Here is a 70,350-nt window from a genome sequence, read left to right on the forward strand (position 1 = left end):
ATATACTCACAGACCACCAATGGTCGCAGCTCACCACTCTTTGGGAAACACTCATCCTTCTAGGCTTATTTGTGGTTGTGATATCCAGAAAAGGGTGTTTCCTTGACCATGTTTTCATTGATCTTGACCTTTGGCCAGATTATTCTAAAATCTAATCACCTCTTGTAATCTGTAATATTTTCACCAATTATGAATGAAATGCGTCCAGATGTTTTTGAGTTATCTTGTCCACAGATACGTCAGTGAAAACAACCACATATTTCCAATTTTCTGTCCTTATTTTGTTAGAAGAAGAGTTTTTCCTTTAAAGTAGTCATATTACACATGAGACCTCTGAACAGCAGGTAATATTGTCTGTTAAAACTACAGATAATGAGGTCATGTGTCCTTTAAAATAAAAGTAAATTGGCATGTATCAAACCTCTCTTTTGGACTGGTGAAATACATAAAAAACAGGTAAATGTGTACTTAAAATATATCTAATAATATTCACTGCATTAGTTAACATTTGCTTTGTAATTCTGTGACAAGACTGCCACCTAGTGGTCATCCTGCAACCATGTAGCCTTTGAGCTCTATCTTGAGGATTTATGACACATTTTCAAAAACGCAGAACACAAATCCAGTTTCGAAACCCCCCTAAGAACTCACACCGAGACAGATTTCCACAGCTGTTAATACGTAAATGAGGAAGGTTTTTATGAGTGTGCGGAGAACAACAGACAGGTGTTTATGTGAATGTAACAAGCGAACCTGAATGATGGAGAAGCTGGACGATCAGTCACAGACCGGTCACTGCTTGAAGGACTCTGCAGAGACTCGTCCTCCTGCTCCTCCTCCAGCCAAAGTCTGCTGTCGGTCTTCTCTTGTTGCTTTTTCACACGTGGCTCAGCAGAAAAACGTCTCATTGCTTCTCGCTGCTTTCTGTAGACTTCCTGCAGTCTTTGTCTTCTCATTTCGGACTGCTCTCTCTGTAACGTCTCCTTTTTCATTTTCTCTTCAATTAGTCGCCTCCTCATTTCTTTCCTTTTCCGGGCCATGAACCTTTGAACTGCGTCTACATCATACAGTTTTTTCTTCGTATGACCTGTTCAACATTTACAAAAAGAAAATCTGTTACAAATGGCAACATGTAAATCTGAAGTAAGTATAGTTCTGGGAGTGTGCACGGGTGCCACACATCACTGGAACCTTTTTGGGAACTACCCAGGCAGGTGAGTGTGTCTTTGTCATTCTCCAGCTTCTGGGTCCTCAACACTGAGGCACCTGCATCCTGGATCATGACCAGAGAAATGCACCATATGGCCACAAATGTCACTGCTGATCTTCCCTCATGACGCAAGTAACAGACAGAATAGAGCATCATAGATCAGGCTCAGGAGGCAAACTTGCCATGGCAACTCCAAGCTGGACCAAAATGAAAATTACTGAAAATCTACATTTTATATAAAGTTTTCCAGTTGCCCAATCACTCATCTACCCTCACTTCACATGTGATGAAAATAGTGGAGAGACTCCCCTTGGTGCAATTCAGACTGCTGGACCATCTGCAATTGGCCTACCAGTCCCATCTGTGAGTGGACACCACCATCATCTGCCCATTGTAGTGAGGTCACCTGCACCTGGATGGAACAGGTGGCACTGTGATGATGTTCTTTAATTTCTCCAGTCAATTCAACACCATCCAGCCACTGCTGCTGATGGAGAAGCTGCAGGGTGACGGGTGTAGACACGCCATCTGCCATCTCCTGGACTACTCATTACCTGACAGGCTGACTACAGTTTGGACAACAGGGCAGCATTCTATCTGAAATAGGTGTGAAGAGTACAGGAGCTCCACAGTGGACTGTGCTGTCACCTTTCATTTTCCACTTATATGCCACAGTCTTCCAGTGCAGCTCCAGCTCATCCCATATGCAGACATTATATGATTATTCTGCTGTGGTCGGGTGTTTAATGAAACCTACTGTATTAGTATCAGTGCTTGTCCCCCAGAATCCAGGACATGAAGTGGATGAGACCCTCCCTCCCCACAGATGGGACATCAACACATTACAGGTCATTTCCACAACCAAAACTGGTGGAGTGGAACACGACAGGTGAAGCGTCTTACCCAAAGACAGACAAGAAGCTTGACTAGGAATCAAACCCCAGTCCACATATTTGGACCCCACCTACTATGCCACTGTGCTTCCTGCTCTTTTCCAAAAGTTTTTAAAAGGAGGGTATGAGGCTGCAGCAGGTAAAAATTATTAGTAGTGTTTGTTGGTATGATTAATCAGCTAACAGCATTATACAAAACCTTACAAATTTAGATCTTCAGGACACACCTGGTTGTTGTTGTTTATCCTCCTTGGGCAACTTGTCACTTTGATTCAGCACCATCTTCTCTAACCTTTGGCAGTCCTGTTTAAACGCTGAAGTATCTGCACAGAAACAGAAAGTTAACAACTTTGTCACTGCTACCTCCATCAAACAAAATTAGAAAGGAAGGCAAAAACAAACAAACAAACAAAAGAAAAACAGTAAAATCTTAAGAAGAATGCCTGCATTGGTCACTTCAAATAACCTATAAATGAATTATTTTTCATTTCTGCAAATCCACATTTTCGCAAAAATACTTAACTTTGATTGTTGAATTTATTCCTATATTCCTATATCTATTCGTGAATATAATCCTTCAGCAATTAAAATCAAAGCTCAATCAGCAGGTTTAAAGGTGAACATTCAAGAACAAAGCTCAGTGATTGACAGTCAACATCAAACCCTTCCACCATGTTTAATCCATACTGGCTAAAAACCATATGTGTTAAACATTCTGAGGTAAACAGTTTTAATTACACGCTTATGAAATTCAATTTGACCTATGTCTGAATAAAAAGAGCAATATAAATGCATTTCATTTACATTTCATAAATATTCACACTTTGACAAGCACAAACCTGAGATCTGGCGTCCAATAGGCTGAACTGGTTTAGATTTAGGAGTTCCAAAAACTACTGCTGCTTTCAACACAACACAACACAACGAGCGACAGAGAGTCACTGAACCGCAGGGCTGCAACAGTGAAAAAAAAATTAAAGTAAGGGCAAGGAGATTAAAGGAATGAATTATTAGACTAAAAAGATCAATAGAATGGGTTACTTGAAAAAGATTAAAGTGATGGATAACTTTGTAAGAAAATCTGAGATTAAGGCAACAATCTGGAATTCCAAAAATCAAAGGCAGTTTAATACGTATTGATATGCATAAATGTGTGAGTGCGTATTCATATATATACAAGGTCTGTGAGAAAAGAAACGGACCTTTTTATTTTTTGCAAAAACCATATGGATTTGAATCACGTGTGATTGCATCAGCCAAGCTTGAACCTTGGTGCGCATGCGTGAGTTTTTCATGCCTGTTGGTTGCGTCATTCGCCTGTGAGCACGCTTTGTGGGAGGAGTGGTCCAGTCCCCTCGGCGGATTTTCATTGTCAGGAAAATGGCTGAGCGACTGCCGCTTTGCTGCATCAAAATTTTTCCAGAAACTGTGTGAGACAGCCAGGTGGAAACCATTCGGAAAATTCAGATGGCTTTCGGTGAAGATCTTATGGGCATCACAGAGATTAAGGAGCATTACAACCGGATTAAAGATGGCCCACAGCGGCTGAGGGCACGCCGCGCTCCGAGCGGCCATCGACAGGCTGAAACGACCAGATCATTTACAAAGTGAAGGCTGTGTTGATCCGGGACGTCATGTGACTACCAGAGAAATGGCAAGAGAGGTGGACATAGCACTTTTTCGGCACATTACACTGTTACAGGAGATTTTGGAATGAAAGACGTGCAGCGGAATTCATCCGGTTGTAATGCTCCTTAATCTCTGTGATGCCCATAAGATCTTTACCGAAAGCCATCTGAATTTTCAGAATGGTTTCCACCTGGCTGTCTCTCACAGTTTCTGGAAAAATTTGATGCATTGCTGCTCTAGCTGTTCAGACATTTTCCTCACAATGAAATCCACGAGGGGGGAGGACCAGTGCTCACTCAAAGCCTGCTCACAGGCGAATGACGCAACCGACAGGCGTGAAAAAACTCACACATCAATCAATCAATCAATTTTTTTTATATAGCGCCAAATCACAACAAACAGTTGCCCCAAGGCGCTTTATATTGTAAGGCAAGGCCATACAATAATTATGTAAACCCCAACAGTCAAAACGACCCCCTGTGAGCAAGCACTTGGCTACAGTGGGAAGGAAAAATTCCCTTTTAAACAGGAAGAAACCCTCCAGCAGAACCAGGCTCAGGGAGGGGCAGTCTTCTGCTGGGACTGGTTGGGGCTGAGGGAGAGAACCAGGAAAAAGACATGCTGTGGAGGGGAGCAGAGATCGATCACTAATGATTAAATGCAGAGTGGTGCATACAGAGCAAAAAGAAAAAGAAACAGTGCATCATGGGAACCCCCCAGCAGTCTACGTCTATAGCAGCATAACTAAGGGATGGTTCAGGGTCACCTGATCCAGCCCTAACTATAAGCTTTAGCAAAAAGGAAAGTTTTAAGCCTAATCTTAAAAGTAGAGATGGTGTCTGTCTCCCTGATCTGAATTGGGAGCTGGTTCCACAGGAGAGGAGCCTGAACGCTGAAGGCTCTGCCTCCCATTCTACTCTTACAAACCCTAGGAACTACAAGTAAGCCTGCAGTCTGAGAGCGAAGCGCTCTATTGGGGTAATATGGTACTACGAGGTCCCTAAGATAAGATGGACCTGATTATTCAAAACCTTATAAGTAAGAAGAAGAATTTTAAATTATATTCTAGAATTAACAGGAAGCCAATGAAGAGAGGCCAATATGGGTGAGATATGCTCTCTCCTTCTAGTCCCCCGTCAGTACTCTAGCTGTGCAGTAGTACATGCGCACGAAGGTTCAAGCTTGGCTGATGCAGTCACACGTGATTCAAATCCATAAGGTTATTGCAAAAAATAAAAAGGTCTGATACTTTTCTAACAGACCTCGTACATACATACATACATACATACATATATATATATATATATATATATATATATATATATATATACAGTGAGGAAAATAAGTATTTGAACACCCTGCAGTTTTGCAAGTTCTCCCACTTAGAAATCATGGAGGGGTCTGAAATTTTCATCTTTGGTGCATGTCCACTGTGAGAGACATAATCTTAAAAAAAATCCGGAAATATATATAATTTATAATTTATGTATAATTTTTTAATAATTTATTTGTATGTTACTGCTGCAAATAAGTATTTGAACACCTACCAACCAGCAAGAATTCTGGCTCACACAGACCTGTTAGTTTTTCTTTAAGAAGCCCTCTTATTCTGCACTCTTTACCTGTATTAATTGCACCTGTTTGAACTTGTTACCTGTAAAAAAGACACCTGTTCACACAATCAATCACACTCCAACCTGTCCACCATAGCCAAGACCAAAGAGCTGTCTAAGGACACCAGGGACAAAACTGTAGACCTGCACAAGGCTGGGATGGACTACAGGACAACAGGCAAGCAGCTTGGTAGAAGACAACAACTGTTATGATTATTTATTACAAAGTGGAAGAAACACAAGATGATTGTCAATCTCCCTCGGTCTGGGATTCCATGCAAGAGCTCACTTGTGGGGTAAAGATGATTCTGAGGAAAGCTCAGACCTACCAGGGAGGACCTGGTCATGACCTGAAGAGAGCTGGGACCACAGTCACAAAGATACATTAGTAACACATGATGCTGTCATGGTTTAAATCCTACAGGGCAGCAAAGTCCCCTGCTCCAGCCAGCACATGTCCAGGCCCGTTTGAAGTTCACCAGTGACCATCTGGATGATCCAGAGGAGGCATGGGAGAAGGTCGTGTGGTCAGATGAGACCAAAATAGAGCTTTTTGGAATCAACTCCACTTACCATGTTTAGAGGATGAGAACAACCCCAAGAAAACCATCCCAACCGTGAAGTATGGGGGTGGAAACATCATACTCTGGGGGTGCTCTTCTGCAAAGGGGACAGGACGACTGCACCGTATTGAAGGGAGGATGGATGGGGTCATGTATTGCGAGATTTTGGCAAACAACCTCCTTCCCTCAGTAAGAGCATTGAAGATGGGTCATGGCTGGGTCTTCCAGCATGACAATGATCCCAAACACACAGCCAGGGCAACTAAGGAGGGGCTCCGTAAGAAGCATTTCAAGGTCCTGGAGTGGCCTGGCCAGTCTCCAGACCTGAACTCAATAGAAAATCTTTGGAGGGAGCTGAAACTCCAAACCTGAATGATTTGGAGAAGATCTGTATGGAGGAGCGGACCAAAATCCCTGCTGCAGTGTGTGCAAACCTGGTGAAAACCTTCAGGAAACGTTTGACCTCTGTAATTGCAAACAAAGGCTCTGTACCAAATATTAACATTGATTTTCACAGGTGTTCAAATACTTATTTGCAAGCAGTAACATACAAATAAATTATTAAAAAAGTCATACATTGTGATTTCCGGATTTTTTTTTTTTTTAGATTATGTCTCTCACAGTGGACATGCACCTAAGATGAAAATTTCAGACCCCTCCATGATTACTAAGTGTGAGAACTTGCAAAAATGCAGGGTGTTCAAATACTTATTTTCCTCACTGTATATTATAAGGCCGCATGTATAAAAATATAAACTTGCATGTTTGTTTGTTGTAGTTTGTTACAGTTGAGGCCCTTTGGAAGTTGAAAGATGAGGACAAAGAGATGGCACCCTTCTGAGTCTGGTCTGCTTGAAGTTTCTTCCTATAATAAAATAATTCCTTATAGAGGATTTCCTTATCACTGCTGTCAGTGTGTTTACCTGTGAAGGGACTTGGAGTGACACATGTTGTGATTTGGTGCTGGATAATTAAAGAGAATCAAAATGATAAAACCAACATCAGCCAACACTCAGCTGTCAGGATTGCTGTCACTGAAAGAAGCAGTCAGACAACACAACAGTGCCTTTGTCCTCACTGTGGTTTGACATGGATTCATCTGATCACACATGCACATGGGCACATGGGGGGGGTTGATATTAGCCCCTGACACCCTTCTGAGTCTGATCAAAACAATTCAAAGGGTTTTGATACAATTTGGATCAAACTGGTGGAATCAGTGAAAGTCAGCCAAGGAAAAAGTGATTATATTAGGAGGAAAATTGGTTCAAAATCAAGGTCCATACCAAAACCAAAATATTCACACAAAACTCACAGGCCACTTTATTAGGTACACCTGTCCAACGCTATTTGTGTTGACAATCACATGGTAGAAACTCAGTACATTTAAGCATCTAGCTGCTGTGAAGACCACTTGCTGAAGTTTAAACTGAGTAGGTGAAGAAAGGGGATTTAAGTGACTGAACGTGGTTGTTGGTTTCAGTCGGGCAGGTCTGAGTATTTCAGCTGATTTCTCCTGATCTACTGGGATTTTCACACACAACCATCTCTAGCGTTTAAAGAGAATGGTCCAAGAAAGAGAAGATATCCAGTGTGCGGCATTTGTGTGGATAAAAATGCCTTGTTGATGTCAGAGGAGAATGAACACAACTGGTTGAATTTGTTTTTATTAGCAGATTAGCTTTTCAGTTAACTTCAAAACCATCAGCCAACCATTTAGCTTCAGATAAATTTAGTTCTGATATCTTTTAGACCGCTACCATTTAAAAAAAAATTTAGTTAGTAATGGTTATAAAGCATTTATAAATCCTGTTTGCTTCTGTCTGCTATGTATTTTACAGTGGTGAGACAGCTAAGAGTAGATAAGCTCAACTCTACCCCAGCAGAAGGGGCCTGGTCGTCAGGCTACTACAGGTCAGTCATTACCCTTTTATAGCATATCGCGGTCCGGCCGTGAGGCAGAAGTCCGCAAAAGGAAAGCAGGTTTGACTTATGGTTTTGATTTATAAACCAAATTAATCTGGATCATTTAACATTAACTGAATTATGGGTAAACTGAGCCTGCAATCACCAATTGGTTGATTCACTTAAATTCAATGGCCCTCATGTATCAATGTTGCGCACTTGTGGCATAAATTTACGGCGTAAACTTGAAATACACCAAAGTCGCCATGACATGTATCAAGCAGTGCGCACCTGCCCATTTCCAGCATACGCCTGACTTGATCTTGATAAATGCGGTGGGTGGAAACTATCGTAATTATAATAAACACGCCCATAAATATTCAGACTCCGCTTCAGACACACCCTCATTTTACGACATGGAAGCCAGGAAGACGGCCAAAGAAAAAGAACTCCACCAATCACGACGCGTGTCTATAGAGCATCAAAAGTGGCTGTCGTATCGATTGTTTTGTAATATATAATCAATAAAGTGTTACAGTGGTCCCTCATTAATCGCTGGAGTTACGTTCTAAAAAATAGCCCGAAATACGCAAAACCGCGACTTTAGGCAGCGTTATTTTTTACAATTATCATAGATGTTTCAAAGCTGTAAAACCCCTCACTACACAGTTTATACACTTTCTCAATCAGGCATGAACATTTTCTCACTTTTCTCTTGTGTGTAAACACTCTCAAAGTTCAAACCTTAGTAGGAAAATAATACCAAACTGTTTCAGGCCCAAACATTTGTTTGAGAAATAAAAATAGAAAGTTTTCGTATAAATAATTATGATGGTATTTAGAACTAACAAATTAATTTTAACAATCAACGAACGAGGTCGGACACATAAGAAATTATTAATAGTGACTGACCAGTATGTCACAGATCGCGCTTTTTCCACTCACACCTTTGTTTCCGAGTGACACAGTTATGAGTAGTTGTTGACACTGTTCTAATGTCATAATCTTTGGGTCATTTTGAAAGTTAAGTCAAGGTCAGTCTAACTCAGTTTGGAGTCATTATGGATTCAATGTGGTGGAGTGGTTATGTGTGAGCGGAGGAAACGTCAGGGCCACACAGGACCAGATATGATGGATCACTGAATTAGAAAGAATCATTTTGCTCATCTCACTATGAAAGGTGGCGGTGCAGGTGTTTCTGTCTTGTTTCACAAACTGAAATCCATCCTGCATAACTGTTTTTAGGGTGATGAAGATGTCATGGGTTGCCAAGACATTTGAGGCTGACGTGCACGCTCACAGTGCGACCAACTTCCACTAAAGGAGAGTGGTAGTTGAACACCAGTGGACCAAGTCCATTGAATTTACTGTGTGCCATGTTAAAGAATACAAGAACATAGAGAGAGAGAGAAGGAGAGAGCTGACTTATTACATGAGCGTGTGCACCACCATTAGTGCACGAACACAACACTCTGCAAGGCCAAAACTGTTTCAAATGGGTTGTTTACCTGTTTAATTTCTAACACTTTATTTTTGTGGTTTTAAGGTGGTTGCTTGTTTGTTTCACCGGAGAGAAGCTGCTAAAAGCCCTGTGACAGACTGGTGTCCTGTTCAGGGTGAACCCGACTCAAGCCCAAGGGCTGCTGGGATACTGTAGGCTCCAGCCCCCCTATAACCCTTAATTTGAGTAAGCGGGTAGAGTGAAAGGATGAGTGGAAAACTGCTCAAAACAATCTTCCCACAAGTGAGAATTTGATCCTTTGCTTCTTTTTGTTTTTGAAAAAAAAAAAAATGAAATTGCAGTAATATCACCAGCAGCATTACAGCTCATAATGATGTGTTACAATACATGAATGTAAAGCGAGAGAAATAATAACTTTATACTATTTTGAATGTTTTTACAATTTGCTGGCGTTTCCAATATCCAACTCTTTATTCATTTTTAAGATGAAAGGTGCAAGACTGATACACAGATTTACAGAATTTTAAGCATTATATTGTTGTAATGCATTGAATAATACTAAGCTTTACTTAGCAGAGCACCGGTTAGTGATTCCAGCTCAGTGCTGTTTCTGTCCCCTCAACTGTCTATTGAAGAGAGGGAATTATGCTTTCTATCAAATGTATTTGTAGTAAGTACTAATTTGTTTTCATGATTTTCCTCAAATAAATTGATGTACTTCTTCAAAGTCAAGTGACTGGGTGCAACTGGTTTCCATTCAGTGATGGATCACTGTAATATGTACACGGTACAGGGAGTCCACTTTCTCCTTCTATTTGTCTATGTGCAAGAACAATCTTTATCCTGTGATGTTTTCATAGACTGTTTACATCCTGGACAAACACTCCGTGACGTCACTCAGAGGTTTCCTGAAGAGCACATTTGAAGCACAAATGGGGCCATTTTGGCAGCGGTTTAATCCGCCAAACCCCCAACCAACCCATAAATGGCTAAAGAAGGCATTACCTGGGTGAGAACAGTGGAGCTCAAACAGCCCCCATTTCAGAGTGCCCAAACACGCTAAGGCTAACAAGCTAACTTTGGTTTGAGTGTATTACTAATGAATATTTACTGGGTGCAGGTATAAAAGCGTATAGGGCTGGTATATTGCCTCAATATTGCCTCAATGGTGTTACTGGTACACTGCCTGCTAAATAGTGCTACAAATTAAATAACACTAAAATTTCACTCAGCAGAAATACTGTACCACAGACTACTTAGATGGTGTGTTCGTACAGTTAACTTCACAGCAAACTGTATTATCGCAGATATTTGTAATAAAATGCTCAGAAAGGCCACATTGGCGGCGCATCTCAGGGTTGCTGCGTGGCCTTCACCCACTTGCCTCAATTCGGATGAAGGACTTCTTCAAACCTAGTGCACAAAAACAATGTCAAATGTGTATGTGCTGTCTTTAATTCTGATGTGTGCCATTATTACGGTAAACAAGTAATAATTGTGGACTAATTGCTGTCTGAGGTAACTGGAGTGTAAATGTAATTTCTCCACTGTGAGATCAATAAAATATATCTAATATGGTTGAGGCCACTGTGGAGCTCTAGACTCTGGAGTCCTTTTGCCAATACAGAGCTGTCGCTCAAAGAGTGCACCCGAATTATTCATAAATTTAAGGCTTAAATTACCTTAAACCGATGAGTTATAAAAACCATTTCCTGAAAAGTTGTCATGAATGGATAAACTACCTATACAGACCAAAACCGTTTTTGGAGTAGGGGCTGGGGGAGGTGTCTTTTTAAATACCAGGCTGTAAACATGTTTTTTTGTTTGTTTGTTTTTGTGTGTTTTTTGTTTGTTTTTTTTTTCCTGGTGTAAATTTGGAGATTTTAAAAAGGCTTCTATAAGAGTGAATTGTTTTGGAACCCCCCTCAAGTGGCCATTCAAGGAATGTTTGAAAACTTTCCAAAGGTGCCTCAAATCTGTAGACAAACTTTCCCAACAAATGTGCTCATGTGCTGCTTGTATGTACTTCGTGTAGTTGCTGCAGGAACAGAGAAAATAGAGAAAGAACCCCTGAAAAAAAATCACCCATGACACCATGGCTCACGCTGGAGCTGATGACGGACAGGGGAACAGATCACACGCCACAAAGAGCAAATTTTGCACCATGAGGAGGCCTGTGCTCTGTCCAAATACTTATGGGCCAGACTCTTTGTGAAGCAAACCTGCAGAGGAAACAGTTTACTGCTCTGTCACAACCAAAGTTTCTTCAGCACTTTTATTTGTATCCTTTCAGGATTCTTTTGTAATAGTGATTTTTGCTCACATCATATTTTAAACAGGGAATGCATTGTTATACAGAATCACATTATTGCAACTCTCTAGGTTCTGCAACTCTAAAAACTCTAGGTATTCTAGTAAAAAAGGGAAATTTTACTTTAAAAAAAAAAGAAAGGCAACAAACAAGTGAAAGTAAATGTAATTAAATGAAAATCTGAAATCCATCCGAAGAAGTGTTCCGTTGTGAGTTTTTTTGCACAGAAACATGCAAAAGGGCGGCATTGGTTTGACCCGTGATGTGTGTCGGTGTGTGTCTGCAGACCTGAAGCTATGCCGCTATCCCACCACCACCTGAAGCTCCAATTTGTGGCGATGGGAATATTTCATTGCTGTGTGTGTGTGTGTGTGTGTGTGCATGTGTGAGAGTGTGTGTGTGTGTGTGTGTGTGGCACTGAGCTAAAGTGAGCATTTCCCCTCACAACACACCACTATTCTGTGAGAATATTGGCTCTGAACACAAAGTTTCTGAAGGCGTTAGTAGAAATAGAGAGGTGAAAAAAAAAGAGATTTCAAAATATTTCGAGTTGCTGTGTAATGGAGGCAATGTTATGCATTATATTAAGACATTTTCTCAATTTTTGAAGAGGAATGTGTTATGTGTCGACGCGGGTTGAGGAGCGGACCTGCGTCAGACGGAACCCAGCGCTACAAATAACCAGAAAAGCGGTTCCAAAAACAATATATTTATTTCACCCGCTGGTGCATAAAAAGTGTAAAAACAGAAATAGCGTCCCTCTGGTGGAGTGAAGGCTGGCACACTCTCCAGCGCCCAAAAGGATCGAAGCCCGGTGCTCCTGGACTCACCACTACTGCCAAACACCCCCCAGGTGGACACGACAAACCGACTCTCTGCGAAGGATTAGAAGAGGTGAGGTAAGTCAGCAGTTACAACTAATATCCTTCAAAAGACACACACTATCAGCAACACATTCAGGTCTGTATTTTAAGCTTTATGTAAATGAGCAGCTTCTCACAACAGGTGGAGGACCACTTGTCCGCACGCCACAGCAGTGAGAAGCGAGCTGCACAATCCTCATCACAATTCAAGTATACTGCGTAACAAAATACCAAATTACTATCAACAATTAGTCAAACACTTAATCACCTTTGATGTGTGATGACAGCATGTGTCCCTCACCCTTCCTTGCTTCACGGGCTCGATGTGTCAAACCCAGGCGCGGTCCTCAGCGTCTCACAAACGAACATCACAAGGTCGAGTTCCCGGCAGTTCTGCTTGAATCACACATGACTTAAATGCAGAACGCCATCCAATTATCTGCTTCAGCTGAAAGTCTTTAAGGCTGCACGTGAGCACCAGCCACAGGTGCTACACATGATGTTGATGAGGGTGAAGAACTCTTCAGCCAGCACCTTCTCCACAGACAAATCAGTTCTCATGCCACCTGGAGAGCAAAGAAAAGAAAAGAACACCAAAATGTCCAGCCACACCCCCCAACACACAACAGAATGTATCTGAAAAAGGAATGCAATGCTGTATTCAGACTGTTAACATTGTAAAAAAGCTCTGAAATTAGTAATAACCCTCTACTATTTATACATTCAGGCACTGAAAAATCACATGTCAATATGTAACTAAAAAAGATAGTCGCGCTCATGTTTTCCCTTGATAAGAACAAGGAAACTGAAACCTTGAAGTTGGCAACTGTGTAAATCTTTCCTTCCCGCACACATCGCCACTTTTTTTGTGATGGGTTTCCTTCCAGCTATGCGCTGACGTGACGCCCGGGCGGCCGCTCCGCCGGCTCACGGCGTCGTGCTAACCTATGAGAAAGAGTACGTGACAGGAGTCATTTGAAAGAGAATTCCGATGTTTTTCCAGACAGACAGACGGACACGTGGGTGGACAGATGTCCTCCGTGGACCTGCAGGTGAGCCGTCGCGGTTAAGGACTCTCCGGTGTGACAGCCAGCTCTCACCCCAGTGACCCTGAACTCAGTCTCCTCTGTTTTTTTGTTTTGTTTGTTTTTAACTATACAAGGGCTTTTACAAAAAAGCTAACTTGAGCAGCCACACAATGGCTAAAACATAAACCATATCTCTACTTTACCTCAGTTTTTCAGTCATTTTTAACCTTTTTTGTTGTTGTTGTAGTTTGTTTTTGGGATGCAGTCGTGTGTGTGTGTTTTTTTTCTTTGTGATTTAAGTCTTTCCGAGTTCTCTGATCCAGATGTGTGCTGACACGCCCAGTCACACAGGAGTTGGGTTTTGGATTTGATGTGAGGGCAGCGGGTTAGAGGTCAACCTACGGGTTCATTATTAGTCCAGATGCGGCCTCTCGGGTGGGTTCCTGTTTGGACTTGGATGAAGCAACCTGACGAGTCCCTTTCTTGGGCTTGAAGGTCACCATTTTTGTGGCGGCTATCCGCTGTCCGAGGAGGTGTGTGGTGCTGTCGAAGGGGAGCGCCGCCTGCGGGCAGTGGAAGTCCAGGAGCGTTCGGAGCGCTCTGAAGCTAGCGAGGTGGGTTGAAAGCGATGAACGAAACCGTCCAGGAAATCCTGCTGCTGCTGGGTTATGGCTTGGGAGATGAGGCAGGGCAGCGCCTGCAGGCTGCCCGTCACAGAGTCCAGCTTGTCCTCCAGGGTGCCGATGCGTTTGTCCAGCTCCTCGCTGCGCTCCTGCAGCTCCGACACCAAGTCGTACATCACATTCTGGGTCTAAAAACGGAGAGAAGGCGAAGGAGTTTGAGGAGGTGCGAGCAGAGGAGGACAGGGAAGGAAATGAGGAGAAATAATTAATAATGTTTTACAGCTTTACTATTCACAAGTAGAGAGATGTCATAAAGGAGAGGTTAGAAGAATGCTCTTATACTTCAGGTAGTCCAAGATTAACACCGGCAGCAGTGAATTTGGCAACAAAAAAAAAATGTTATTTTAAGTAAAAGCTGTGAAGCAAGCACATGGAAAAAAAAAATATCTTTAAGACTGCTGCAAAACTGATTTTTGCCACTTTTCAGACTTCAGAATTCAGATTGATAACTCATAGTTGTTTATCCAAATATAATGTTTAATAAACAGTGGGGTGTCCTTAGAGGCCACCAGACCAAAGGTTTGGAAAGGAAAGAAACCAAAAAAAAAAAGCTAATTTCAAGCTAGATGTAACTTGACAAACATAAGTTGAAAAAGCAGGAAGGCTTTGTTCACACCGGTGTCGCAGACCGAACGCCACCCCCCCAAAAAAACCGCCTTTGCTGTGCATGCATCATTTGGGACCACAGCAGCTCATCTGAGACAGACTCTCTTCACCCAAAGTGATCAAAGGGAATAATGGGATTATTAAAGAGATGACAACCTCTTAAATCATTCTAAAGTCACTTTTAAGCAGAAACTAGGCCATTTTAAGCAGAAATAAGGCAAAACGCGATGATGCTTTGAAATGACCGACGCGCATTCAACACATCAGCTAGCAGCTTGTGTAGCCGCACTCTGATCACTTCCTCTGTCTTTTATGATTAAATAATGCTGAATTCATGTCGTTGAGATAGATGATGACTGGAGTGCAGCTTTAAACAGAAACGAGGTGATAACCCGTGAACCGTGGCTAATGACGCATGTGCAGTGAAGTCAAGGCAGACCAGTTTCTAGGGGGGACGTTCGGCCGGCGACACTGGCAGTTCAAATCCTCAGGCATATGTGAGTCAAATGTGATCTCACTGATTGACTCTTCTTATTATGTATAAAACAAGGGACCAGATCCAGTGTGTGTGTGTGTGTGTGTGGGTGTAGCAGTCCTCATCTGCTGTCTGATCCACAGTGGTTTCTATAATGAAAGTCACACACATGGAAACAATCACAAGACCGCCACCCGGTGTCCGAACACTGCAACTAAACATATTCAGAGCTCTGTGACTCACAGGATGTGAACATTAATAATAACAGCGAATGAATTTACATATCATTTTGCACAAGGTGATGGTTCACTCCACCAAAGGAGCCATTAAAAAACTAGAGACATTTGTCATGAAATGCCCCACGTGCAGTACTGTTTTCCATGTAAAGTGCAGTAATATGTACATGTGTGGGGTCGGTATTTGGTTGAACCCTCATGTGTTTGATGTAAACTGGGATACACAGTGGAAAAATTGGAGATTGACATTATATTTATTTAGAGGATGTGGCCAACAGTGACCATAAAAAGTCAGTAGCCTTCGAACAAATGCAACTATTGGTAATTTTTTAAAAGTAGGTCAAGGTCACTGGACTTTAAACCCATGCAAAGTACTCCTCCAAGGCATGTACCCACCAAATATGAAGTTTTTGCAAGCAATAGGTGCCGAAGTACATTGCGTCGAACAAATTTCAGGCAAAGGTTTTGACAGTTGTGACCATTGGTGACCTTGAAAAGTAAGTCAACGCCACCGACCTTCGAACCCATGCGAAGTACTCCTTCAAGACATGTACCCACCAAATATGAAGTTTCTGTGAGCAAAAGGTGCTGAGCTACGTTGCGGCAAAGGATTTGGCAGTTGTGACCACTGGTGACCTTGAAAAGTAGGTCAAGGTCCCCGGCCTTCGAACCCATGTGAAGTACTCCTCCAAGACATGTACCCACCAAATATGAAGTTTCTGTGAGCAATAGGTGCCGAGCTACGTTTGGCGAACGAATTGCGGATGGATGGACAGACGGAAGGATGGATGGACAACCCGGATGCTATATGCCCCTCCTCGCGGCGCAAGTGCCGCGTGGGGCATAAAAATGCACGCCCGTGCACACACACACACACACACACACAAACAAAAAAAGTAAAAACTGAAATGTGCAATGCAAAAATACAGTTTGGGGAAAAACTGCTTTAACAAAGATGAATGATGTGGAAAGTTTCAGAAGCAGCTGAAACGCTCACTCACTCATCTTCATCTGCTTACTCCAATTAAGGGTCACAGGGGGCTGGAGCCTATCCCAGCAGTCATAGGGTATGAGGCGGGGTACACACCAGATAGGATGCCAGTCTGTCGCAGGGCCACATACAGACAAACAAACACATCCATCATTTGAGCTGTTCAAAAATCTGGATGCGGATGACATCCGCCTTACATACTCCAAACATACTCAATTCATACACAATACATACTCACTCTATGCGCTGTATATCTGCTGTTAACCGCTGATATCTGCAACTGACGGGATTTGCGGCTTTGGCAGCGGACTGGGACAGTGTGTAAAACAGATATATATCGTTCCCATCACATCCACATCACAAACTAAAATATGTTGTAGAGAATGCATACAAATTGACCACGAATAAAGCGTTTTTATTACATCTGCTTTGCTTTGCTTTGTGGACAATCTGTGAATGCATAACAAACATGTCACATAAACCCAAAGTACTATATGTGGCAGAAAGCAACATACCTGCCAGTCAGTGCCGGTCCGGCTGTGTAAATACACAAAGATGTAATAGCTGCTGCAATCCAGTACTTTTATTTAACACCAGCAAAAGGAGCAAAAGCCACAACTCATGCTGAAGTCTGTTTTCTGTGACACTCTCAAAAAAAAAAGGAAAAAAAAAAAGAAAACACTGTCTCACACCCCTAGCCTCACATCCCCTCCCACTCCCCAAACTCATGAACAGTTAACCCTCGAATGACAACACTGTGATCAACTTGTCCAAGTCCAGCAAATGCTCCAGAGGCTGTACTGTTGGTGTGAATAGTGATGCCAAAAGGAGCGAGTGCGCTTCTTTTATGACCGCAATGCAGATGCCGTGCACGTGCAACACATGCACGATGCATTCATAATACACCCGTAATACTGCCGTGATAATCTCAATGTGTTGGATCAGTTTCCTCACTACATGCATAACGCATGTAGTACCATAACACATAACCGTGCTTGTTCATCATACAGTAGTGCTATGTGACTAAAAAGATTAATCCAGGTTTTGAGTATATTTCTTATTGTTACATGGGAAACAAGTTACCAGTAGATTCAGTAGATTCTCACAAATCAAACAAGACAAAGCATTCATGATATGCACACTGTTAATGCTATGAAATTGGGCTATTAGTAAAAAAAAAGTAGAAAAGGGGGTGTTCACAATAATAGCAGTGTGGCATTCAGTCAGTGAGTTTGTCAATTTTGTGGAACAAACAGGGTTGAATGAGGTGTCCCCTATTTAAGGATGAAGCCAGCACCTGTTGAACATGCTTTTCTTTTTGAAAGCCTGAGGAAATTGGAACGTTCAAGACATTGTTCAGAAGATTAAAAAGTTGATTGGAGAGGGGAAAACTTATACACAGGTGCAAAAATTTATAGGCTATTCATCTACAATAATCTCCAGTGCTTTAAAATGGACAAAAAAAAAAAAAAAAAAACAGACGCATGGAAGAAAACAGAAAACAACCATCACCCATTGATCAGCTCCAGGATGATCAAAGACAGTCTGGAGTTACCTGTAAGTGCTGTGACAGTTAGAAGACGCCTGTGTGAAGCTAATTTATTTGCAAGAATCCCCCACAAAGTCCCTCTGTTAAATAAAAGATGTGCAGAAGAGGTTACAATTTGCCAAAAAACACATCAACTGGCCTAAAGAGAAATGGAGGAATATTTTGTGGACTGATGAGGGTAAAACTGTTCTTTTTGGGTCCAAGGGCCGCAGACAGTTTGTGAGATGACTCCCGAACTCTGAATTCAAGCCACAGTTCACAGTGAAGACAGTGAAGCATGGTGGTGCAAGCATCATGATATGGGCATGTTTCTCCTACTATGGTGTTGGGCCTATATATCACATACCAGGTATCATGGATCAGTTTGGATATGTCAAAATACTTGAAGAGGTCATGTTGCCTTATGCTGAAGAGGACATGCCCTTGAAATGGGTGTTTCAACAAGACAATGACCCCAAGCACACTAGTAAATGAGCAAAATCTTGGTTCCAAACCAACAAAATTAATGCCTCCCAGATGTGAAGAAATCATGAAAAACTGTGGTTATACAACTAAATACTAGTTTAGTGATTCACAGGATTGCTAAAAAAGCATTTTGAACATAATAGTTTTGAGTTTGTAGCGTCAAGAGCAGATGCTACTATTATTGTGAACACCCCCTTTTCTACTTTTTTTTTTAACTAATAGCCCAATTTCATAGCCTTAAGAGTGTGCATATCATGAATGCTTGGTCTTGTTGGATTTGTGAGAATCTACTGGTACCTTGTTTCCCATGTAACAATAAGAAATATACTCAAAACCTGGATTAATCTTTTTAGTCACATAGCACTACTATTATTCTGAACACTACTGTATATATATATATATTTTTTAATTATTAACAGACTAAACATAAAGGCTTCTTTTTGCCACTTCAATATTTCAAGAAGCTCATTGAGATCTGTGAAGCTTTCATAGGAATATTTTATTTTAACACTTTTATGAGTTTAACAAAATGATGTGTACGAGGTCTATTAGAAAAGTATCCGACCTTATTATTTTTTTCAAAAACCATATGGATTTGAATCACGTGTGATTATATCAGACATGCTTGAACCCTAGTGGGCATGCGAGAGTTTTTTCACGCCTGTCGGTTACGTCATTCTCCTGTGGGCAGTCTTTGAGTGAGGAGTCGTCCACCCGCTCGTCGATTTTTTTCATTGTTTAGGAATGGCTCAGAGACTGTTGCTTTGTTTGATAAAAATTTTTTCAAAACTGTAAGGCACAACTGAGTGGACACCATTCAATAAATTCAGCTGGTTTTCGGTAAAAATTTTAACAGCTGATGAGAGATTTTGGTCTGGTAGCGTCGTTTTAAGGACGGTCCATGGCGCCTGACGGCGATCTGCGCTTCGAGGCGGCAGCGTCTCGCCGTTTCAAGTTGAAAACTTCCACATTTCAGGCTCTGTTGACGCAGTAAGTCGTCAGAGAACAGAGAACTTTCAGAAGAAGTTGGCATGAGGAGTTTATTCGGACATTCCATTGTTAACGGTCATTTTGTAATGAAAGAACGTGCGGGCAGAGTCGCATGTCGGGCTGGACCCGACCGCGGGGTTCGCGGCAGGAAAAACACCTCCGTTGGAAATCTTAACGGGCAAGTTGGAACATGCCCAAGCTGTTAAACAATTTCTCAGTTACTCACTTGTTGAAAGCCATTAAAAGCCGCCTGAATTCTACAAATGGTTTTCAACACGGAGGTGTTTTTCCTGTCGCGGCGCACACAGATTTGCCGAGTCGTCACGGAAACGACTCGGCGAATTTGCGCGTGTGACTTTCATTAAAAAAATGTCCTTAAACAGTGGAATGTCCGCATGAATTCCTCATGCCGGCCTCTTCTGAATCTTCTCTGTTCTCTCACGACATCCTGGGTGAATTAAGCCTTAAATTAGGATGTTTTCAGCTCGAAACAGGCCGACGACAGCGCCTGGAAGCGCTGCAGGACGTCCCGCTCCGTGGGAAGTCCTTACACCGACAGAAACACCCCATAATCTCTCATCAGCCGTTAAACTTTTCACAGAAAACCAGCTTAATTTCTCGAATAGTGTCCACTCGGATATTCCTCACAGGTCCAGAAAAAATTCTGATAAAGCAACGCGCGTCGTCTCGAGCAGCGTGTGAAACAAAGGAATTCAGCCGAGAGGGCGGGACCACATCTCACTCAAGGCCTGCCCACAGGGAAATGACGTCACCGACACGCGTGAAAAAACTCACGCATGCGCACGAGGGTTCAAGCATGATTGGTGTAATCGCATGTCATTCAAATCCATATAGTTAAAAAAAAAAATAAAAGGGTCGGTTTATTATCTAAGAGACCTCGTATGTGCACATCAACAGTTACATTTGCACGCAAATGTCCACATTTCACATACAGAATAAATTCCACTTATTTCCTTGTGTGCACCACATCTGTAATTTATCCTCATATTTGGCCCTCAGTTCTTAGTTGGAGTATTGTGTCAGTCACATTCAAGTCAAGCATGTGCGTAGCTTATTATACAAGCAATGCACTGCTTCATGTGTGTTCTTACTGTGATAAAACTCAGTTTTACTGTAGAGAGAGCATGGTCTAAAATTACAATGAAACTAAAATAAATGCTCGTGAAGCAGTATCGTGGCACTGCCTTACCTGGGGTGAGGGTGGCACAGTTACCATTTGTAATATTAAGAATCTGATTTTGGGTCACGTGAAGTTGCTCCTTTAATTCCAGTTGTCTGCCTGAAGCAGCCTGTGCTCGCAGTCTGACAGAGCACTTTAAATGGGAGATGTATGGTAGAGAGAAAACTGACCCACCTTTCGTCAAAAAAGTGACAGCTGCCAATCAAAATCGACCATGTCACTAAGCCCCGCCCCCTCTATGACGTCACAGCCAATCAAAATCGATGACGTCACTATGTCCCCCCCTAAGCCCCGCCCCTAGTCCCGCCTCCGAGCCCCCGCCCCTTATGACGTCACATCCAATCAGAGTCGATGATGTCAGTATGTCCCGCCCCTAAGCTCCGCCCCCGGCTCCTCCCCTAGTTCCGCCCCTGGCTCCTCCCCTAGCCCCACCCCCCAAGCTCCTCCCCTAACCCCGGCCAAGCACCGCCTCCAAGCCATACCTCCCCTCCCACCCAGGGTCTAATATTTTAATGTCATTTTATTTCATGAATTAAAGAATGATTAAAAATACCTAGATCTTTTTAATGTATTAAAGAATTAACTAATTCTGAAATAATTAAACATAAATCACTGTCTATTATTTAATGCCCCTTTAATATTTTTAATTCTTAAATTATTACGTTTCCTTTTCTGTTTTTTAATTCGTAAATTAATACCCACGCATAGAGCCGCTCGCGGAAACATGACCCCACGGCTGTAAAACCTGTTGCAGACGCTGTGTCTGTGTGAGTGCGTGTGTGTGTGTGTGCGTGTGTGTGTGTGTGGCGGGACACCCGCTGAGCGGAGATGCTGCCCCGAGGTGATGAACCCGAAGAACAATAAACAATGCTCCTTATCACTCACGCCAGATGATGTTTTCTTTTAAGATATTAGCCGATCGATCATGGTGCGCGGGACACCCGCTGAGCGGAGATGCTGCCCCGAGCCCGAACAATCAACAATGCTCCTTATCACTTACGCCAAACGGTGTTTTTAGAGCAAAAGGTAAGGAATTACGCCCCGCGGACGAAGAAGGGTTTAAAAATCCCAATTCCGACGATAGAGTGACATACAGCATTCACCATGGCGAGACGAACTCCGATCCTCCGCTACATCTGCGAGACCCCGGTTAACATCACCATGACAACAGAAGGCTCGCTTGCTCCAAAAAAAGCGAGAATGTACGTCAGCCGTCTGAGCCAGCCGATACCGGAGGAAGATCTGACGTACAGCCTGGAGGGGCACGAACGTTTAACTTACACGTTCGACCCGTATTATGCCCAAGTAAGTTTCTTCACTCTGGCCGAGGGTGAGACTGCCACTCGAGGAACCCCACGGGTGGCGCTTACTTCCGCCGATTGGGGTGTCTTCTCCGCGGCGGCGGGCTCGATGATTCGCGACACGGTCAACCCTGAACCTCCAGGAGATTGGACGCCGGAAAAGAAGAAAACACGCTTCCAACTCACCTGGCTCAGCGCCCAGGGGCCTCGCTATAGGGTGATATTCCAGCGTGGACCTCCTGACACTGTCTCTGAGGGTGAAATTAAGTTGGAGCGGGTTAGTGCCAGCGGCCACGTCAGAAGCGTCACAGCTGCGGCTGAGAGCTGGCATGAGATGTTCAACACCTGCAACGACAGGATTACGGGCCTCTTTACAAGGTGCCTGGCCTGGAGGGACGTTATTGAAGTCCGAAAAAACTTGGCCCCTCTTTTTACTTAAAAAAAATAAATAAAAAAATAAAATAAAAAAAATAAAAAAATTAAAAAAACTCTGACGTAGCTCCTCCCCGCATGCACGGGGATTTCTATAAAAACCAGGGGACCACATCTCATTCAAGCATCGGACGACGAACCAGCATGAGCTCCTCAACCTCTCCCATTGCAGCGGCCGACGACATCGCTTGTGACTGCGCGCTCGACTGTGGAAGAGACCAGCCCTCCCTGAGCCAGGCTTAACGGACCCGCGGTGGGTACGAGAGCCCGTGGGGAGTTCAGCTCGAGGCGGTCTGGGGCGAGATCCATCCTTCTCACGCGCTTTCCAGCCCGGGAGGCGTGGGGTCTCTTCCCGCTGTCACGGAGGCCGCGAGTCCGCGGGAGGTACAAGACCTCGAGCCAGCTGAGAAATACGCCACATCTTTCGCATCTGACCGGCCTGACGGGTTCCTGTCAGAGGAATTCCTGAAAACGGTGAAAGTCGGCGTGGCACACTTACTTTTGGCTGTGATCAAAAGTTACAGACAAAAACTCTGTTACGGGTGTGAGATCGATCACCCCAGCCAGCGCCAGCATGAGTGCCTGGACCCGTTAAATGAATATTTCTTTACCGGACATTTTGAGAGATTAATGGTGAGACTCTGGAGACCGACCTTCATCCCGGCTGTGGTAAAGCTCCTAGCCCAGCGCTTCCTCAACCCATCAGCTGCGAGGGTTCAGGGGGCGGTAGAAAACATCCTCACTGAGCTGAAATACACTGATAATTTTGAAGCAAAGATCAACGAACTGTACACATGTTTCGGTGAAGATGCAGATCTCGACCTGGAGGGGATGGTAGCCGTCGATAACCCAGACGACTGAAGAAAAACCTGCTTTTTTTTGTTTGTTTGTTTTTTTTTAAATATCATTATATTGTTTTACAGTCATGGGTAATTGTGTGATGATTCTCTTTCAAAGCTTGCGGGAAGTTTATATTATACGTGGACTCTCGTATAAGCTGGAGCGGGTAGTCATTCGCAGGCTGGAGATCCCAGACGCCCCGCCTTCATGCGCTTTGGAGAGGGTCTTCGACGTTATCAGACGTCGCCCCGGGCCCGGAGTCTGGACAGATCATATCTACAGCGCGGCTCTCCATTCATCTGAAAAATCTCTGTACAACGTATTACTGAAAATCTCTGTTTTGACCACTGACGATTTTACACGGTGTAATACGATGCATCTGCTTACATTATACACTCTGTTTGTGGATGTGATAGCGTGCCGGGTGAAACAGATGGGGGTGTCCAGAGGGGAGATTGTTCCTACACTTTTACAGCTGAATACTGAAATAAACCGTAAATGCGGGGGAGATGTATTACTGAGAGTTTTCCAGTTTTGTACGTGAACGTATGCTTTTTTCCTTCACGTATGCTGTGTTTAATAAACATGAACAATTGCTTTTTTCTCTGTGTGTGACTTTAATGAATGTAATAAAGCACATATTCTAAACCTTATACGGCCTGTGTTCTTTCCTATAATATTGTTGAAAAAGGGTGAAATGTTTTTCATATTGCAAGACAGAGTCATACAAACGAGGTTTTGGTGGAAAAAAGGTGCTCGTATGAATTAATGAGGGGTTTTAACACGGTCTCATTAAAAGCTCGAGGCTGCTCTGTGAGCGCTCTCCGCGGTGCTGAATCAGAGTTCAATTTAACGTTTCCAAGAGCTCCTATTTAAAACGTATACTTTTTTCCTTCACGCATGTTGTGTTTAATAAACATGAACAATTGCTTTTTTCTCTGTGTGTGACTTTAATGAATGTAATAAAGCATATATTCTAAACCTTATACGGCCTGTGTTCTTTCCTATAATATTGTTGAAAAAGGGTGAAATGTTTTACAAATCAAATTTATATAGTGCCAAAACCACAACAAAACAGTTGCCTCAAGGCGCTTCATATTGCAAGACAGAGTCATACAAACGAGGTTTTAGTGGAAAAAAGGTGCTCGTATGAATTAATGAGGGGTTTTAACACGGTCTTATTAAAAGCTCGAGGCTGCTCTGTGAGCGCTCTCCGCGGTGCTGAATCAGAGTTCAATTTAAAACAAAAGACTAATATTTATGGTCGCTAAAACATATAAAAATGCAAAAGGACTATCCGGTTCATCATTCTGAAGAGATCCGTCTTAAAAGATGGGTGATGAGGGTTTAATGAAGGATGTATATTATAGTCCGGTAAATCCGGGGAGTTTTGGAGGGCCGGAGCGTTTACGCAGGGCTCTGCATGATCAACACAGCTCTAAAATTCGTATGAAGCATATCAGAGATTTCCTGTCGGGGGAAGATGCATACACATTACACAAACCTGCCAGGACGCATTTTCCAAGAAATAGAGTATTTGTCACAAACCCGCTTAACCAATTTCAGGCGGATTTATGCGACATGCAGGGGTTATCAGATTTTAACAACGGGTACAAGTACCTGCTGACCGTTATCGATATCTTCTCAAAAAAAGCGTATGCCAGACCTCTGAAGTCAAAGCAAGGGCGCGAAGTCTCACAGGCCTTTGCCTCACTCTTAAAGCAGAGCGGGGTGCCTCTGAAGATGCAGACTGATGCCGGGAAAGAGTTTTTTAACAAACCGTTCAAGGATTTAATGAAAAAACACCGGATTCTACATTTTGCCACCGCAAGTGATCTGAAAGCCTCGGTTGTCGAGAGGTTTAATCGCACACTAAAGACGAGAATGTGGAGATATTTTACTGCTAAAAACACGAGAAGATACATCGACGTCCTACCGTCTTTACTCACGGCTTATAACGAGAGTTATCATAAAAGCATTAAGATGAGGCCGAATGAGGTTAATGATCGAAATGTCGATCAAGTGTTTCAAAATTTGTATGGGGCATCCACCCTACGCAGGAGGCCTGTGAAGTGTAAATATAAGGTCGGAGATATAGTCAGGGTCTCCAAGCTCAGGGGAGTTTTTGATAAAAAATATGAACAAAGTTTTACGGATGAAATGTTCACGGTGTCAGAATGTATACAACGTACACCGCCCGTTTATAAATTGAAAGATTATGACGGCGAGATCATTGAAGGTTCATTCTATGAACCGGAATTGCAGAAGGTTAAAATAGCAAAAGACAGACCGTATCAGGTTCAAGAAATTATTTGTGAACGTTTTACCAAGGGAAAGAAATTTGTATTTGTCAGATGGAAAAATTGGCCCGAGAAATTTAACTCCTGGGTTCCCGCGGACCAGCTGATGGCCGTATAAATATGAGAACTTCCATCTTCAACCGACATATGAGAAATGGATCGGGATCTGAAACACGGATTTTATATGACTCTGCCTTCAAACGCCAGCCTAAAAGTATTCCCGGACAACACAATTTCATGCTACCAGGTGGACTTGGCTCGACACCTGGATCTAGAGGGTGACTGGGATGTGGCGCTGACGGAAATTTGTTATCCGCACACCCGGTTAAATATCCCGGAAAAGCCTTCCTGTACGTTCCAGGTGATGAAAATTACGGGCAAGAACAAACTCGCCGTTCACTCGCGATATTTTGACACGGGATATTATGATAACTTTGAGGTTATTGCAGGGCTGATAAACCCCCGTTTGAAGACTATAGATCCGAATCTGACTTTAAAATATGACGATATCCAGAAAAAGTTTCTGTGGGAAGGAGACGGTACCAGCCAGGTATATTTTGAAGCCCCGACGGCGTACATGCTGGGGATGCACCCTAATCAATGGCTGAGATGCGGACCCGGGGTCAAGAGCTGTCCCCGCTACCCCGATATAAAAGCAGGGATGTATCACCTGTTCTGTTATACAGACGTTGTACAGCCTCAGGCGGTGGGTGACGCTTTTGCTCCTCTCCTCCGAGCGTTCGAAATTGGAGGTCGTTTCGGGGAAATAATTACAAAGAAATTCAACCCCGCTTATTACATCCCGGTCTCCAAAAGACATATTGAGACAATACGCATCGAAATCAAAAGCGATCAAGATCAAACGGTGGATTTCAGATACGGTAAAGTGGTTGTGACATTACATTTTAAACCGGCGGGATAAAAAAAAATGGCTGGGGCAGCGCACAAAGCCGACATTTATAGATTTGTGCCTTACTATGAAAATCAAGTCGGGAACGGCCTTCACGGCTTCCACGGCGCTCCTGTTATGTACGGGCGCGGGCTCGGGAACATATTTTCGAAACTGTTCAAATTTGTGTCGCCGCTGATTAAACAAGGATACACGATCGCCAAACCTCACCTGAAAAACGCAGCCCGAAGCATCGCTTCCGACGTAGTGAGCCGCGTTGTTGAGAGGGCCGGACGGAGTCAGGAGCCCGAGCAGCAGCGGGGGTCCGGGATCATGGTGCTCTCAAGAAGGCCCCGGAAACGCCCCCCGGGGAAACGGGTCAAAACGGTTAAAAAGCGAAAGACCCCCGGAAAAAGCAGAACAGTTCGAAGGAAGCATAAGAAGAGGAGGTTGTCCGGGGATATTTTCTCTTAAACAATGTCTCTTTTGCGAAATAATTCCCCCGAATGCACCATGAGCGAATTGGATTTATTCGCCGTCCCCGGGACCCAGCTGTCCATCGAGCAAAGCCAATACGTTGAAGTCAGCCCGTTATCAGCCCTGACGGACATGGGCCCTATCGAGTTTTTTATCCCCGGAGACGGTGAGAGGTATTTAGACCTCAATAATACGCTGCTTTATCTGCGAATGAAAATTACAAACGCCGACGGGACTGACCTGGCTAATGATGCCCGCGTGGGCGTCATAAATTATCCTCTCAATACGATTTTCTCACAAGTCGACGTCTCCAGGAGAGAATCATAACACGCGTACACTATCAGCGTGGTGGTATGCGGAGTCGCGACTCTGAATCTCATTTCAAGTCGCAGGGTGCCTGTGGAGACGGGGCTCAGAGCGCCGCTGTCCTCCTCCGGGTTTAAATTGAAGACGTATAGCGCGTAGCCGCGCGCAAAATCCTCCCGGTCTATACAGAGAGGCTGGTCTTTGAGGTGTCGTCCGGTCGCGGTGTAGAGATTGTAAAACTCCCTGACAGAGAGTTCTTTGTTAAATTCAGGCTGGAAAGCTTTAGCCGGCAGCTGTCTCCCGTTTTGACTGAGTGCGAGGTACTCCAGGTCATAGTGTGCAAATTCAAACGGGGACAGATCTCTTCTCCCACTGAATGCATTGTGATTCACCATACCCAGAACCACATATTTGGGCATGGTTCCTAAAAACAGGTTCTCCTGGTTGCATATCCTGGAATGGCTGGGGATCACGTAAGTCTTAACGTTGATTCGTGATAACGGGTACACGGCGTTCCCGTTCATGAGAGCCGCGGAGTGGCCCAATCTCACTGCAGGGGATACGGTGACTTTCTTAACGAATAGGGACGCGCCCAGAATTTTCAGCTTGAAAGTGGAGGCCGCCAGCCCCATCAGGCAGAAAGCATCGCTGGCTCGAATTAATTTAACTCTTAGATCAATGTTATTCAGAAGAAGCCTCTCGCAGAAAAATATGTCCACGTGCAGCGGACCCTGAACTTGAAATTCACGCGATTCGGCGCTAAAGCGCGCTCTGCTCACGAGGCCTTTATTCGGGCCCGCGTCATCCACAGCGGTCGAATTGTGCTGACCCGGGGTGTCCTTGTAAAACAAACCGCCCGTGAACTGCGATTTCAATGAAGCGGGGGAAAAGTTCAGCAGCGTCTCAATCATTGCCCTGTGCGGGTGCGTCGCGCTGGACTGGGAAATCAGCCGGTCACCCAGAGTCACGTCGACTTGTGAGAAAATCGTATTGAGAGGATAATTTATGACGCCCACGCGGGCGTCATTAGCCAGGTCAGTCCCGTCGGCGTTTGTAATTTTCATTCGCAGATAAAGCAGCATATTATTGAGGTCTAAATACCTCTCACCGTCTCCGGGGATAAAAAACTCGATAGGGCCCATGTCCGTCAGGGCTGATAATGGGCTGACTTCAACGTATTGGCTTTGCTCGATGGACAGCTGGGTCCCGGGGACGGCGAATAAATCCAATTCGCTCATGGTGCATTCGGGGGAATTATTTCGCAAAAGAGACATTGTTTAAGAGAAAATATCCCCGGACAACCTCCTCTTCTTATGCTTCCTTCGAACTGTTCTGCTTTTTCCGGGGGTCTTTCGCTTTTTAACCATTTTGACCCGTTTCCCCGGGGGGCGTTTCCGGGGCCTTCTTGAGAGCACCATGATCCCGGACCCCCGCTGCTGCTCGGGCTCCTGACTCCGTCCGGCCCTCTCAACAACGCGGCTCACTACGTCGGAAGTGATGCTTCGGGCTGCGTTTTTCAGGTGAGGTTTGGCGATCGTGTATCCTTGTTTAATCAGCGGCGACACAAATTTGAACAGTTTCGAAAATATGTTCCCGAGCCCGCGCCCGTACATAACAGGAGCGCCGTGGAAGCCGTGAAGGCCGTTCCCGACTTGATTTTCATAGTAAGGCACAAATCTATAAATGTCGGCTTTGTGCGCTGCCCCAGCCATTTTTTTTTATCCCGCCGGTTTAAAATGTAATGTCACAACCACTTTACCGTATCTGAAATCCACCGTTTGATCTTGATCGCTTTTGATTTCGATGCGTATTGTCTCAATATGTCTTTTGGAGACCGGGATGTAATAAGCGGGGTTGAATTTCTTTGTAATTATTTCCCCGAAACGACCTCCAATTTCGAACGCTCGGAGGAGAGGAGCAAAAGCGTCACCCACCGCCTGAGGCTGTACAACGTCTGTATAACAGAACAGGTGATACATCCCTGCTTTTATATCGGGGTAGCGGGGACAGCTCGTGACCCCGGGTCCGCATCTCAGCCATTGATTAGGGTGCATCCCCAGCATGTACACCGTCGGGGCTTCAAAATATACCTGGCTGGTACCGTCTCCTTCCCACAGAAACTTTTTCTGGATATCGTCATATTTTAAAGTCAGATTCGGATCTATAGTCTTCAAACAAGGGTTTATCAGCCCTGCAATAACCTCAAAGTTATCATAATATCCCGTGTCAAAATATCGCGAGTGAACGGCGAGTTTGTTCTTGCCCGTAATTTTCATCACCTGGAACGTACAGGAAGGCTTTTCCGGGATATTTAACCAGGTGTGCGGATAACAAATTTCTGTCAGCGCCACATCCCAGTCACCCTCTAGATCCAGGTGTCGAGCCAAGTCCACCTGGTAGCATGAAATTGTGTTGTCCGGGAATACTTTTAGGCTGGCGTTTGAAGGCAGAGTCATATAAAATCCGTGTTTCAGATCCCGATCCATTTCTCATATGTCGGTTGAAGATGGAAGTTCTCATATTTATACGGCCATCAGCTGGTCCGCGGGAACCCAGGAATTAAATTTCTCGGGCCAATTTTTCCATCTGACAAATACAAATTTCTTTCCCTTGGTAAAACGTTCACGAATAATTTCTTGAACCTGATACGGTCTGTCTTTTGCTATTTTAACCTTCTGCAATTCCGGTTCATAGAATGAACCTTCAATGATCTCGCCGTCATAATCTTTCAATTTATAAACGGGCGGCGTACGTTGTATACATTCTGACACGTGAACATTTCATCCGTAAAACTTTGTTCATATTTTTTATCAAAAACTCCCCTGAGCTTGGAGACCCTGACTATATCTCCGACCTTATATTTACACTTCACAGGCCTCCTGCGTAGGGTGGATGCCCCATACAAATTTTGAAACACTTGATCGACATTTCGATCATTAACCTCATTCGGCCTCATCTTAATGCTTTTATGATAACTCTCGTTATAAGCCGTGAGTAAAGACGGTAGGACGTCGATGTATCTTCTCGTGTTTTTAGCAGTAAAATATCTCCACATTCTCGTCTTTAGCGTGCGATTAAACCTCTCGACAACCGAGGCTTTCAGATCACTTGCGGTGGCAAAATGTAGAATCCGGTGTTTTTTCATTAAATCCTTGAACGGTTTGTTAAAAAACTCTTTCCCGGCATCAGTCTGCATCTTCAGAGGCACCCCGCTCTGCTTTAAGAGTGAGGCAAAGGCCTGTGAGACTTCGCGCCCTTGCTTTGACTTCAGAGGTCTGGCATACGCTTTTTTTGAGAAAATATCGATAACGGTCAGCAGGTACTTGTACCCGTCGTTAAAATCTGATAACCCCTGCATGTCGCATAAATCCGCCTGAAATTGGTTAAGCGGGTTTGTGACAAATACTCTATTTCTTGGAAAATGCGTCCTGGCAGGTTTGTGTAATGTGTATGCATCTTCCCCCGACAGGAATTCTCTGATATGCTTCATACGAATTTTAGAGCTGTGTTGATCATGCAGAGCCCTGCGTAAACGCTCCGGCCCTCCAAAACTCCCCGGATTTACCGGACTATAATATACATCCTTCATTAAACCCTCATCACCCATCTTTTAAGACGGATCTCTTCAGAATGATGAACCGGATAGTCCTTTTGCATTTTATATGTTTTAGCGACCATAAATATTAGTCTTTTGTTTTAAATTGAACTCTGATTCAGCACCGCGGAGAGCGCTCACAGAGCAGCCTCGAGCTTTTAATAAGACCGTGTTAAAACCCCTCATTAATTCATACGAGCACCTTTTTTCCACCAAAACCTCGTTTGTATGACTCTGTCTTGCAATATGAAGCGCCTTGAGGCAACTGTTTTGTTGTGGTTTTGGCACTATATAAATTTGATTTGTAAAACATTTCACCCTTTTTCAACAATATTATAGGAAAGAACACAGGCCGTATAAGGTTTAGAATATATGCTTTATTACATTCATTAAAGTCACACACAGAGAAAAAAGCAATTGTTCATGTTTATTAAACACAACATGCGTGAAGGAAAAAAGTATACGTTTTAAACAGGAGCTCTTGGAAACGTTAAATTGAACTCTGATTCAGCACTGCGGAGAGCGCTCACAGAGCAGCCTCGAGCTTTTAATGAGACCGTGTTAAAACCCCTCATTAATTCATACGAGCACCTTTTTTCCACCAAAACCTCGTTTGTATGACTCTGTCTTGCAATATGAAAAACATTTCACCCTTTTTCAACAATATTATAGGAAAGAACACAGGCCGTATAAGGTTTAGAATATGTGCTTTATTACATTCATTAAAGTCACACACAGAGAAAAAAGCAATTGTTCATGTTTATTAAACACAGCATACGTGAAGGAAAAAAGCATACGTTCACGTACAAAACTGGAAAACTCTCAGTAATACATCTCCCCCGCATTTACGGTTTATTTCAGTATTCAGCTGTAAAAGTGTAGGAACAATCTCCCCTCTGGACACCCCCATCTGTTTCACCCGGCACGCTATCACATCCACAAACAGAGTGTATAATGTAAGCAGATGCATCGTATTACACCGTGTAAAATCGTCAGTGGTCAAAACAGAGATTTTCAGTAATACGTTGTACAGAGATTTTTCAGATGAATGGAGAGCCGCGCTGTAGATATGATCTGTCCAGACTCCGGGCCCGGGGCGACGTCTGATAACGTCGAAGACCCTCTCCAAAGCGCATGAAGGCGGGGCGTCTGGGATCTCCAGCCTGCGAATGACTACCCGCTCCAGCTTATACGAGAGTCCACGTATAATATAAACTTCCCGCAAGCTTTGAAAGAGAATCATCACACAATTACCCATGACTGTAAAACAATATAATGATATTTAAAAAAAAACAAACAAACAAAAAAAAAGCAGGTTTTTCTTCAGTCGTCTGGGTTATAGACGGCTACCATCCCCTCCAGGTCGAGATCTGTGTCTTCACCGAAACATGTGTACAGTTCGTTGATCTTTGCTTCAAAATTATCAGTGTATTTCAGCTCAGTGAGGATGTTTTCTACCGCCCCCTGAACCCTCGCAGCCGATGGGTTGAGGAAGCGCTGGGCTAGGAGCTTTACCACAGCCGGGATGAAGGTCGGTCTCCAGAGTCTCACCATTAATCTCTCAAAATGTCCGGTAAAGAAATATTCATTTAACGGGTCCAGGCACTCGTGCTGGCGCTGGCTGGGGTGATCGATCTCACACCCGTAACAGAGTTTTTGTCTGTAACTTTTGATCACAGCCAAAAGTAAGTGTGCCACGCCGACTTTCACCGTTTTCAGGAATTCCTCTGACAGGAACCCGTCAGGCCGGTCAGATGCATAGTGGACATAGTGACATCATCGATTTTGATTGGCTGTGATGTCATAGAGGGGGCGGGGCTTAGTGACGTGTCACTTTTTTGACGAAAGGTGGGTCAGTTTTCTCTCTTATGGTTTTAGCAAGTCAGCACAGATTGAATCTTTCCAACATATTTACAGCCAGAGAAGAACTTGCTCACTCACATTAATTAAAATTATTCTTGGTGCTGACTGTACCACAGTAATAGAAGTAATGTCCGACATGGAACTGCATTCACACCGCTTACAGTCTTTTTTTTCTTTTTCTATACAAAAGCAGCGAGTACGCTTCTGTGGAATATTTCTTAAAGTCAACTGTTTCAAAATTGTATCACCCTTCAATAGACATAATGTCTATGATGACAATTTTTCTTATAAATAATCAAAGCAAAACTCTCCAAAAATGATGTGGACAATACAGACACAAGTAGAAACTCATAGCAACAAAAGCCAGAAGAACAATGTATGGCCTGTAGAGAACAGGTGATCACTTTGACAGTACTTTTTTTTTTTTTAACAAGATTCAAGAAAATTTCACATTCTTAAATGTCTCTTGGAGTTCATTTAATTCAATTAGTCATACATACAATCACTACAGTGCTGTATGGCAATTAAGCCCTCTGAAATTTTGAAAATTATTGAACCTTAACACAAAGATGTGCTCAGTAATTTTCACGTTCAAGGGGCAAAGATCAAGGTCATGTCAGAAGGTCAAAGTCTGGCCTAATGCAAAAAGACGGTGAATTTTTCTACTGCTTGTAATCAGAGGTGGTTGACCCACTGTTCCTATTAGACATGAACAGATGTGTCATCTGACTGCCACCTGCTGGGCATCTCTGGGTTTTGCAGAAAATAAACTAAGCACACACGATGGAAATTACCTTGAAATGATCTTTTTCTTTGCTCCAGCAACTGCTGCTTATAATGAAACAAAACGCTAAAGCATGCAGCCGTGAATTAAGTAAAATTATTGTCTGTCTGCAAAGTTTTTGAGTGGCACAGTGGATAAGTGTTTAGCACCGTTGCCTCACAGCAAGAAGGTCCTGGGGTCGTGTCCCGCCTGGTTCTTTCTGTGTGGAGTTTACATGTTCTCCCTGTGTTCATATGGGTTCCCTCCCACTTTCAAAGATATGCAGGTTCAGTGAACTGGAAACTTTAAATTGAGCGTGAGTGTGACTGAGTGTGTCTATATGTGGCATTATATATAACAGCTGAGTGGATCCTTGTCATTTGATTGGTGCTTTGTATGTCACATGACATGGATTATTTGTGTTGCGTTGCATTTAGTGTGCAATTTGGTTCTATATGTTTTGTACCATTGCACGCTGCGAACCCCGCCCACGCACACACAACTGGAGGCGCCATTTAGCTAAACAAGGCGGCGTTTATTTTGCTGACAGACGACGATTTGAATAAACTAATTGATGGTGCTAATTATTCTAACACACACAAAAATCCACAAAGCTGTAAGCCGTCTGGAGGCATGAAGAGGATGAAGTTAGGATGAAAATCTGGACAAATTTCTGACGTGATTTTTCGCTGCAGTGAAGAAGCACGTCAAAGCAGCAGTGATGCACACCAAAATGTAAGTTCCTTTTCTGTTGTTTATAAATTAATATAATATCAAATGACAAGGATCTATTTTAGTTGTCATATAAAACAAATAATGAATGTTTATGAGTTCAATGGTACGAATATTTCATGAGGTGAATGTTCCATCGCTGAATGGAACATTCCATCATACTTGGCTGCATTAAAAAGTGGGAACAATATTATGCATTAGGGTGAGGGAAGCTCTATATAAGACTATACAATAACACCATATTTAATGCTGTGCAGCAATCCAACATTTGTGATTTTTATATGTTTAGTGTAATTTACTTTAGCCTGGCAAAACAGACCCATTCACTTTGTGAATAAATTTGTTTCATAAATGGCTGTGCCAGACTGCTGAGATAGGCTCCAGACCCCCATCACCCTTAAGTGGAGTAAGAGGGTATAGAAAATGAATGAATGGCTCTGCCAGCCTAATTTTACCCTGCAATAGACAGCAAACCTGAAAACCAAATTGCATGTCAAAACAGCATAGTGCATTCAGCTGTGTACACATAATAATAATAATAATAATAATTTTGTTTATTTAGCACTTTAACACTGGCAAAGTACTTCACAGATCAAAATGCAATAAAAACAACAGACTATCACTAGTTAATAATAATTAAAATTGAAACAAATAATAAAAGTACATAGAAGGGGGCAGTGGCCACGTGGATGGTGCACTTGATTTCAGCGCAGAAGGTTCCTAGTTCAAACCCTACCCCTCCCACCTTTCTCCATGTAATGTGGATTTGTGTCAAGAATTGTATCCTGTGTAAAACTTGTGCCAATTCAACATGCAGATCCACCTCAGATTTGCTGTGGCCACCCCGAGTGCAAACAAAGGAGCAGCCAAAGGGACTTACTTTAATAAAAGTACATAGAAAACAGAAATAAAACAATTTATTATATGGCTACAACGGTATGCACGCTCTGATTGGCTGATTTCAGGCCTGATATTTTCCCATATCAGACAGTCGGTCCAGATCACGTATCAGATCTACGACTTTTTTTTCTTACAATTTTCACGGAGCAAAATAAAACAAAAGAAAAAGCGAACAAAGAAATTATTAGTGATGAAGAGGAGCATTCTGCGAGCGAATTTTATTGCACTGAGTTTAAATGGAAGGAGCAAACGAGCTTGAAGTGGACATGCAAAATGTAGACCAACAAGGTGAAAACACCGATCCAGACAGCTATATAATAAACAAATTATTTACCTTGCTTGCTTAGCCTGTATGGGAATATCAGACCTCGGCCTGATATTTTCTCATACAGACCTCATGCTTGGTTAATAATCCTTTAATACAATCAAATAATTCCCACAATCAACAATTGTAGGCAGCAGAGGAAAAAGTATTTCCGGGCTAGATTTAAAAATGTGTGTATGTATATATATATATATATATATATATATATATATATATATATATATATATATATATATATATGCATATATATATATATATATATATATATATATATATATATATATATATATATATATATATATATATATATATATATATAATTGCAAGTAAGTCTGTTTGCAGTGGTGGGTGCTAACTTTTAGTCTACTAACGTTTTGGGTTTTTTTTGCCGTAGTAAGTGAAGCCAAATGGACAAAAACATTTGTAAACCCAAAAATGACACGTTAGTTCCTGTCTGTTGTATTTTTCAGCTGTGAGGAGCTGAGCTCAACCCTACCCCAGCAGAAGGGACCTGGCTGCTACAAAGAAAAAAAAGTTACATTACATTAACAGCATACAGTGGCCCTGATGTGGGGAAAAGGCATAAACAGAAATGTTTGAGCATGGATTTTGACCCAAAATGCATAGAACACCGCCATCTGCTGGAGGGGAGTGTAAATAGCATCCAACTGTCATACAGTTGCCATTTGGTGCGCTGTATCACACTTAAACAGAATTTTCACAAATGAAAAAAAAAACATCCATCCATCCATTTTCTTCCGCTTTATCCGGAGTCGGGTCGCGGGGGCAGCAGCTCAAGCAAAGCCGCCCAGACCTCCCGATCCACACACACCTCCTCCAGCTCCTCCGGGGGAACCCCAAGGCGTTCCCAAGCCAACCGAGAGATGTAATCCTTCCAGCGTGTCCTGGGTCTTCCCAGGGGCCTCCTCCCAATGGGATGTGCCCGGAACACCTCTCCAGCGAGGCGTCCAGGGGGCATCCGGAAAAGATGCCCGAGCCACCTCAACTGACTCCTTTCAACGTGGAGGAGCAGCGACTCGACTCCAAGCTCCTCCCGAGTGACCGAGCTCCTCACCCTATCTCTAAGGGAGCACCCAGCCACCCTGCGGAGGAAACTCATCTCGGCCACTTGCACCCGCGATCACGTTGTTTCGGTCATGAGCCAAATTTCATGACCATAGGTGAGGATCGGAACGTAGATCGATGGGTAAATCGAGAGCTTTGCCCCCCTACTCAGCTCTCTCTTCACTCTCTTCACCAAAAAAAAAAAAAATTTACAAAAACAGATTTATTTGGAAACATCAACACACGTTACAGTAACTTGTGTGTTGTTTTTTTTTTTACAACCCACCAACCAGTGATGAGGAGGCTCAATTTCCCATAATGCCTTTTGGAATCTGTGAGTTTTAATGCTCAAACTTTCAGAAATTTGTATTATTTTCACTTTGTAAAAATGACAAAGTTAACGTTAATATCAATAAACCGTCCGGAATTAGTTTGGTTTTAAAATAAAACCATAAGTCAAACCTGCTTTTCTATTTATGCCTTTTGCCCACGTCTGGCGGACTGTATGCTGTGAATGTAAATGACTCTTCCTTACAGCAGTGAACAGGGCACTGACTCATTGTTTGTTTGTGATCGCCTTTGATTCTACTCAGAAGCATCGGTGGTGCTTAAACTCAAAACCAGCTTGTCAATAGCTGACAGTCTACCGGAGTCAATACTAAAAGTTAGCGGTTATTGGTTAGCTGTAGCTTCCACTTTTTAAAATCTGTTATAAAAGTTAACTTTTCAGTTAACGGATTAGCGGTTATCAAAGCTAATGTTTTGGTCATCTGTGCCCGCCACTGTCTGGTTGGCTTCTCCCTTGTTTCACTCCGGGATGCCACAGCAAATCTGAACACTCATTTGGAACATTTCACACCAAATATTCTTGCTGACACAACTCCACTGTTGTGAAAGTGTAGTGACACGGACCCACAACAGGGGGCGCAAATGAACGGACAATAGAAGGAGTCAAATTTGAACACTTTACTGTTGTGAATGCCACAACCATACACAGCAGATTATAGAATGATACAAAGTCAATGGATAAAGGTGTCATGTGGGCAGGCTCGACGATAGGAGACGTCCGTCTAAAGAAGAACCGGAACCACACGATTTCCTCCGCCACCGAACCCGAAGGATACTGGAGCCGCCAGGTCCCGAATCCCCCAGGTGGCCACCGTCTCCACGTGTCGGATCTGGTACTGCTGGCGAAGAGCAAAGACAGTCAAGTGTGGGTGTGTACACCCAGTAACAACGGTGGGAATTCCACCTCCACCTCAAATCACACACTCGTGCAGCTCCTGTTTCAGCATTTATCTGGAAAGAGTGAGAGGCGAAGACGTCGGCACTCTCACAAACCACCAATCAGCGGACAAGGCTCCACAGGAAAGAGGCTGCAAAAAGAGTTCAGACTAAGATACAGTTTAGTTTATGACTGAGAATATTACCTCCTTAGAAGAACGATATCTCGGCGACGTGGTGGAGGCGTCATCCTGCTTTTATCTGGGGTGAAGTGCAGATGATCGGTGACAGCTGTCATAGTTGATGAGTGACAGCTGTCACCTCGGCTGTTCCTGTGAGGCGGCAGTGCCCTCTCGTGCCTGAAGCCCGCACTTCAGGCAGGGCGCCCTCTGGTGGTGGGCCAGCAGTACCTCCTCTTCTGGCGGCCCACACAACATCCACACTACATAGAGAATGAGCAGGGGTGACCTTGAGCCAAGGAACCTTCCATTTTGGAAACAAGAACACTAATCGCTTGGCCACCACCCCTGCCTCTGTAATTCAGACTTGGAAGCAAAGCTGCAGTATCACTGTAGCTCAGATCAGTCAAACTGCTGGTCAGAGCCAACAGTATCAAATAAATGTGGCATTGTCAATGAAGTTGCATTGGGGCAATGACATGCTGCAAATATTATTGTGTATTTTTTGAATGCTTTGCTGTGTTTTGCATACGCCCCAACAAAATGAGGACTGTGATGTAAATTATGACTGTGACATCTATCAGGAACACGTAGTGTCAACAGCTAGTCCTACATTATGTGGTTGAAGAGTTACTCCTCTATAGGGCCTCCAAAGAGACACAGAGCCTTTGAACCACTGCAGGTTGCAAGCAGAAAGATCTGACCACTGGGCAGAGCAAAGGTAAGTGAACACACATTAAAGGAGGCGGCCTTCAAACCTTTAAAAATACACGTTGAAGTGCAAATGTCATCCACATCAAATGAGTCTGCAGGCATCCCTTTGTAACCCGTCTCCGCTCCTCTCTGTCAGCTGACATGCAGCAGCTTACTGAGGCGTGACTGCCTCCACTTTCTCTGGCAGGATGCTGTTTATTGTTGTATGTTCAATTTCATCAAGGTTTTGAAGTGTTTTTCCATTGACAGCAGGTAGTCCTCTCTGTGACCTAGGCACAGCTAAATAACCCAGTTGCTTTGCCATGTAGACCCTTTAGATGTATATGTAAAACCTTTCTACACTCACTGTTGAGATGATTAGCTGAGAGAGCTTGGTCTTACTTCGAAGTACTCACATTGTGCTAATTTTTCAGATATATTAATAAAAGTAATTTGTGGAACAGAGTTTTCAGCAATGGGGAAATGGATGATGGTGGGGGTCTGGACATACTAATGGGGACCTGGAAGTGACCAGAGGACTAGATGTGTTTTATTCACACAAGGTCATTCTGCCTAATGTGCAATGTACAGTCATGCACACCACACAATGCACTGTATATATTCCCACACTGTCAGCCATGTCACTTCCCTGAATCCAGAATATATAAAGGAATAATAAGTTTTCGTTTTCTGATGAATCCCCTGCTGGTGTGACAAGCTCAGTAAACCAAAACATTAAAGACACGTATTGGATGGCAGATCGTATGATGCACATGTTACAAGTCCACTAAGCCCCCAGAGAGTGTGTACTTGTATCAGGTTGAAAACTGTGAAAACATGCATTTGTGATTAACAGAACAAGTCTATGATAAATAAATAAATAAATAAATAAATAAAATACCAGAAAAATACTGTCACATTTACAGTATAAATCCATTGTAATTTGCAAAATTGTATACAGGGAGAATGGGGCCTTGAAGAGGGGATACTCTGTTTGGGAAGAAAGTGCACAAACTGCTTCCACCACTGTTCTTCCAGATAGTCCGAAAATGTAGTGAACTGCAAAATCCATTTTATCCTGTTAATATATAGCCTAGTCCAGTGATTCTCAACCGGGGTGCCGTGATCGATCGTCAGGGGTGCCGTGGGTATTTTTCATATTCGCGATTATTTTTCATATTCGCGATTACCGTGAATTATTTATTTTATCCACAAAGCATAAAACGACAGAATCTGACGTCAAACGTGCTGCAGCCTCACTCTCGTCTTAAGGCGGGACAATAACAAGGAGGCTGACGGCCGATTAAAACAGTGCCGTCTCCTTCAAAAGCCGTCTAAAATGTGGAGCTGTCGGTGTGTGTGTCTGTGCCTGTGTGTGCGCGCGCGGAGTTAACAGGCTGCAGACTGCGAGGGAGGGGGTGGGTGAGGGAGATTCCTGAATGCAGGTTCAGTGCGCAGCGAGCGCGGAGCAGAGAGAGGATTTTAACCCGAGTGAACGTTAACAAAACGGAAACATGAAGCTGCCTTTACTTCTCTCTGAACTTTCTCTAAAGGTGTGATTCTGCCGTTACCGTCCTGTTCACACCATGTGCGTGTCGTATGCTGAATTTATGAGATCATGAGATGAAATAAATGGTCAAATATCTTTAAAAACATATTTAAAAAATGAGAATATATGAATGAACTGAGCCACAAAAAAAAAAATGCTCAGATGCACAGATCACAAAAAGCAGGTGAGAACTCCGAACTTTAACAGCTGTTATTTTCCAAAGGTATTTAAATGTTCAATCTTGAGCTTAATGCAGTGTTTAAGCACAAAACGTGACTGATAAGGAGAAACAATTTCAGAAATGCAACAGAAACAACCACAATTCAGAAAAAATTGGGACTGTATGTAAAATGAAGATAAAAATAAAAATGTTGCACCATTCCCAGTTTCTCCACTCACAGAAGCCAAACGTTCTTCCAGAGTTGTGTAATTATAGTACAATAGTAGAATATAAAGAAGGGGAAAAAAGAAAAAAAAATAGACAATATATTCGTTAATCGCAATTATTTGTCTGACAATCGTCTCCAGAAATTCCTAATCGTGACAGCCCTACGTGAGATCAGAGCGCAAAATGCTTGAGGATTTTCGAAATGCGGTGTTTTCTGTATTGATTTTCTATTAATAATAATAATAATAATGATATTTGGGTTTTGCGCAAAACCAGAGGTAATAGCATTATAATATTATTTTGGTTGGTGGTGTGCCGCAGGATTTTGTAAATATAAAAAGGGTGCCGCAGCTCAAAAAAGGTTGAAAATCACTGGCCTAGTCAATTGTTAATTTTTTTTTAGAACTACTCATATTGACATACTTTGTACAAATACAATAAAAAAATATGTTAATATGGAAATATATACAATTCTTTAAATTTTCAGAGTTCCTATTTTGTGGCAGCACAGTGCACAAACAGTAATTGTCCTCATCTCCTAAGCGAAATATCCCACGTTCAAGGCTGCCAGAGTTTTATTAGAATAACCAGATCAACATGTGGGTCCTAAGACAAACTGCCTGTGGTGGCCCAAAATGGGAACACCAAAATCTAATTGAATGTACAATAACTAACAACTGCCTTTCAATTCATCAGAAATAATTAGTTTAACAACAACATAATAATGTTCATTTAGAAAAAAAAAGATATTGGATTTACAGTTTAAAAATGTAGCTTCTTATTTTGATTTATGATTTATTTATTGAATTATATATTTTTTGTAAATAACAAGAGATTAACAAACAGTAATTGTCCTCATCTCCCAAGCAAAATATCCCATGTTTAAGGCTGCCAGAGTTTTATTAGAATAACCAGATCAACATGTGGGTCCTAAGCCAAACCGCCTGTGGTGGCCAAAAATGGGAACACCAAAATCTCATTGAATGTACAATAACTAACAACTGCCTTTCAATTCATCAGAAATAATTAGTTTAACAACAACATAATAATGTTCATTTAGAAAAAAGATATTGGATTTACAGTTTAAAAATGTAGCTTCTTATTTTGATTTATGATTTATTTATTGAATTATATATTTTTTGTAAATAACGAGATTAACAAACAGTAATTGTCCTCATCTCCCAAGCAAAATATCCCACATTCAAGGCTGCCAGAGTTTTATTAGAAAAACCAGGTCAACATGTGGGTCCTAAGCCAAACTGTCTGTGGTTACCCAAAATGGGAACACCAAAATCTCATTGAATATATTTATTGAATTATATATTTTTGTAAATAACAACCGCATAATAGGGTAAAGTGTATAGGTTGTTCTGTAAAGGTATTCACATATTTTTGCTGTATTTTTTTTTATATAATTATCTTGACAACCATCGTTGTCATTTTAAACAGTAAGTGATTCATGAACGTTGGTTTTAAAATACCTTTTCTTGCAAGGGGTTAGCTTAATTCATTGAGAGAGAAGTGATGTGTTCCAATTTCCAAAATAAATCAGTAATTTTATAACTCCTTCATGAGAGAAATAGGGATCTCATAAGGCCAATGCAAAGGAGTTACCGGCCATCCTGATGCCATGGAGTCTGACAGTTAGTATTTAATGACTCTGAGTGAGAGCAAATTGGCGATTTTTAAGAATAAAATCAACTTTTGTCAAGAACTCCAAACAAAAATGGCATAGCTACATGCATACATCACCACATTTCTGTGTCATTTGCTTAAAAATTCTTGAGGACCTCCTTTATTTTGTCTCTAGTCAGTACTGTAGTTGCATGAATCCATGCAACAGCATAACTGACACATAAAAAGGTATTTACTTTCAATCTTTATTTTTAATTATCAGCATATTAAGAAGTGGTGCAAGTATCTTGAATGCCATGCAAAAAATAAAAGGTATCCCTACATAGTGCCTTGAGGAACACCACACAGAAATTTCCATCTTGAGAATGCTCCAGGAAATGTAAAAATCCATCTAGCTCACGCTCGTTACAATCCTCCACAACAACCCTCGTTTTAGTTTGAAATACTTTTTAAATAGTTTGATCATGTTGTGTGGGCCGCCAGAAGAGGAGGTACTGCTGGCCCACCACCAGAAGGCGCCCTGCCTGAAGTGCGGGCTTCAGGCACGAGAGGGCGCTGCCGCCTCAGGAACAAGCCGTGGTGACAGCTGTCACCCATCATCTGTGACAGCTGTCACTAATCCATACATCTGGTATAAAAGCAGGAAGACACCTCCACCAAACTGCCGAGATATCATCTTCATTTGGAGGTACTACTCTCAGCCTTTTTTTGAGATTTATAAATCTGTGATTGTGAGTGTTTGCAGGAGAACCGGTCGTTTTGGTGGAGGCTGTGCATGACGGCGCTCCTTTTCCTCTGAGACCACTGCAACGTGTTGAGTGAGAGGTGGAGGTGGCATTCCCACCATTGTTACTGGGTGTTCACACACCCACCCTTTGACTGTCTTTTGCTTTCTGCCAGCAGTACCAGATCCGACACGCCGGAGAGGTGGCCACCTGGGGACTCCGGGACTTGGCGGCTCCAGTATTCCTTGGGTTCAGGTGGCGGTGGAAATCGTGTGGTTCCGGTTCGTTTCCTGACGGGCGTCTCCTATCGTCGAGCCTGCCCACACGACACCTTTATTAATTGACTGTTGCACATTCTGATTCTGCTGTGTTTGGTTGTGACATTCACACCAGTAAAGTGTTATAATTTGACTTCTTCCATTGTCCGTTCATTTACGCCCCCTGTTGTGGGTCCATGTCACTACACTTTCCCAACAGATCATCTGAGACAAAACCCAAAGCTTGATTCATGACCTTTGCATTTCACTTGTATTTGCTCATCTTTTGCATATAATTAACTGATCATACTTGTTAAAGGATTCTGGGCTTACCTTTGCCAGGTCCACCAAGGTGTTGGCCTGATCATTGAGTTTTCTCTGCTCCATCTTCACACTACGCAGTCTGGAGGAAGCAGAGGGATGACAGGATGAAGAGGGTAAAAGAGAAAGTACAGAGGATGGAAAAGGGAAGTGTAGAGAGATATTATAGGACATGAAATGAGGGGGGTTTGTAGGAGTGGGACAGAGAGACAAGTTGTTTGGGGTTGTGAAGAAGCAGGAAGGACCAATAAGAAGAGAGGAGGAGAAGATGGGAAAGCAACACATTTATTGTATTAGGTGTGCTCTCTCACTGATTACACAGCACGGAGAGACAGCAATCTGCATGCACAGTAAATACTCCATATGGATTATACATACATATATAAAATATATATATATGAGCATATACTGTATATAAACCAAAGCATTCCTTGTCTTGGTCAATGCAAAACCAAAACATGCAAAAGTACAGAAGCATACTATGCTCAAGACTGTATTTGTCATGTTTTATCATGGCCTTTTTTTTTTTAATTGGTCTTTTTCTCATTACAACAAGATCTTTTTCCCCAAACATAGCAGCAATATACTGCAACGGTAACCTTGAGGTCTAATTCACTGCAATGAGCATTAATGTTGACACTAAGGGCCCCTTCACACACAGTGCAAATTTGGTTGAATTGCACATGAAGTGCGCATGATGCAAGAATCGTATGCAAAACGTAAAATCATAACTGCTTCCAATGCCTCGTACACCTGTTGCTACAACTATTTGCGCACACCAATGGCTGAAAGACAGTGTGTGTGCTGTGAGAGTCCATCGAGAGCCCTCACACGGCAGGTGTCGGCCAAATTCCAGCTGACACACATGAACATCTAACACCGCTCATTTGGTACTTAGAAAATGTGTGGCCATTCACACTATCACCACGAAAACAGTCAGCAGACAATCACTGTCGAGCTGGATGTGAAATTTGCCTAAGTTGCAAAAAGCCACACATGTGGTCCATGTGTCTCGCACGTGTGTGCATGTGTCACGCCCCTCCAACACATCTGGTGTGCCGGGGGGGCACACTTGCATAAAATGCTTATGCCTGTAGAGATCTGATCACATGGGGGCTAGACAGCTAGGTCTGATCGCACACAGCACGGGGAGGGGCCTGTCAGCTGATCACAGCACACTGACAGCTGGATGATGGCTCAGTGCACACATTACAAACACAGAAACCACGCGAGGACAGTTATATAAATAATTACAACAATCCCTACGTACAGTTACATAACAAATAATGAAAATGAATGACCACATAACACACAGAGTGACACATTGGTCTGGGCGCTGAACGGACAACATTCCTCTGTGAGGCACGTGTCTCTGCCTGCTGTCCTCACGTGGAAATACATAAAACATCTTTCGCCTTTGCGCCGGGCTGCAGCGGCTGGACACAGCGCACCTCGTCCATGTCTTTGTTGAATTCAGGCATTTTTCCGCACTCATTACAGGCCAATGATAGTGCAGTGGTAAAGTTTCTGTCTGGTAATCAGAGATTATAGGTTCAAATCCTGTGAGTGACATTATTTTTTATTTATTTATTTTTTTAACCAGGGTTATTTAACCGCGGGGTTCTGTATTGTGTCCCCTTTTATGTATTATTTATATCAACCCAGTGATATTCACTAATTATACAGCTGGTTTTTATTTTATTGTTCTCCACATCAGTGGCGTGATGTGGTGCAGCTGCTCACACTGTGTTCCTGCTCGAAAAACACTGTCGCGTGCACGATCCCACTGCGACAGTTCGTGCACGCGACAGTGTCTTTCAAGCCTGCCTGCCGGTTCAATGTTTTCATGGTTCACTCATATGAACTGTTTCGCAGTGAATCACCCTGAGTTGTACTTATTTGTACTGTGTGTGAAGGGGCCCTAACTGATGATCTTGTTATAACACAAAAAGACAGTTTTCTAATAGGATTAAGCAGTCACTATTTCATAGGGTTGCAAAATCGTGGGAATTTTCAAACTTGAAAACCTTCCATTAGAACTAATGGGAATAAACTAATTGGAATATGTTTGGATTAATGGAAATAAACTGGAAATTAGCCTGTGACAGGGAGATTATATGTAGTTAAAAAACAAACTTCTTGCAACATAATCTTGTTTAAGCCAATGATATTTCATGCAAATTGTATTGAATTTATACCTTGGGCTGGGGATTTCTACATCACATGCACAGATAATTTTTAGAATTTTGCACACTACAGCAGGACAATTTAAGTGACACCACTGCATCTGAGAATAAGGATTACACCTTATATTTTAAATGGGACTTTTGGGGGTGGGGTGGGGGGATTATAGGGAATATATCTAATATGAAATAAAAGAATCAAAGTTCTACTTGCATATTTTTAAAATTTGTATTACAAATGTTTACATCCATGTTTACTTCTGACAAAATAAAATGTTTATATTTACGGTGGTATATGATTGCATAAATTACTCAAAATTTCCAGTTAATTCCCATTTATTTCTTCAAATTTCCATGACTTCCCCTATAATCTTTTCCCATTTAAAGTTTCCTAGTTAGAATGTTGCAAATTGTTTTAAAAAACTGTCAAAAGTTCCCAAATTCATGGTTTTAACTTCCCACAGAAGGTTTCTGGAAATTTACTGGAAATTTCTGCCCCTTTGCAACCCTGATATTTCTAATAAAAACAACAAGGGAATCCCAATATGTTTATGATAAAACATGTTTCTTTTGCCAGCAAGAATGCAATATGCTTCCAAACAATAAATTATTTGTATTTGAAATGAAAACATTAGCAATCTTCTCAACCATAAGAAGACATTTAAAAAAGGAAAAAGATGACATGCCCTGTGTGATGCTACACACAGCTCAGTGGAACCACTTCGTGTTTGCACATGGGTCATTCTGGAAGCGTGCAGTGACTTTGTGCATGATGAAATGTGAGCCCTTTTTTTTTCATTTTTTTGTATGTTGCTGTGTGGATGCTGCAGAGAGTGGATGAAATAAAGTGTCTACTGCACATACAGCAATGCATACAGCGTGCGCGATGATACTTTAGACATGTATTGTGAATGCCTTCAACACTGTGCCTCCTTATCTGTAATCAAATCCATTACAGCACCATAAGAACTGTTAACGCCGTGCTGAATTATGTGTCTTTATTTGCAACAGCATCACACGGCCATCATCTGGATGTGCGAGAGAAAGAATTTCCCTCTTTGGCAAATTATGAGACAGGACGACAGACAAGGGCATTTATTCATGTGCAAATCAGAATATCAGCAACGAGTGAGAACGCTGGCTCGCGGCTCCATCTCTGCGGGAGGACGCTTCAGCCCATATGTGTCTGTTTGCTGTGTGAGTCCTTATGGCTGTCACTGAAAAGGGGCTAACAGCTACAAGCGCATCACGACTGAGCCCCGAGCTATGTGTGTTGCGTTTTTGATCGCTGCGAAGATCATACTATAATTTTAGAAATGTTTGCTTGTGTGTGTGTGTGTTTGTTTGTTGCACTCCTCCTCTGAGGTGCTTGGGGCCACTTTCACCAAATGTACTGTGTGTAAGTATGTTGACCCTAGACTTAACCTTAAGGGGTTTGTTTTTGGCAATGGTCAAGGTCACTGGAATCGAAGTTCAATATGTTGCTTCATCTATTTATTGCCCTACTCTTCCCAGGTCCTTTGGATGAATTCCACCAAACTTTTCCCAATCAATTAAATGGGAAAAGTGTGTCAAATGTTTGAGTGGTAGTGTATATTAGTGGGTTCTGGAATTGCCCAGCCAACAGCTAATTTATAAAAGGTCAATCATGTGGGTCAAGGCCATTGGAGTCAAAGGTCAAAAGAAAAGTTTTCACTCGGATTTGACACACATATGGAGACCAGTACTGGACCTGACCAGGGCAGGTAACATTTGCCAAAGGTCAGTCATTGGGATAAATGTAATTGGTTTTTCATTCCAATTTGCTTCAAATTCGACACACATATGGGGTGAGTTCTGGAATTGCCCAGATCACATCAAATTAATCACTTTGGCCAAAATCAAATGGGTCAAAGGACAAAACTAATGTTATTCGTTCTGATTTGCACCAAATGTGACACACAAACGGAGGTGTGTTTTGTAATTGCCCTGGGGAGGTCAAATTTGACAAGTCAATCATTAGGGTCAAGGTCATGTCTGCCTGTCTGTTGGTTTTCTCCTCCCAGGCCCCTTTTGCTGATTTCTACCAAATGTGGTATGTCAGTGAAGCTTTACCCCAAAACCATTAGTCCATGAGCCAGTCATCAGTTTTGACCTAATCGATACCAAGTAAGGTGATGAAATGACACTTATAATCCAGCCTCAGTGGCCTACAAAAAAAAATGTATGATAGCTATCCCAGGGTGGTAGCTATAGCCAGCTAAAAGTGAATGAAGAATTACACAGAGGTCAAAATATAAAAATGCTCCACTCATATTAAAAACTACACATTATTTGTCTGATCATGATTCCAAAAAGGTATAGTTTGGACTATCTGTGACTGGATGTTCTAGGGTAAAAACAACACAATCAACTATACCTTTTTGGAATCATTATGATCAAATTATGTGGTATTTTTAACATGAGTGGCACATTTTTAAATTTTGGCCTCTGTGTAATTCCTCATTGACCCCAAGCTGGCTACAGCTACCACTCCGGATGGTTATCACACATTTTTGTGTAGGCCATGGTACACTGAGGTCATTTCGTCTCCATAAGTAGTACCAAAAACCTGCTTGGCCCATGGACTATGCCTTTAAAGAATCATTTTGCCAAAGGTCAACGTCAAACAATTTGATTTTCAACCCAGTTTGGCACAAATGTGGTGTGGTGGACTTAGTGGATTCCAGACTCATATCATTATAAACGTAAGATCATGAGGATCAAATGTCAGATTGGTGTAGTTGTTAATGTCTTCATGCACAAGGATACTATTACCTTGTTCCTTTTGAATTCAAAGAAACAAAAAGCCTAAATTAAGCACCAACACAGTTTAATCTTCAGCAGGTTCTAAGAAATGTGTTTGTGTTGAAGCCATCGGGATGAGTTGTGTTGATGAGGGTTAATATAGTCTGCCGTGCAGCTATATTAATCAACTTTGGGGATGATTATGAAGTGGTGGCCGGGCCAACGAAGCTAAACGCTCATTCTGTGCACGAGGCTTCGTTCACACGTTCTCTCCAAGCAACCTTCCACAACCGACACTGGCGGCAAAATGTTGATGCTCGTTTTTGCTTCATTCCAGTGGGACGTGGGAGGGAGGGAGCAGGAGAGGGGGGGGGAGCAAATGGAGCACTGAAGTAAAGAAAAACCAAAAACAATCCAGCATTTATATATTTATTTATTTATTCTGGTAACTGATGTTTTTTTTTTAAAACCATGCATGTCAAACGCAGACGTGAAGAGAGGAGGAGGAGGAAGGATGCTGAGGAAACAGTAGGAGGAGGATACATAGAAGACTCAACTTACTTCTGTGCTCTGCAGTGATAGAGCAAAACAAAGACAGAACACAATACAGAGTTTTAACCGCACAACATTCACGAAACGAGTGAAACCATTACACTTGTCACCGTAAGCACAGGGTAAAAGGGGCTGGGGCAGAGGGGGGTGGGAGGGGGACAGCGAGGACCGTTACACTCTGTCGTATTTTCTGTGTGTGTGTGTGAGAGCGAGAGAGAGAGGGCATTAAAAAAAAACACACACGAACTACAGTGCCCTCCAAAAGTATTGGAACACTTGGTATTTCACACATTTTAATTTGTTTATGCCATTTCAAATACAAAATGTCAAAAATGATCTTCCTTAAACTCAAACTGAAAGCAAATCTGTACAACTTGACATAAATTAATTAAAAATATAAAAGGCAAGATGATGGGTTGGATAAGTAATGGAACGCTTTGGTCTAAAACCTGCAAAATAATCGGTTTTATTGCCAGTTTTCTTCAGACAAGTCTTTCACTAAAACATCAAATCTAGGCTTGCCTCTCAGATGTACCTTCTGGCAAATTGTAGCTGAACTTTCAGGTCTTCTTTTTAAGAAAATCCTCCTCTCTACCACTTCATCATGGAGCTGTATAACTGGAGATACAAAATGCAAAACATGCACTATGCACAATTTCTCCAATCACAGCCAGAGAAGCCTATAACTTCTTCTGGGTTGTCTGGGTGTCTTGGTGGCTTTCCTCACTCTTCTCCTTGCACAATCACTCAGTTTTTGAGAACTGTCTACTCCACACAGATTTACCATCGATGTATTTCTTCATAATTGATGTAAATAAAGTCCAAGACATATTCAGTAACTTGGAAATGTTCATGTATCCATCCCCTGACTTGTCTGAAGAAAACTGCCAATTAAACTGATTATTTACAGGTATTATACCAAAGATTTCCATTACTTATGCAGCCCATCATCTTGGATTTTATATTTTTAATTAATTTATATCAAGTTCTAGAGAATGACATTCACTTTGAGTTTAAAGTATATTTATATATTTATATAGTAAATTTTAGATTTTTTTTTTTGTATTTTTTATATTTGAATAAATTGAGGCATAAGAAAATTAAAATTTCTGAGTGACTATGCTAAAAGGTGTGAGTGAGAGAACCCACCAAGACACTCAGACAACTCTGGAATTACAGCTTTCAGTGGATATGATTTGTTGTGTGTTGGGGGGTTTGGCTGGATGTTTTTGTGTTGTTTTCTTTTCTTTGCTCTCCAGGTGGTATGCAAACTGGTTTTTGTCTGTGGAGAAGGTGCTGGCAGAAGAATCCTTCACCCTCATCAACATTATTGGCTGCACTTGTGGAGGATGTTCATGTGCAGGCCTAATGACTCGCAGCACCTGTGGATGATGCTCACGTGGAGACTTAAAGAATTTCAGCTGAAGTAGATAATGAGATGGTGTTCTGCATTTAAGCCATGAATGATTCAAGCAGAATTGCCGGGAACTCGACCTTGTGACGTTCGTTTGTGAGACGCTGAGGACCGCGCCTGGGTTTGACACATCGTGCCTGTGAAGGACGACGGGTGAGGGACACGTGCTGTCAGCACACATCAGAGGTGATTGGTTGTCTGAATAAGTGTTAACAGTAATTTGGTATTTTGTTACGCAGTATATTTGAACATTGATGAGAATTGTGCAGGTCGCTTCTCACGGCCGTGGCGTGCGGACTGATGATCCTCCACCTGTTGTGAGAAGCTGCTCATTTACATAAAGCTTAAATTCAGACCTGAATGTGTTGCTGATAGTGTGTGCCTTTGAAGGATATTAGTTGTAGCTGTTGACTTACCTCACCTCTTCTATCCTTCACAGAGTCAGTTTGTCGTGTCCACCTGGGGGGTGTTTGGCAGTGAATTTGAGTCCAGAAGCGTCGGGCTTCAATCCCTTTGGGCGCTGGAGAGCGCGCCGTCCTTCACTCCGCCAGACAAACCATATATTATGTTGTACACAATTATTGCACAGAAAGGGAAATAAATGTTTTGTTTTTGGAACCGCTTTCTGGTTATTTAGCGCTGGGTTCAGTCAGATGCAGGTCCGCTCCTCAACCCGCGTCGGCACATAACATGATTGGAGAACATGCACACAGTGCAGCTTGTTTTTGTTGCATATCCAATTATATAGATTAATAGCACAGAAAAGTCTATTTGTAAAACTAAGTAAAATTTCAAATACAGTTTCTCAGAAGGCACATAAAAGACTCAAGCATGGATTTCATGTGTTTTCTTGGATGGCACAACCGGCAAAGGCTTCACTGTCACCATTTTCTCCAAGTGCAACCACAGAAGTCTATAACCCTTTCAGAGCTCTCTTGGTGCCTTGATGGCTTCCCTCACTCATCTCCTTCTCACAGGTTGAGTCAGTTTTTGGAAACTACCTAATCCAGAGAGATTTACCATACAGTATCATACTGTTCCTATTTTAATAATTAATGTAAATAAAACTGTATCGTCTGAAAATATTCATCATATTTAGTTTGTGCTGTTATTTATGGCATCTGCAAATGAACTGTGTATTAAAATGGCTGTAATTCCTAAATAGTTCATTTTTGTTAAACCACTTGAATTAAAGTTGAAAGTCGACACTACATGAATATTTTGATTGTTCCATTGTAGTGGTGTAGATTAACACTTCTACAACCCCAATTCCAATGAAGTTTGGACGTTGTAGTATCAGTCTAGTTCCCACAAGGAAAAAGACAGTTTTCTAGTCAAAACCAATATTCCAAACACAAATACACACACAGCTCTGTTCAACAGAAAATACAACTTTTGCTTGTCAAGAGTGGAAATGGAACAGTCTTTCAAGATTCCAAAAAAATAAATGTGTAGTTCCCACAATTGATGTGGTTTAATTGTCCATGAAGTTCAACAGGAGAGTGGTTGATATTGTCCATAAAGTTCATAGGCAGTTAGTGGAACCGAGAGAGTGAACAGAACTTGGAGAGGAACGGCTGCATCAGCATCCTACCATACAGTAACTGAGGTTGTGTAAGGTCTCAGGCACTTTTCAGGGCTAAGCTCGCCATCAAATGGGTGTTGGGGGTTTTTTTCCCAACAGAAATCACCTGGCCAATTCCGTTTAGGAAACGCTCCCACAGCGCGAACCCCAGCATCAGCGGATATTAACTTCTTGATGCAGCCATCCTGAAGCCTCCTCTACCACACGTCTGTCAGAGAGGGGGAACAGGCATCTATATCAGGCGCTACGAGCAACGCGATTGGCTGAGCGTCATGAGGGTGGAAGGGCACATGCACGTGGGATCACGTGACTAAAGTGTTGCATTCACTGACGCATTACGAGAGGAATTAAGAGTTTTATTTATTTTTTTAATGCACAGTTTATGTGGGTTACACCCTCCCAGCCTAAAATCGTGCACGTCCCGGTGCATGATAAGCTTGAATGCGAAATAACAGATTTTAGTAACGACTGACTGAAAGTGCGTTGGACAAACTATGTAGCATCGTTTGGACAATGGAGATTAACGGGTTACTGCAGATTGGATACTGAAGTCTTTCAGGTGGGTTCCTATTTCTCTGTGAGCATCTGAGATTAACTGCAGTAACGTCATTGTCAGGTTGTTCAACAGGATCTAAGGTAAGTGTTTCTTCAGGTAAGTCATTTTGGTTTTCAGGTTGGTCATTAGCAACAGTTTCTAACAAGGTTTCAACATCAGTCTGAGGGGGTTCACTGCTGGACTCGATGACTGATGGTAAAATATTGGCTAGAGATGGTGCTTCAATTTGTTTTTCAGCTGAAGGATCAGGCAACAGTTCATTTTGGTCTTTATTTTGAAGAGATGAACTTGGAACTGGAGTGTGATGTTGTTTCTCCACTGTAAAATGCACTGTAGATGGACTAGAGTTGTAAAAAGCCATCCTCTCATCTTTGTCCGCAGGAAGGTCTGTCAGGCAGTCTGAATTTTTGCTCTGCTGTCGAGTTCTAGGTCTGCGAACAGGTGAGTTATCGGAATTTAGCTCCTCTTCACTGACTTTGAGAAAATTACAGGGGAGCAGAAGGTCTCGATGGAGGGTACGTGCTGGTCCGTCACTAGTTTCTGGTTTGATTTTGTACACTGGAAGGTCTCCAGCTCTGTGGACCATGACATAAACTTCTTGTTCCCATTTATCAGAAAGCTTATGTTTCCCTCGTAATCGTACGTTTCTCACAAGAACTCGATCCCCTGGATCTAGAGCAGATGGAATTACTCTACTGTCGAAGCGGGCTTTGTTTCGGTCAGCTGTCTTTGTTGCATTTCTCACGACAACTTGAAAACTTTCTTCCAACCTGGATTTCAAAGATTTGATGTACTGTGAGTGGTTCTTGGTCCACTTCCCTCGCACTGGAAGATTGAAAGCAAGGTCCACAGGTAAGCGTGGTGTTCTGCCAAACATAAGTTCATAAGGGCTGAATCCTGTAACCTCATTCTTAGTGCAATTGTAAGCATGGAACAATGGTTTAACATGTTCTTTCCATCTGGATTTCTGCTTTGGTTCCAATGTTCCTAACATAGCAAGAAGGGTACGGTTGAAACGTTCCACTGGGTTTCCTCTCGGATGGTATGATGTTGTTCTGCTCTTTTGGATTCCTGCAACCTCACAGAGTTCTTTAATCAGGTTTGATTCAAAGTCTTTTCCTTGATCGGTGTGTATGTGTTCTGGAATGCCGTAATAAGTTACAAACCCATCCAAAAAGCATTTTGCAACAGTTTTGGCCTTTTGATTTGGCGTAGGTATTGCGACAGCGAATTTAGTGAAGTGATCAGTTAAAACAAGGATATCACGTGTGTTACTGGAATCCGGTTCAAGGCTCAAGAAATCCATGCATAAAAGTTCTAGCGGTCGGGATGTCATTATATTTACCAATGGGGCAGCTCTTTCTGGTAAGGCCTTCCTTCGCACACAGCGGCCACAAGTTTTTATTTTTTGCTCCACGTCCACTGCCATTTTTGGCCAGTAGAATCTAGTGCGGATTAGGTCAATCGTGCGCTCAATTCCCATGTGACCCATGTCATCATGGAGACACTTCAGAACCAAAGGGCGTAGTTCCTCAGGAAGGACAAGCTGGTATTAAACGTCTTCATTCATTTTCATGCCTTTTCCTGTACAGAATTCCATCCATCAGCTCTAATCTTGACCACTCCCTGAGCAACAGTGGGAGCTCTGGCAGTTCTAATCTTACTGTGGGCGGTACCTTTTCCCCAGTCTCAAGTTGATGGATTAGCTCTCGTATTGTGGGATCAGCGTGTTGCTTCTCTTTTATCAATCAATCAACTTTTTTCTTGTATAGCGCCAAATCACAACAAACAGTTGCCCCAAGGCGCTCCACATTGCAAGGCAAGGCCATACAATAATTATGAAACACAGTCTACGTCTAAAGCAACATAACCAAGGGATGGTCCAGGGTCACCCGATCCAGCCCTAACTATAAGCCTTAGCGAAAAGGAAAGTTTTAAGCCTAATCTTAAAAGTAGAGAGGGTATCTGTCTCCCTGATCTGAATTGGGAGCTGGTTCCACAGGAGAGGAGCCTGAAAGCTGAAGGCTCTGCCTCCCATTCTACTCTTACAAACCCTAGGAACTACAAGTAAGCCCGCAGTCTGAGAGCGAAGCGCTCTAATGGGGTAATATGGTACTATGAGGTCCCTAAGATAAGATGGGACCTGATTATTCAAAACCTTATAAGTAAGAAGAAGAATTTTAAATTCTATTCTAGCATTAACAGGAAGCCAATGAAGGGAGGCCAACACGGGTGAGATATGCTCTCTCCTGCTAGTCCCCGTCAGTACTCTAGCTGCAGCATTCTGAACCAACTGAAGGCTTTTTAGGGAACTTTTAGGACAACCTGATAATAATGAATTACAATAGTCCAGCCTAGAGGAAACAAATGCATGAATTAGTTTTTCAGCATCACTCTGAGACAAGACCTTTCTGATTTTAGAGATATTGCGTAAATGCAAAAAGGCAGTCCTACATTTTTGTTTAATATGCGCTTTGAATGACATATCCTGATCAAAAATAACTCCAAGATTTCTCACAGTATTACTAGAGATCAGGGAAATGCCATCCAGAGTAACGATCTGGTTAGACACCATGCTTCTAAGATTTGTGGGGCCAAGTACAATAACTTCAGTTTTATCTGAGTTTAAAAGCAGGAAATTAGAGGTCATCCATGTCTTTATGTCTGTAAGACAATCCTGCAGTTTAGCTAATTGGTGCGTATCCTCTGGCTTCATGGATAGATAAAGCTGGGTATCATCTGCGTAACAATGAAAATTTAAGCAATACCGTCTAATAATACTGCCCAAGGGAAGCATGTATAAAGTGAATAAAATTGGTCCTAGCACAGAACCTTGTGGAACTCCATAATTAACTTTAGTCTGTGAAGAAGATTCCCCATTTACATGAACAAACTGTAATCTATTAGACAAATATGATTCAAACCACCGCAGCGCAATGCCTTTAATACCTATGACATGCTCTTTTATATCTTTTATATCAAAAACTGGCATGACTGGAAACTGGGGGTCTTCGGAGTTGTAACTTTCAGAGATGGTATCTACAGTGGCTGACATCGTTTCAACAAGTGTAAACGAAACCTGATTGTTGTCATGTGGCTGGGTGGCTCGGATGAGGTGACTCTGGCAAATGGCTTCAACAATTTCCTCTGAAATGGTATTGGTGCCGGCAGTATGCTGAGAGATGAACTGGTGAATGAGTTCAGTATCTTTTGGGATGTCGTCACTGGAAAAAGGGTGTGGTCGACGTGACAAAGCATCTGCATCACAGTTTTGATTTCCTGCTCGGTACAAGAGTTTAAATGAATAGGTAGATAATGCAGCCAACCAACGGTGTCCAGTGGCATCCAACTTGGCTGTAGTTAGAATATAAGTCAGCGGGTTGCTGTCTGTTACCACTGTGAAATCGACACCATACAGATAATCTTTGAACTTTTCTGTCACACTCCATTTCAGGGCAAGAAATTCAAGTTTATGGGCAGGGTAATGGGTTTCACTGTGTGATAGCCCACGGCTGGCATATGCGATGACTGAGTCTCCCATCTTGTTCCTGATATAGGGCTGCTCCTAGTCCTGTTACACTGGCATCAGTATGAAGGATGTATGGACGAGATGGGTCAGTGAACCCAAGCACTGGAGTGGTTGTTAATTTCTCAATCAAAGTCTCAAAGGCAAGCTGGCAGTTGTGATCCCATCTCCGTCCAAAAGGCTGGGTTGGAGAATAAACAGGCGAATTGTTGGTTCGTGGGCGCTTTGGTTTTCGGACAGGTGCATACCCCCGGGTCAGATTGTTTAATGGTCTTGAAATGATAGAGTAATCTTTTATGAATCGGCGGTAATATCCTGTGAAGCCAAGGAAAGATCTCAGTTGTTTCAAGGTTGTTGGAACTGGCCAGGTTTTTATTGTTTAAATTTTTTCTGGATCTGTTTGAACACCATTTTCAGATACAATGTGGCCCAGGTAACGAACTGAAGTCTGGAATAGTCTGCATTTTTCAGGTGATAATTTTAGCCCATATTCACGGAGTCTGTTCAGTACTCAAGAGCCTTCGTTCATGCTCTTCTAAAGTATCTGAGAATACAATTATGTCATCCAAGAATACCAGCACTTCTCTTAGATGAAGGTTTCCCATGCAGCACTCCATCAAGCGCTGGAACGTGCTTGGGGCATTCTTGTAAACTCCCAAAAGCCAAGTGGGGTCACAAAGGCGGTCTTGGCCTTATCTTCGTCACACATCTCGATCTGATAGTAACCAGACTTTAGGTCGAGTACTGAGAACCATTTGGAACCACAAAGAGCAGAAAATGATTCTTCCAGATTTGGTAGAGGATATGCATCTTTTATCGTTTGAAGATTAAGTTTCCGATAGTCAATGCACAATCGGACTTCACCATTTTTCTTCTTCACAACCACGACAGGTGACGCAAAAGGCGATGAGGATTTCTGTATAACACCGGCCTCCAGAAGCTCACGTAGGTGGTGACGGACAGCTTCGAAATCTTGAGGATGGATAGGCCGGGCTCGTTGTTTGAAAGGTGTATTGTCGTGGAGTGGTATGTTATGTTTCACAACGGAAGTGCAACCAAAGTCCATGTCATGTCGTGAAAATACTTCTGAAATGGCATTGAGTTTCTCAGTTATCCGTTTTTTCCATTCAAGTGACAGTGGTGAATCGCCAAAATCAAGATTTAAGTTGGATGGTGGGTTCTGACCTGTTGGCTTAGTCACATGATGTTCTGAGATCACACACTGGTACATTTCCAGGTCAGCAACAACAGTGAAGGGTGGGATGTATACGTCTTGTTCTGATTCGTTGGTAAGTACCACTGGAACCTTGTATGGAGGACGGACTGGAAAGGATATTAGGCAGCTGCTGACACACAAGCCGCCAGGGAGGGAGGTAGCAGGATGTCGCATCAGAACACTGCGGTGAAACTGTGGAGTAGGGACTTTAGCAGAGCCCTCGATCACAATGGTGCTTTCGGCCAGAACACGCACTGGGGTCTTACTTAGAAGCCTTACAACACCAATACTGTCATGGCTGTCCTGTTGGTGTGAAAGCTGTAGAATCTTTAATACGGCTCTATATCCATGTTCACTGGGTTGGAATGTAGAATGTTTGTCAACATACTGCTTGTAAAGTGGTTCAAATGTATTCATGCCAATAAGTACAGTGGCTGGAGAGTCAGGGTGTGTATCTGGGACAACAAAGGCAAGGGTCGACAGTTCATAGTCTTCACTGATGAAATCTTTGGGAAACTTGATGGAAATGTTGACATTGCCGAGGTAAGGAACCTTTTGACCTGCAGCACCTTCAACTTGTAATAGGTCTTGTAACAGTTGTATTGGATGTTCATGAAGATATTTATTATAAAATGATACAGGCACTGTGGTCACTTGTGATCCGGTGTCAAGCAGGCACTGGTAGGTCTGACTGGCAATACTGACTTCAGATGTGCACCTGGATCCAATCAGTCCTCGGGGCAGCGTTGTTTCTGGCCCTGGACTGGTTTGTTGTAGCTCTGCACAACTGACATTCCTCTTCTTTGCTTCGGGACAGGGTGGGTCCTGCACAGTTCCTGTGTGTCCCTCAACAGGAACTGATTCTAGTTTAAAGACTCATGAGAGGAAGGATTTTGTCTTTGCCATTTCTGTTTTCTTTCATTGAACTGTTTGCGCTTTGTGTTAACGAGTGTTTGGTTGGGAGGATTCTGACATTGTGGTCTTATGTGTCCATCTTCTCCACAGTGGAAGCAAAATCCGGGTTTTGGAATTGAAAGTACAATTCTTGGTTTCTGGTGAGTCTTTTGAGTGTGAGAGTGTCTCGGAGTAAGGGGCTGGAATGAGCTGGAGGATTTGGAGACAGTCAGAGCAGCTAGTTGCTGTTGTATTCCTGCCATCTGTTTTGTGAAAGTGGACAATGCAGCACAAACTGCTTTCTCCTCTTCACCTGCTGTGTTTTCACAGAAACTTTTTGTGTTGTTCCAAGATGGTGTTTCATCCGTTCAGCTTTACTGGCTTCCCGGTCTTCTTCTGTTCTCAGCAAGAGAATTTGCGTTGTTTTAACTGGAGTTCTGAGATTAAATTGTTATTCCAGCATCCTCTACAAAACTGATTAAGCAGGTGCCTATTCACGTCACTGGGCCTTACTCCTCCACGCTTCACAGCCAGACTAAGAGCTACTTGCAGTCTTTGTAAGTAAACAGATGGTTTCTCCCCCTCATCCTGACAGGTATCCATGAATTTAACATACAATTCCTTCCCGTCCTGTACGGTTCCATAGGCTGAGTCAAGGTGCTGGATATAGATTTCAGCAGACAAATCTGGGCTGAGATGTTTCACAATGTCCACAGCAGGTGGTAGTAAGCTGTCCATGATGTATCTCGACTTTTGGAGTTCCGATATTGCTGGGTCTTGAAGGATGATATCAACAGCTGAACGCCATGTGTCAAAATCCACTTCATGCTGTGGGCGTGGTGTTTTTCCAGAGAATATGCGGAGTCTGTGAGGGGAGCGTACATTTAAATCATCACTCTTAACAATGTGTTCCACAACATACCTCTGCACCTCAGATGGATTTAAATCGGCAGCAGATATATTTATTTTAGGTGCAGGCGTTGGGGAAGACGCAGCCATGTTGTGAATATGTTGAGGAGGAGCAGTAGCAGCCATTTTGATTTCTGGAGGAATCTTTCCTTCTGTTTTAGCTGGGCGACGCTCTGCAACAGCATCATTTATTTGGACCATTAAAACCTGAAGCACTTCTGTGAAGTCTTGTCCAGACAGTTTAGCAACTTCCTCTAAGTCAGCTAAATAAGTCTTTGTCTTGGTGCAACCTACATTCGCAGCGTAAACTTTAGCTAAGCTTTTAACGCAGTATTCATTATTCACAGATTTAAAAGTATATGGCAAGATCGGACCCAATAAATTAAAAGATGACCCAGTTTTAAATTCAACAACAAGCAGGTCATTATATTCACTTTGAGGTGCATTTATTGTCAAAGACTGCTCTATAGCTCCGTACTCAAGTAAAATTTTAATACCGAGCGACTGAAATAAATCCATATTTTCTGTGAATTGGTGAGATTTAATGAAAAATATAATTTACTGTTCCACAACCTCCTGGCTGGCTAACGCCACATTTTTCCTTTTATATAACCTATAAGAACATTTTGGATTTGGGATTATGAGTTTGTCAGATGTTGGGCTAGTTCAGAAGATAAGATACGGCTCTGGGAGGTATAGGAACAGCAAATACACAGACAGGGATTTTAGTTTATGTGGCGGATGCCTTATTATTAAGTGCAAATAGTGAATAGAAAAATATTTACAATATATACAATCTGCAGATGAGGTAGACTTTTTTTCCCCACAAGGAAAAAGACAGTTTTCTAGTCAAAACCAATATTCCAAACACAAATACACACACAGCTCTGTTCAACAGAAAATACAACTTTTGCTTGTCCAGAGTGGAAATGGAACAGTCTCTCAAGATTCCAAAAAAATAAATGTGTAGTTCCTGCAATTGATGTGGTTTAATTGTCCATGACGTTCAACAGGACAGTGGTTGATATTGTCCATAAAGTTCATAGGCAGTTGGTGGAACCGAGAGAGTGAACAGAAGTTGGAGAGGAACGGCTGCATCAGCCTCCTACCATACAGTAGCTGAGGCTGTGTAGGGTCTCAGGCACTTTTCAGGGCTAAGCTCGCCATCAAACGGGTGTTGGTTTTTTTTTTCCCCAACAGAAATCACCTGGCCAATTCCGTTTAGGAAACGCTCCCACAGCGCGAACCCCAGCGTCAGCGGATATTAACTTCTTGATGCAGCCGTCCTGAAGCCTCCTCTCCCACACGTCTGTCAGAGAGGGGGTTGTTGCATTCACTGACGCATTACGAGAGGAATTTAGAGTTTTATTTATTTTTTTAACGCACAGTTTATGTGGGTTACATGTCCACCATAGCCAAGATCAAAGAGCTGTCTAAGGACACCAGGGACAAAACTGTAGACCTGCACAAGGCTGGGATGGACTACAGAACAACAGGCAAGCAGCTTGGTAGAAGACAACAACTGTTATAATTATTTATTAGAAAGTGAAAGAAACACAAGATGACTGTCAATCTCCCTCAGTCTGGGAATCCATGCAAGATCTCACTTTGTGGGGTAAGGATGATTCTGAGAAAGCTCAGAACTACACCAGGGGGACCTGGTCAATGACCTGAAGATTACATTAGTAACACATGATGCTGTCATGGTTTAAAATCCTGCAGGGCAGCAAGGCCCCCCTGCTCAAGCCAGCACATGTCCAGGCCCATTTGAAGTTCACCAGTGACCATCTGGATGATTCAGAGGAAGCATGGGAGAAGGTCATGTGGTCAGATGAGACCAGAATAGAGCTTTTTGGAATCAACTCCACTTACCATGTTTAGAGGATGAGAACAACCCCAAGAAAACCATCCCAACCGTGAAGCATTGGGGGTGGAAAAATCATACTCTGGGGGTGCTCTTCTGCAAAGGGGACAGGACGACTGCACCGTATTGAAGGGAGGATGGATGGGGTCATGTATTGCGAGATTATGGCAAACAGCCTCCTTCCCTCAGTAAGAGCATTAAAGATGGGTCATGGCTGGGTCTTCCAGCATGACAATGACCCCAAACACACAGCCAGGGCAACTAAGGAGGGGCTCCGTAAAAAGCATTTCAAGGTCCTGGAGCGGCCTGGCCAGTTTCCAGACATGAACTCAATAAAAAAATCTTTGGACGGAGCTGAAACTCCAAACCTGAAAGATCTAGAGAAGATCTGTGTGGAGGAGTGGACCAAAATCCCTGCTGCAGTGTGTGCAAACCTGGTGAGAAACTACAGGAAACGTTTGACCTCTGTAATTGCAAACAAAGGCTACTGTACCAAATATTAACATTGATTTTCACAGGTGTTGAAATACTTATTTGCAGCAGTAACATACAAATAAATTATTAAAGAAATCATACATTGTGATTTCCGGATTTTTTTTTTTTTTTTTTTTTTTAGATTATGTCTCTCACAGTGGACATGCACCTAAGATGAAAATTTCAGACCCCTCCATGATTACTAAGTGGGAGAACTTTAAAAACAGGGTGTTCAAATACTTATTTTCCTCACTGTATATTTCATGCGCCTGAATCACGACTTGCTGTGAAACAGGGTTGGATTGGCTTATGTGAAACCTGGCTCAAACCCACAACTCTCCTTCCTCTGAATGAGGAAGGAGAAATGCAAAATAAATGCAAGCATCTGTTTTTCTTTTTGACATTAGAATTCTACTATCTAGTAATAAAATGATACAAAGTGGTTCCATTACAGTGGTCCCTCACTATAACGCGGTTCACCTTTCGTGGCCTCGCAGTTTCGCAGATTTTTTTTTTTTTTTTTGTGCAATTTTGCATGCTTCTTTTTTTTTTTTTTAAACAGCGCATTGTGTTCTGCATCCTTATCAGGCGGGCCGGTCATGGCACCGGTCAGCATCACCGCGATTGCTCTCACTGCCTCCGATGCGCTTACCGAGTCTGCGGGCTCAGTAAGTGCCGCAGCGGGCCACTCACACCACCCCCCGTCTGCTGTGTGGAGTTGCGGCCAAAATCTGGCAACAGGTCCAGAGACTACGCTTGCTGTTTTGATGCAGAGCACTCCAGCAGCCCACAAGGATAGAATTCTTGCGGAAAAATCCGCAGTGCTGCATGGTCTCGGTAACGGCAGCCGCAGAGCTCAGTGGCCACTGAGAGAGGTTTGTATCTTTTTAATGACTTGGATTCTTTGCGGGTCCCGCATCCGTCCCGGAACGGTAACACCGGAGGCAGTGAGCGAAGAAAGAGCATGCGCATTGTGTTCTGCGTGTGCCTGTTTATAATCTTCTCACCCAGAAGAAAAAAGAGCGCCAACAACTACCCACAACTGTGATCTTCACTCAGAAAACTGACACCTGTACCGAGGTGTCACTCAGTGGAAAAAGACGCAACAGTGAAGCGGCACCAGGACGAAGAGGCACAATCAGAGGAACTGTGAAATACTGGTGAGTCACTATTAATAATTTCTTATGTATCCAACCTTGTAGGTTGATCGTTAAAATTTAATTTGTTAGTTCTAAAAGCCATCATAATTATTTAGAGGAAAATGTTCTATTTTTATTTCTCAAACAAATGTTTGGGCCTGAAAACAGGTTTTGATCTTTGGTTTCATTCCATAATACTGGACTTATTTTTCTACTAAGGTTTGAACTTTGAGAGTGTTTACACACGAGAGAAAAGTGAGAAAATGTTAATGCCTGTTTGAGAAAAGTGTATGAAGTGTGTAGTGAGGGGTTTTACAGCCTTAAAACATCTATAATAATTGTAAAAACTAACGCTGACTACTTCGCAGATTTCACCTATTGCGGGTTATTTTTAGAAAATAACTCCCGCGATAAATGAGGGACCACTGTATTCATGCTCATGCCTTATTTCCCTTACAGACCGTTGGTTTCTTCCTGAATGATGCCTTGAAAAAGTTTCTGGTGACCCAGTGTATCTTACTACACTCACCTCGTTATTATGTCACATCATTAACCCATTTAATCCCAATTTTTTTCCCAAACATGAAAATATGTAAATCATGTGCCATTAGTACCCCTTTGAAATGATCAATTTTTTTTTTTTTTATTTTCATGGTAAAGCAGGTGAAAGTTTTTTTTTTTTTTTAATGGTTGGTCACAATAGTGAGCGGTGGGATAATGTATTATCAGGGTTTTTCATGGGCAATTGACACATTGCTTTGTGTAGTCCTCAGTATTTTAACACATTTCAGCCAGAGATGTTTTGAATACTTTGTCCTTGATCAGTTCTACATATTTACTTCAAAATATTAACCATACCCTAGAATTGTACTATGACAGTATGTTTGGTCCACTGGGGTGGGGTGGGTACAATGGGGTGGTGAATGGTGGATGAGGTGTGTGTGGGGAGTGTGTGCAATATAGATCTATATTGCAGTATGTAAGGTCCATTGGGGCGAAGGCGAGAAAGTGGTGCTACTGTAAAATGTGTAAATATTGGACTATTCTGACATGTTAGGCCCACTGGGGTGGCGGTGGGGGGGAGGTATGTTTATGATTTTGATTTGAGTGTGTTGAATTGAGCTGGGACAAAGTCATAGTAACATTTCTGAGTGAGATATGTTCATATTTTGATGATTGCACAGAGAAAATTGTAAATTCTGGAAAATTTGCCCATCTTGATGTTATGTTTATTTTAATAAAACTTCCTAAGGTTTTGATTGAGAGCATAGGTGTAACAATTTGATTCTGTCTGTGCCATAAACAGCTCTGGTCATGTGACAAATCGCACTATGCACTTGATATTGCACATACTTCTTTCAAACCCTTCCATGTCTCCATTTTTGCTCTACATGTACTGATGATTGATTCAGTAACATTTTTAAAGCCTTGAAAGGGTCGTGCACATATTCAAATTAAGATATGGTGGGCAGCCATTGATAAAATGTTCACCTGCAATAATTAAGTACAGCCTTCCAGTTATTTTGCAGATATATTTACCACTTAGCTTACAACATTTACCACTTGTAAAATATTTCTCTCTGCTCAGCTGTCAGTCAGTCAGTCTGCCCTGTACGAGCATCAGATAGCGTGGCTGAAAAAAGAGGAATATGACAGTGACAGAACAAATGTTAAACAATAAGGAAATAATGACACCTAGAATACAAATGTGGTAACAGAATAAACAAAGGCAGGAACAGAACAGAAAATTAAAGGCTGGACCTAACCTAGATGAGAACTCAACATGTGGCAGGAGTATACAGAAAACCCTGATTTACAAATGTGCTCAAGACAGCGACTGAATAACCAGAAAGTAAAGGATGAAGACTAAACTAGAACAGAACTCAATAAGTGGCTGAAGTGTAACAGATAATCCTCAAAACTTAATGTGATAACACAGTATGACTAAATAAAAAGCAGAGACTAAAATATAACAGAACTTAACGTGGCTGAAGTGTAACAGATCATAAAACCAAAACCAAAGTGGAAGAAATAGAAAATAAACATTCAGGGTCAGACAGAAGGACAAAGAGAGGGAAACAGACAGAGACTGGGGGACAAAACCAGATTCGGGGCAGGTCCAGGGCTAAAACCTGACAGGCTCAAAAAGATCATTCTCAGTGAGGTGGTCTACGATCTGCCGTGAAACCACCTTTTCTAAAATTTTGGAACAGAATGATAGATTTGATATCGGCCTGTAATTTTTCAATACACTAGGGTCAAGATTAGATTTCTTAAGTAATGGTTTAATCACTGCAGATTTAAAACATTTAAAACAGATCCAGAGGTTAATGACAGATTGATAATTTCCAGCACAGATGGCCCAAGAGTGGGCCACAGGTCCATAAACAGTTTTGTTGATATGGGATCAAAGAAACAGGTTGTGCTTTTTGTAGACGCCACGAGTTTCATCAGCAAGTCTAATGAAATACTATTAAATTCTGTCAATCTTGGTAACACCTCAGTGGTAGCACCCACCTCCATAGCAGGTTTTAATGGTTGGGCCGAGGCATGCTGAGATATGTTCAGCCTAATATCGTCTATATTCTTCTCAAAATAATCCAAGAAATCCTGCGCTGAAAAGGGAGAATGACAAACAGGTGGCTGCCAGTGAATAAGAAATTCTACCGTGTCAAACAAGAACTTTGGGTTATGTTTGTTTTTACTGATCAAATCAGAGTAATAGGCCCGCTTTGTGGCCAGTAGTGCATGCCTATAATATAAAATAGCATCCCGCCACACAAAGCGGAACACCTCTCATTTGAAACACCATTTCCGTTCCAAACCTCTAGCCTTCTGCCTGAGGTCACACAAGTAATCATTTAACCAAGGTGACTGTGCCTTGGGAGGGCGTGGCCTTAAAAGAGGAGGTGCAATCTTATGTGTAGTTTTAAGCACTAAATTTAGACTATCCGCAAGGCTGTCTACTGATTTAGCATTCTCCAGACTCAAAGCTAAAATATCAGGTAGTCTAGCCTCAAGTTCACTCATAGTTGAGGCGAGACAATGACTGAACTAATGACACAATCTCTGAAACAGGCCTTGTGTACACCTTAGGAGTGCCTCCTTTAATTACTCGTATATCTATGCACTCTTATCATGACCAGGATAAGTGTTCACAATAAGACCAGTCAGCCACTCATTTCTTTTGACCTGAGCGCCTTTTAGGAGGACAACATCTCCAATGGCTAAGTTTGATCTGCTTACCATTTTGTTCTTGGTTGAAGGGTTGCAAGATCCTCTTCTCACGATCGTTTTCAGAATGAGTTGGCAAGACTTTGCACCTGTTTCCATTGCTTACAGTACAAGTCCTTTGGATCAAAGTCCCCAGTTGTAGCAGATACAGGACTGATTTTGTGTGTAAGAAGGGCACTTGGTGTCAACAAGTCGGGTTGTTGAGGGTCGGATGACACAGGTACAAAGGGACGGCTGTTCATTATGGCTGCTCCCTCTGCCATGAGTGTTACAAGCACTTCGTGAGTCAGGTTTGGAGAGTGGACTTTCAGCAGCATAGCATCCAAAATACATCGGGCCACTCTGATCATTCTTTCCCGCACCCCTCCCATATGAGAGCAGTGAGGTGGGTTGAACTTCCAAGTACATGTCTCATCTTTAAGGTAGGAGTGGAGCTCTGGATCTTCAGAACTTACCTGAAACTCGTTGCACGCTCCAATGAATTTCGTTCCGCAATCCGAATGAAAGAGCTTGGCTGGGACTCTTATGGCCAGGAACATTGTGAGACCATTTATGAAACTTCAAGTAGAAACAATGGCTAAACTCTTTGCAGCTAAACTCAGCAAAAAAATTAAGTGCTGGTCATTGAACACGATGAGGCAATCACAGGGATCGCTCAGCATTTAAGTGACCTGAGCTTGTCTGTTAAATTGAGTCTTAGAAACCTCTGTGTTATCTTTGACAAAGAAATGTCACTTAAGCATCACTCAAAAAAGCTGACAAGGAATTGTTTCTATCAGTTGAAAAAAATATCTAAACTTAGAAGTATTGTGTCAAAAGATCTTGAGTTGATTACCCATGCCTTTGTATCTTCGCGTTTAGATGACTCTAACAGCCTATTTTTTTTTTTTTTTTTGCCTAAACCAGAAGGAGCTGTCTTGGTTGCAGCAGGTCCAGAATTCTGCAGTGAGGCTGCTAACTCAGACTAACAGGAGGGCCCACATTACTCCACTTCAAAAAGCCCTGCACTGGAATAATCTCCCACTTTCTATTCGCTCTCTTGCTTCTGTTGATGCATTCAAGAGTAAACTCAAAACGCACTTGTTTCTCCAAGCATTTTAATCTACAGTGGAGGGAGCTGTTTATGACCATCATATTTGCTTTTTATTGCATTGATTGTATAACTGTTTGTGTTTTTTACTACCTTTTCTGTGCAACATTTTGTGGCTTCCTCCGTCTGTGAAAAGTGCTATATAAATAAAATTTACTTAATTACTTAGAAAGGGACTCAACTACCTCAATATGAACTGTTCAGGTGAGACTAAACAGGTAAACACCACTCCAACATGTGTGAAAGGAGGATCTTGAGTGAGACGATCAGCTGGTATGTCTGCCAGTCATTTTTGTTGTTGTACATTTCCTCTTCGCTTGCGACAGGTTGTGTGCATTTGTTGATAAAATTTGACACTAACCTTTTTCTGCTAAGGATCCACAGTCCAGCAGACCTGATGGCTCCTTCTGTGATGTGTCTACCTTGGTGGGCAACATGTTCGTGGTAGAACTGAACCAGTGAGGTGGCAATGTGATGTTTCTTTTGAATGAGAATGGGCTGGATTTGTTCTGGAGTTATTTCAGCGGAAAACACACGTCCTCCTTCTCGCACCGGTTCTTCGTCTAAAATCACATTGAGAAGAGGAGGTGACATATGAAAACACAGTCCACTAAAAAAGCTCAAAGTTTTTTTTTTTTCTTTTCAAATGCCTCACCTTGAACAGTTAGAACAATGACCAACTTTGTTTGGGTTACTGCAGCCATCTTTTCTTCATTTCACTCAGGAGGTTTTGAGTAGAGCTACCACAAACGACTATTTTGAGAGTTGACTAGTCAGCGATTATTTTTGCAATTATTCGACTCGTCAGATCATACGTAAATTGCAGCTTATCGCATTTTATCAATATTGATATCATTATCGATTTCGTTTATCAATCCAATTCTTTATCAATTTCCTTATCGATACCTCCTGTTAATTTTCTGTGTGCTACAAGTAGGCTATACAGGTTTTCTATGTCGACATTTTATTTAGTCTTACAGTAAATAAGTATAAAATTGGTCACTGGATCCTTGATCTCTGGACATAGACAGAAAAAAAAATCTGTAGTTTTTGTCAAAAGTATTTCCTTTCAGACATTAACGGCATGAATGTTACTTCATATGTCTGAGCTGAGCTCAGCTGGCTGCTGGAGTCTGCAGGTCTGCAGCCATACAGTCTTGGGCTGCTGCACGTCAGCCAGGAAATTTGGGAGGAAAAAAAAAACCTTTTTAATCAATTGCAGTTTATTGTTTATATTACAACATTTGGAAAGAGGTGTCATTTGATTTAAACAGCTATTCAGTTTTAAGTTATTAATTCCAAGTGGCCTCTGTCTTTCTGACTCGGGGGCACAGTGTTTGGAACAACGGAAGGGAGGACGATTCTCGTTTCTTTCTCACAACAAAACAGGAGTCCCAGTTATGTTAATCTGCACAAAGTGACTCACGTTTGACATATTTGAATGGCTTTGAGAGGGGATAAGAAGCAGAGTTACTGCTTCTGAAGAGGAGAAAAGCAAAGATCCAAGAAGATCCTAAGATCCTAGTTTGAAATGAATCTGACCTTTTGAATGAGCTGGGCAATAACTTGTGTTAAATGTTTTCAACTGGAAAAGTGTTCAAACCTGTAAGCTGAGCGATTTTGTCACAGTTTTGGCTGCAAATGTCAACTTGTGTGTAGACTTCAGCATCTATGGCAGGCTCAATGAGTTCAAAGCTGTCTGGTTGCACAGGACACTCTCCAATACTTTTCCTTAAAAAGTCAGATCCAGTAAACCAGGTTGTAGAACTTAGTAGTGAAGCTGGCACGTCATGTCCATGATTGGCAGGATTACTTTCAGTGCTCACAAAGTACCATCGACTGGGATCAGATGAGTTTCTGATGAGAGCAACACGGTCAGCAATGTAAACGTAAAATCTTAGACTGGTGTTGATGTAGCCTGAGACTACTCGACTGTCAGTGTAGTAGTTCACTTTGTAAATGTCAAGTTCCTCAAGTAGCATGTCAGCGAGCTCTACCGGCAGAACTGAAGCACAAAGTTCCAAACGAGGTACTGTGTGGACTTGTCTGAGAGCTGATTTAGACTAGCCTTGGTGGGCTCGTTCTCCTCGTGCCACAGGAAACAGGCATAGTCATCTTGATCCTCATGAATGACAAAACTATAGAATATTTGCTCTATGTCTGCAGTGATTGCCACAGGTTCTTTGCCGAACCGCAAGAGGACTCAGATAAGTGTAGTCTTCATATCTGGGCCACTCAACAGGACATTATTCAAAGAGGTGTCTTCATGAGTGGCACAAGAGTCAAATACTGCATGTATCTGGTTTGGTTTATGAGGATGGTAAACATAAAACAACAACAACAAAAAAATCTGTAGGTACCAACACTCTTTATCTTTAACAAGTGGAGGGACTGGTTCAGCATGTCCTAATTCAAACATCTTATGCATGAATTTGAAGTGTTCTTTCATGTGGGGCTTTTCAGCAAGCATGTGGCACAGTGAAGTGAGACATTTGTCTGCTTGGTCTCAGTTGTTGGGTATACTGCACCTATTTGGTTTGAAAGGTTGTGGCGCCACCCAGATGGTGTACTCGTTCATAAACATTTTTTCATCCATGATCTCTCGGAACAAGTCATCATCCACTGACATAGCAGGTTTGTCATGTGAGGTTCTCAAACAGGTTTTTGCTGAGACAGTCATTTTCATCTATGTCAATAAAGCTGGTCATGTTCAAACAGTTAAACGGGGAGTCAGTTTCATGGACCTTTTCTTTGATATGGAATGAGTCGTGAAAGAGTCTAAGAGAGATGTGCGCTTGTTGTTCAACACTGTCGTACAGTAAACACTTACATTGCTTGGTACGTGAGCACCCCCTATGCAGACCTCACCTATGATGATCCAGCCAAGGTCAAGGAGCTGGGCGAATGGGGCGTAATGAGGGCCGTTGTGGTGGTCTCTGACCTTGTGTACTCTTGGTATGTCACGACCGAGGAGGACCAGTATTGAAACATTTGGGTCCAAATCTGGAATCTTGTCTGCCAAGTGTTTCAGGTGAGTGTGGTGATTTGTGACCTGAGGTGTCGGGATCTCAGCTCTATCATCTGGGAGCATGTCACACTTGATTAAGGTGGGAAGCTAAACACTAGTGTTGCCATCTAGAGACTCTACTGTGAAGCCATGAGCTTCCTGTGCCCTTGTCTCTCACACACCAGAGAAGGTTTTGAGTGTGTTTGTGTCAATGTTGAAGAAAAAATTCTGTCTTTGCCTGAGATCTATTACTTTGCTCATCTAACACAACAAAGGCTTTCACTGCTTCTTCTTTGTGTCCATCAGGATCAATATTTACTAGACAGATTTTGGAGCAAGAGCGTGAACTGTTACCTTTTCCACAGATTTATGTGCATTTGGATAGAATGGCTTGGAAGGGATTGTCTCGTTGCTCCCCGTCATGCTCGTCTGGGGATGCTGATTCTGGAGCCTTCCATGGTGCAGCGCCGTGACATGGTGGTTACTTTTACACTCATTGCAATGTACAC

The 70,350-nt window shown here is 42.4% G+C and overlaps 1 protein-coding gene across 1 annotated transcript; it reads right to left on the bottom strand.

The window, feature by feature from the left end:
- Nucleotides 1-13,822: 13,822 nt before the first annotated feature.
- Nucleotides 13,823-55,683, bottom strand: LOC117522404 (small conductance calcium-activated potassium channel protein 2-like). The gene is made up of 4 exons (XM_034183797.1): nucleotides 55,677-55,683; nucleotides 48,943-48,951; nucleotides 43,445-43,514; nucleotides 13,823-14,288 (listed from the first exon to the last, which is right to left on the bottom strand). The coding sequence occupies exons 3-4, from the start codon at nucleotides 43,496-43,498 to the stop codon at nucleotides 13,992-13,994; spliced, it is 351 nt and encodes a 116-aa protein (XP_034039688.1). The 5' UTR covers nucleotides 43,499-43,514; nucleotides 48,943-48,951; nucleotides 55,677-55,683; the 3' UTR covers nucleotides 13,823-13,991.
- Nucleotides 55,684-70,350: the final 14,667 nt, after the last annotated feature.

This window comes from Thalassophryne amazonica, chromosome 12 (genome assembly GCF_902500255.1).
Source record: "Thalassophryne amazonica chromosome 12, fThaAma1.1, whole genome shotgun sequence".
NCBI classification, from domain to species: Eukaryota; Metazoa; Chordata; class Actinopteri; order Batrachoidiformes; family Batrachoididae; genus Thalassophryne; species Thalassophryne amazonica.

What these genes read in the sequence shown, in the direction of transcription:
- LOC117522404 (XM_034183797.1), bottom strand. Translation starts at nt 43,498, where the DNA reads ATGGAGCAGAGAAAACTCAATGATCAGGCCAACACCTTGGTGGACCTG. An exon ending in CCTTGGTGGACCTGGCAAAG is followed by an intron (nt 14,289 to 43,444) that starts GTAAGCCCAGAA and finishes CTCCGTTTTTAG; the next exon opens with ACCCAGAATGTGATGTACGA.